This window comes from Eleutherodactylus coqui, chromosome 5, assembly GCF_035609145.1.
Source record: "Eleutherodactylus coqui strain aEleCoq1 chromosome 5, aEleCoq1.hap1, whole genome shotgun sequence".
Taxonomy (NCBI): domain Eukaryota; kingdom Metazoa; phylum Chordata; class Amphibia; order Anura; family Eleutherodactylidae; genus Eleutherodactylus; species Eleutherodactylus coqui.
Genome location: NC_089841.1, coordinates 50,522,654 through 50,594,742, shown reverse-complemented (window position 1 = coordinate 50,594,742; position 72,089 = coordinate 50,522,654).

Here is a 72,089-nt window from a genome sequence, read left to right as displayed (position 1 = left end):
TACTTCTGTCTACAGCTCTATAAATTACTACTGGAAATGTTTTGCACAGTCCTACAAGGGCCGCCATCTGATGCAGTGGACACCATATCAGAGCAAGTGCAGCCATTGTACCTCTTTCTATGAACGCAATGGATTCTATAACCTTTTGAGATATATTGTATAATTGCTAAAAATGTCAATCCTCATATTTATAAAAACTATCTGATTTATTTATACAGGGAAAATTCTTCAAAGCACAACTGCTTTAAGACCACTATTTTAAAACATTATTCCTTTAGAAGAACAATCTTCCAGAAGACCACTCCTTTAGTCAACCACCATTTTAGAAGGCTACATTTTTAGTAGATCGCCTCATTTAGAAGACCACCACTTTAGAAAACCACACTTTAAAAGTAAACCCCTTTTGTAGACTATCCCTTTAGGCCACCCATTTAGTAGATCACTCTTGTAGGAAACCACCACTTTAGAAAACTATCCCCTTAGTAGACCACGCTTTTAGAAGATCATCTCTTTCAAAGACTACCACCTTAAAAGACAACCCCTTTCATAGAGTGCTCCTTTACAAGACAACCCATTTAGTAGATTACGCTTTTAGAAAAACACCACTTTAGAAAACTATTCCTTTAGTAGACCACAATTTTAGAAGATCATCACTTTCAAAGACTACCACTTTAAAAGACAACCCCTATCATAAACTGCTCCTTTAGAAGACCAACCATTTAGTAGATTACACTTTTAGAGAACCACCACTTTATAAAACTATCCCATTAGTAGATTTAGTAAGCCACCATTTTGAAGGCTATATTTTTAGTAGATTGCCTCATTTAGAAGACCACCACTTTAGAAAACCACATTTTAAAAGAAAACCCATTTTGTAGACTATCCTTTTAGAAGGCCACCCATTTAGTAGATCACTCTTGTGGAAAACCACCACTTTAGAAAACTATCCCCTTAGTAGACCACGCTTTTAGAAGATCATTTCTTTCAAAGACTACCACCTTTAAAGACAACCCCTTTCATACAGGGGTTACACTTTTAGAGAACCACCACTTTAGAAAACTATTCCTTTAGTAGATCATTCTTTTAGAAGATCAGATCACCCCTTGAAAAGACTACTTCAAAAGACAACCCCTTTTTAGACTGCTCCTTTTAGTAGACCACACTTTTAAAAGACAATACCTTTAGTAGACCACACTCTTAGAAGACCACCAATTTAGGAGACTATCATTTAGCAGACTGCCACTTTAGAAGACTACTAAGAATGAGCGAGTATACTCGCTAAGGCACTACTCGTCTGAGTAATGTGCTTTAGACGAGTATCTTCCTGCTCGTCCATAAAGATTCGGGGACCGCTGCGGCTGACAGGTGAGTCATGGCGGGGAGCAGGGGAGAGCGGGTGGGAGAGAGAGATCTCCCCTCCGTTCCTCCCTGCTCTCCCCCGCAGCTCCCCGCTCCGCGGCGGCCTCCGAATCTTTAAGGACGAGCAGGGAGGTACTCGTCTAAGGCACATTACTCGGACGAGTAGTGCCTTAGCGAGTATACTCGCTCATCCTTAAAGACTACCCCTTTAGTAGACTACTCTGTTATAAGTTTATCCCTTGAATAGACTTTAGGGAACCAACATTTATAAGATCACCTTTTTATAAGACCACCCTTTTAAAAATAGTAGCCTTTTAGAAGACCACCATGATAGTACACTACCTCTTTAGAAGACCACAGTTTAGAAGACCACTACTTCAGTAGACCACCCCTTTAGCAGATGACCCCTTTAAAAGACCACACCATAAACAGACCACACCTGATCGAGACAAGATTTTTTAATATATTTTCAAATCTCGTTTATTCTATGTACTATATATTGATAACATCATCCCTGTCAAACACCATTTTTTACAGCATTTTGAGTTGTCTTCCAGTGACATATGTAGAAAACAATGGCCCAAAGCATTGACCAAAGCTAGAACCCGCATAAGTTTTCCAACATAGGATAGAAGGATCTACTATTTGTTTCCACCTGCATCCCTTATGTTGTTGGTCCAAATCCACACCCCTTTCTTGCTAATTGTGCATTTCCTTTGAAGAAGGGGTACTGCACAGGTTTTAGCCAATGAATAGCAATGCGGACAGAAGCCACAAGGACAGGGTCTCCCTTTAACAAGGGCTCCATAGTAGATGCATGGTTTCCTATTCTGGTATGTATACCAATGGCATCATTTCAGAGAAGTATTAGTAGACTTTATATTTGTTTGCTTTGGTTACTTTTTATTATCAAAGATTTTTTTTAAACCTTACTGTCCCTTTAAGAGAATAGACCCATTTACTGCTGCATTTGCAGCATCCAATGACTAGTCAAGTGACCAAACAAACAAGAACTTTAAAAACGAATTACTCCAAAACCTCTAATGCATTGACTAATGTATACTTCAATCATCACATTGTCAAGAGGCATCGTGGTCAAAAGGATTCTGACTAATGAAATAACTCCCAATATATTCCGCACTCTCTCCGACAAACCACCAATAAATCAATCTATCAATTATTCCTCTGAGAAGATTGCACAAGCACTTACTAGCATTGCTGGCTATTGTTTACATCATCCGTACTCAACTGACATACACTAACATATCAATTCAGGCCCTGAACTGGGATTTCAGAGGGATTTAAAGTATGAGTTTAGAAAAAGATTTCTTCCAGAACCATTTCTGGCCATATGCTCTTCGTAGTATTGCAGCTTTTTCTCATTCACTTCAATGGGGCTGAACTGTAATACCAGACACAGCCTGCAGGGAAGGGTGGCATACCTCTCAATCACTGAACAACAAAAAGCAGGACATACCCTTGATGTCCCTTCATAGTAATAGTGCCTGTTAACCAAGTACTAATTCTTCATAGTGATAGTGATTACAGTGCAGTTACCTCCAGTGATCACAGGTGATGTCTTCTCTAATTACCGATGTGTGTGTTTTCGTTTTTGTTCTCTATCTGGGCCCAGGCCACCATGAAAACTTCTCCCAGATATGATGCATCACTGTACACTCTCCTTATCCTGCTTAAACCTCTAGTTAACTTCTCAGTAACCCTTAGGCTAGTGCCCCCTCTGTGGCTCCACTTACTAACAGTATTCCCCTGTGGCCCCACTTAAGTATAGTGCTCCTTACTTAGTCATAGTTCACCTATGGCCCCATTGTTAGGCTACCTTCACACATGCAGTAAATACTAGAATTTCAGAATTTCCCTCACATGGTGAAGAAATTTTCTGTGACGAATCCGAATGTTGTGGAATTCAACCCATGAAATACAAGATTTGAATTTCGCAGCTGTTCCGCAAGTGAAAACAGGCAAATCCATGCCATTCAGGTGCAGATTTGGCTACTGCAGAATGTGGCATTGCTACGGGTATTCTGTTGTGGAATACCCACAACAATTTTGGCCTGTGAGAAGGCAGCCTTACCGTGCCCCAAGTTCCCCTACTCCAGTAACTCCAATGGCCTAGTGAAGCAGCAGTAAAACCCACATCTTCATCACACACATACTAGTAATGCCGGGCAATGCACTCTGTATAGAGTATAGTCTGTTTCCCTCCCCCTCTTAGAGTGGAGAGCAAGAAATGGGGGAGCAGTCAGGGAGAGCAGCGTCACTATTGTGTATAATAAAGATTCCAGTGTCTAAAGCCTTATTCACACAACTATCTGCGTCCAAAAATCGGGAACATATCCCGACCATCTGAAGCATTGGATTCCAATGTATTCATTCAAATGAGCAGTTTTTGGATGGGTAAAAATATTTCGCCAGCAAATATGGAACATCGTCTGGCGCTATTGGTCGCCGATTTTATACGCTGCGTCCAAAGATAGTTTTTGCCCTATCCTTTGCCGAAATACGCTGGAAGCTCCCATAGACTCCTATGTCAGCTGAAAAAAAGGGAGGGCGAAGGAGTTTAGCTGCGTCCAACGCTGGGAAAAGAAGACAGCTGGCTCAATTTAAGCATTAGTAGTCATTCTGAGGATTTCTGCCGATCAAGGGAGTTCCGCGATATCTTTTTGCTGATACACAGCAGTTACCTGTGTGAACAGCAGAAAATGCGCGGCTAAAGATCGGAACTTGATTGTGGCTATTCTTCATTCATGCAATTTCACGGGGCATAGGGGCAACCGCACAAATGCATACGGTCGTGTGAAAGAGCCCTTACGTTGCGTTTAGACGTAACGATTATCGTTCAAAAAATTGTTAAAACAAGTGAAAGTGAATGACAATCGTTTGGTTTAAACACGAGCCGACGCCCAGAACGATGAATGAGAAATGTGCACTTTTCGTTTATCATTCAGTTTCACCAGGACTAAAAATCGTAGTTGGCATCATTCATTTTTCGCTGCGTTTAGACGCTTCCTGCTCAGTATTTCACATAGGAATGTAGAACACTAAACAATAAATGAACGGTTCTCAACGATGATCCGCCAGTCTAAACAGGCTGAACGAGTGCGAACAAGTTATCAGTGACGTCACTCGTTCGCTCGCTCAAACAAGAATCGGCTCATCTAGACGGGGCATTACTGTTGCTGATGGACCAGACCACTAGAGTCACAGAAGCAAGGGAGGGGAATTGGGACAGTCTGCATGTGTTCGAGGACAGCCTACGAAATCCAGGACTGTCCCGCTGACCGTTGCAAGGGTGGGCATAGCATTGTTTCTGGAAGCCATGTTTTTCTAAACTCATAAAACACCTTTATTAAAATAGAATCCGGTAAAAAAAAAAATAAGCTTAATGAGAGGTATCTAATGAGCCTGTTCTCACTGTTGTACCTAGATGAAATACACCTTACTCAGTTAATAAGCAAAGTGGTAATCAGATAAGGGAGTGTTAATGGAACACATCGGAGAAGAGACTTGTTAATTAAACAACCCAGATGCAGCCGCAGTGTTTGAGTACACAGACTCGGCATTCAGTGGCTGACTTGTTTCATTAAAAGTGTAAGTACTTCTCTGTTTGGCAGATCCATGTCTGGCACATACAATTCTGTGCTTCTCAGTGTCGGCTGAAACTTTGCAAACTCTCAAAATGTTTAGTAATTGGGCAGGAGGTATGAGACTGATACATTTTGACTCAAAAATTGTTGCATCGCTAAACTCAAAAAGACTCTTGATTCTGATTTCCGACTAGAGACATTAATGACTTAGCTAAATGGTGGTCACTTAGCTGTTTCCATATCCACCATTGATTTCAATGGAGAGTGATTGAAATCATGTAGGCCCTGGAACATGTGACCCAGAACCCCTTTCTCAAGATCAGCAATTTATAGAATATCTATATCATGCTTGAATAGCCCTGCCCGCAAGGGCTTGTGTACACTGTAAAGTAGTATACACATATGGAGCCGTACATATGTACATAAATACATAAAGCTGTGCTAGTCAATCACCAGCCGTGTTTGTGAATAAGCACTTAAGAGGTGCAGTTGACTGTGTGGGGGTTGCATTGGGAAGAAGGGGGTTCAGGTTTCAAAGGGGGAATGTAAAAGCAGGCTAGATGGTTTAAAGTTTAGATTAGGGAATATGGTTGGCCTCACTAAAAGATGTGTTTTTAGAGCATGCTTAAAGCTGTGGGTATTTGAAATTAGCCTGGTTGTCTGGGGTGGAGCAATCCAGAGAACTGGTGCAGCTGGAGAGAAGTCTTGGAGGAGGGAGTGCAAGGTCCAGATTAGAGAGGAATTTACTGTTAGGTCATTAGCAGAGTTGAGAGCATGGGCAGGGTGGCAGACACAGATGAGGGAAAAGCTATATGATGGTGCAGCACTAAGGAGAGCTTTATGGATTGTGTGATGAGTTCAAATTGTATTCTATATTTGACAGGCAGCCAGTGTAGTGACTGGCACAGAATGGAGGCATCAGTGCAGTGACAGGCACACGGTGAAGGCATCAGTATAGTGATAACCATCAATGCAGTAAATAACACAGGATGGAAAAATCACTGTAGTAACTGGCACAGGGTGGAGGCATCAGTGTAATGACTGGCACAGGGTGGAGGCATCAGTGTAATGACTGGCACAGGGTGGAGGCATCAGTGCAGTGACTGGCACAAGGTAGAGGCATCAGTGCAGTGACTGGCACAAGGTGGAGGCATCAGTGCAGTGACTGGCACAGGGTGGAGGAATCAGTGTAGCAGCTTGACAAGAAGGTAAGCCTGGCTGCTGAATTCAGGATGCATTGAAGAGAGAGGAGAGTAGTGTGATTTCATGGGAACAAGTATATAATTAGGTGTCATCAGCGTAAAAATGGTATTAAAACCCAAATCTAGTGATAGATTGTCCAATAGATGCCATAGAGTTAGAAGAGAGAAGAGGGCCAAAGATCAAACCCTGAGAAACCCCAACAGCAGGAGGAAGAGAGGAGATGCAGGAAGGAAGGGGATCAAAGCTGACCAGGGACTAGAAACTTATTTCCTGTCAGATATTGTCAATATGTTCTCTGAAATAAGCCACCAGATATTCAAGAGTTAGATCCATCTTAGGGACCTATATTTTGGGGCTGACAAGGGAGTGAAAAAAGTCTTTTTGGGTTATTGGATAGTGAGGAGATGAGATGCAGACCATAAAGCTGCTATGTGGCTTGCGGGGCAGCAGGGCTTGCCCAGGGCTGCATGGCCTAGCCCTGCGAGCTATAAAGCAAGACAGTGGTTAGATTGTCACAAGATTCAGTTGGCCAATAAGCAGAACAGAGGCATGCCCTCTGCTTAATGGCCAGCCAAGTCATCTGAAATTCTTCTTGCCAACAAATAGCTCTTCTTGGCCCACTTGTGGTTCCACCCCCTGATCTGCTTATGGCCTGCCTTCCAATCCAAAGACATGGCTCCACTGGCCTCAACAGTAATGCCAGTAATTGTCATCAATGTAGTGCTGGAACGACGTCATTGAGATGGCTGAGTCTTCAGTAATTTCTTCTTGCCAACTTCAGTCTTCAGCTTGTGGCTTCACCTCTTGATCCACCCATCGCCCGCCTCTAGATCCAAAGCTGTGGCTCCATTTGTAACCGTCTATTTATGTGACCGCTTCACCAATCTATGGCTTCAGTCACGTAAGTAGTTGATAAAGCCATTGTTGCAGAGGTCACTTTTATTATGTCATAACATTTCCGGGCTCTCATTAAATTTGTGGGGTCTTGGAAAACTCCTTCAAGATAGAGGTGAGGGGGGAACATTTCACAACTCACTGAGGTTCACCCCATGATGGAGGCCCAATTCTGACTATTGCTATGGAACCCCATGATTTCTATGTACGCCACTGGATGCACACAATCGCTTCACTAAATAAGAACCCACTAGCTAAAATCTAAGAAATCAAGTCTCACCATTGGGGAAAGCTGAAGACAACCACACAATTCTCCTGCAGTGGCCACTGCAGGAGAGATATGGAATTACATGGTGCTCATTCAAATGAATGCATGACCATTTAATGGGTGGCTGCTCTAAGTCCTCCAGAGCAGGAGTCTCTGTTCTAATAGGAAAGAATCCCAAACAGGTGATTCTATCATATTATGTCCACAATTTGTAAAAAATATATTAGAACATACGGAAATAAAAACATGTCGTCATAGAAAACTTCCACTAGTGGGCATTATGAAATTGATATCTATGATAATGTACAATTACAGCGGTCTCTGTCCTCTTACTGAGCCTCTAAACAGAGCTATTCCACATTTACACTCTTAGTCCAAGACAGACAATGTACTTTAGTCTTCTACATTAAATGTTTACAACAATCTACATAATTACCTCTCATAAAACTTAATCGCAACTTTGATTTCAACATGTTTTTTTTTTTTCTTCATTCTTGGAATTTGTATGATGTCCAAAGACCATAAACAGTTGTTAACAGGTTTTCAAATAAACCATCATTAAAAAACCGTAATAGTTATTGCATTGTCGTGTACGATGCTCATAAATGAGTCACGGTAAATATTTTACCTAATTAATCCTATAGTAGCCATGCAGGCCATTATCATTCACAGTCCTGAAAACTCTAAACTATAAAATTCAAACTGTGGATTCCTTGAAATCCAATAAAGCCACCATTGCTAATCCAAGACACTAGCACTGGCGTGATTTGAGAAGAACCAGAGTCTAAATTGTTGTCTTATGCCACATCCCTACTTGATGAAGATACTTCTAGTAAACTGTCATTGGGCTGAAGATCAAACGCGAGTTAAAGGGAGATCAAGCTAGGCCCACTAGCGGTATTAGTTTAATCTAGGCCCTAGTGCCTGAGGTACCTAAAAGCCCTTCAGTCACCAAAGAAGCCACAATATTAGGAATGGTGCATAGTAGATAGACAACACTGTTACAGATTTTGCATTGGGCCCAGAAACTTAAAGGGGTTGTATCAAATTGAACATAGGATTGGTGATAAAAGTGATCGGTGGAGGTTTCACAGTTGAGACCGCCACCCATCCTGAGAACAGAGGTCCTATGTCCTTTCCTCCTCCTAACTGCGGGATCGTTGCAGCTTCTGCAGTGAGGAAATTGAATGGAGTGGCCGTTGTACATGTGCGGTGCTGTTCTATTAATCTTCAGTTGCATTAATGAATATAGTTTGAACTCAGCTATTTCCATTAGCCCCATTGAAATTAATGGAGAGGAGCTATGTATGAATGCCATTCTATTCAATCTCCACTTCACTATGGATGGGTGCAGTGATCTCACAGTGATGAGAAGAAGGAGATACACGTATCCTGTTCTCAGGATTGGTGGGGATCTCAGCGGTAAGGCTCCCACCAATCAGACTTTTATCACCTATGCTATGGAAATGTGATAAAAGTCTATTTTAGGGTAACCCCTTTAAAATTAGTTTGTTAACGTTTATTTATGCAGCGACTGAGAACCAGGCCTTCAGCCAAGGAGACGGAGGGGAACAAAATGGCAACGGTTCACAGTGGCTCTACCATTTCCTTTCTTCAAAGGCTGAAACGTAACCAAGCTCAGTCACTAGCAAGGGAGATAAGATTTTAGCAGACTTGATAACTGCAATTCAATCCTAGATTATAGTCGTGACGCCAGTGTCTCTAGATGAGTCATTAGTTACTCACGATGAATAAATGACTTCACAGACAAACAAAATGCTTTTCAAAACTGGAGACATGCGTTTTCCTTTTACTCACATTCCAACTTTGATTTTCCAATACAGGCAAATTTACTAGTACTTCTTAACATGACGTTACAGGCTTCGGGACAGTTTCCTGAACTCTACCTTTTTGAACACATTTGACAATAGACAGTTCTTTTCCCAAAGCACACACATCCTCAGTTGATGTTATCTGAAGGGCACTTGCTTGGGTTACACGTCTCTCATATCACACTCACTTTAGCTTTTAGCGGCAACAGACTTCTGCGCTTCCCCTCCATATGCAGTACAGCGGGGGGGGTGTACGGCTCTTGCATTCCCATACCGACTCTTAAGCAGCATGTCCTATGCTTTCATCCTGGAGGAGTCAAGCTTTCTAGCAGCAGAAATACAGCCGCGGCCTAGCCCCGGCAGGAGAATTAGCCCGTCTCTCCTGCACACACATCCTTCTCCAACGACACCCACCACAATACTCCGCTCACTCACTAACTCTTCCCTATTCTCCTCAAATCACAAATCACAACACACTGATGAGACAGAGAGACAAACGAACTTACTTAAAGACAAACAGACTTAGGAATTATAAAGGGACCATACTCTGGGTCACTACATTTACATTTTGATTGAAACAACTGGTATTGAAAGACAATTACCAGAAGATATAAATTAAAGGGATATCAAGTTTGACAAATGATTTTGTTTGGACTACTCCCTGGAAAATATGTTGATCACGGGATGTCCTGCTACTTATGTGACCTCCAGTGATCTACTAATTGGCTGTGATCTGTAAAGAAATGTGGCCACAAGTATTCAGTTTCCTTGCACTGCTGCCACAATGAAAATGAAGTATTACATAGTTCTTATTGAATAAATGAGCTATCTGCAAGGACATAATGGGTCCTCCAGAGCAAGAGATGCTCTAGCTCAGTGTTTCCCAACTCCAGTCCTCTGGACCCCCCAACAGGTCATGTTTTCAAGATCTCCTATGGTAGGAACACCTGGGGCAATGTCTGAGGCACTGACAATAATTACATCACCTGTAAACTATGGAAATCCTGAAAACATGACCTGTTGGCGGTCCCTGAGGACTGGAGTTGGGAAACACTGCTCTAGCTAATAGATGAGAGCCCTGAATAAAGGACTCCTCACTTTGTTAAGGGTAAGCCTTCCTATGGAAAAAAGAAAAGTTGCAACATTTGAAACCATCCCAGAAAAAATGTTAGATTTTGTGCAATTGTTGCAAATTGATAATATTTTTTTTTTCCCGGTAGGCAAACTCTGAATCAGGACACACCCGCCAAAAGGCTCAATTGAGAAGAGTTTCTCTGCTTATAGTATTATGATAAAATTCCTGCTCAGGCAGCCGAGTGCTATCATAGGGCCAGTGGGACTCATCACAATTAATTAAAATCTGATTTTCACACCCAATTAATTGAAGGGGTATTCCCATTTCAACCAATCATGGCTGAGATGGGAATAGCCATTCTAATACCATGGCCAGAAGTTGCCAGGATTATGGAAACCGCTGAAACTGGCTGTTATACTCTGCTTCTGCAACTCCCCATAGGACTAAAGGAGAGTTACAGAAACAGCATAGAACAGCCAGTTTGGTTGCTTTCATAATCCTGGCTATCGGTGGCTACAGAGGTGAACCAGGACACCGTTGGAAGACCACCATCCAGGAGATAGGTGTAAGCTCCAGAAGTGGAGCCCACATCTACCAGACATTTAACCCTTTAAGGATGTTTCGGTCCAAAGGGATCAGACACTTTTTGTTGGTTTTCCTATTTTTTTTCCTTCAACTACCAAAATTAATTTTACTTTTAATTTTACAGTATGCTCCTTCCATCTTGTATTCTTCAATGTTTTGTACTCTTCCTTTAATAAGATTTGCAGAAATGTATTAAAGAATAAAAGGGACCTTGGGGGCTAGAACATTGTAATCCTGAGAGATGGTGAAAGCAGACTCAATGGTCGTAGCGTCCTGTTCCTCATTCATCCCTAAAACATTTTATAGTTTTTCATTACTGTATTCGTGCTCTGAGAAGACAATCTTGTATGATTCTACTGCGTTGCCATTATATAGAACAAGCAATCAAATTATCGCTAATTCAAGTCTCCTGTGGGGACTAAATAAAAATACAAAAAAATGTACTTAATTTCTAAAAATTGAAAGACATAAAAAACCTATATAAATTTGGTATCAATGTAATCATACTGACCCATAAAACAAAGTTCATGTGCCATTTTTACTGCTCTGTGAATGCTGTAAAAATCAAACCCACCAAAAATTGTGCAATTGCCTTTTTTGCCATTTCTCCCCACTTAAAAATCTTTAAGTATCTATAGCTCGCTGGGAATCTGAATTAAACACGACTTTTACCACAGACGAAATTAACGACATCATATTCACGTCTCACTCGGTTTCCTCCTCCACTAGGTTCCAAGAACTTAATTATAAAATAATATCCAGATGGTATAAAACCCCGGTTCTACTAAATAAAATAGACCCAGATTATTCTCTGCTGGAGATGCCTGGACGGCATTGGTTCATACTCTCACGTATGGTTCTCATGCCCCCTTTTACAACCCTTCTGGGAAGAGATGCAGAAAATACTAAGCACCATCCTTAAATCCAACATCTCCCTTACCACCGAGGCTGTTCTCCTAAACCTAGATACTCCTAGCCTCACACCCGAACACAAACACATTCTCCCATTCTGTATAAATGCAGCTAAGATCCTAATCCCCAGGTATTGGAGAGACAGCACCATCCCCTCCATATCGGAGTGGTACAGGGAAGTGAACATGATATGTTCTTTTGAGAGAGTCAAGGCTAAACGAACTGGGGACCTAGTGGGATTCGAAAGCCGTTGGAGTGTTTGGCTCTCCCACATACACACCCCGCCCCCACACCCCACTACACCCCCTGACCAACGAGGTATCTCTTTAACCACGCATTAATCTCATTATCCACTATTGCTGACCCCCTATACTCAGCCTCCGTCTCTCATAGGCTATTACCCCCCTGCACTCTCAACAGAGCTGTCACTGTTTCATGTTTGTTATGTATCTGATTGACTATTTTATTTGTGATCATCCACTGTTTATCCTGTTTCCCTTTTTTTCTGTAAACCCCCCCCCCATCTCTATCTACCAATCAAAAATAAAGAATATATACAAAAAAAAAATCTTTAAAAGTTTTTCCACACATTATATGGCACATTGAATCATATCATTAAAAAATTCAATTCACTCTGGAAGAGGGAAGTCCTAATACAGCAATGTCAATGGAAAAATTTAAAAAGTTATGGCTCTTGGAAGGAAGAGCCAAAAAAAAAAAAGATAAATCTCTGGTCCTGGTGGTTAAGGCATATCCTGTGAATAGACCATAAATGTATGAGGTGAGAATACCCCTTTAACTAAACTTTTGACAACATGGGAGTCAATGGATCAGAAATCTACCACATCCTAGACTAACAACCGCTGAAAATCTGTAGTCAAAATTAGCCCCGGGTGCCATAGTTTTACTAGAGTTTCGCTTTAAACACGACTCAAAATCTGCCACTATAGTTCGAGATATTGATTTTTCCAACTCAGAATGCGCTAGTTGCCTTTAAAAAGCCCCTTTTCCTCAAACTTATTCCATTACAAGCTAAAATAATGCTCAAAACAGAATACCTAAAGAGCCCCAACCAATTCAGCTCTAGTGCACCTGGCATTGGCCATATATACTGCAGCTGAGCTTATCTGAATACGATGATCAGGTATTGTATGGGATCAGGCCTAATGCTATGAGATGGAAAAGTACAAGCAATCTCATTATTATTCTTGCAAACAATTGTTTTGTGCGTACATGAAGCAAATCCATCTTATATGATTCAAGCGCAAATCCCTCCCAATTCCTTACAAAGGCACTGGTGGAGAAAATAAAGCCAGTAAGGCACAGCGGGACTAGTAGAGCAAAGACGCCACAGCAGCTGCAGAATCTCTTAGTAAACATATTTGTCAATCACTGTCCAGTGGGCAGAATAATGACTTGTAGGATGAGTCACTGCGAGGTACCAAACCAGCATAGCCTCTTTCATCGTTAGCCTTTATGACGGCTTTCTACGGTTGCCTTGTCAACTCTCTCCCCCACTGAGTTAGTCAGTCTCCTCCCTGAGAGAGAAAATGGTCTTCAAAGTTCATGCAGATGTTGCTGAGCCAAGTTTGTTGTTTGATCCAACGTCGGGCCCTTTAACATGGGCCAATAAATCATTCCGTCCTGTAAATGCATGCCCCGAATGAATGACAAGCGAGAATTCATTCATTTCTCATTTGTCGTTCAGTTACTGCATGCAGAAAACTACACAATGGCCGGTGTAAACAGGCAGTTCATCTATAAACGACTACCTGTTTACTGTGAATGTAGGCGGTTAGGCTGGAACGATCCCCGACCCGCTCCGCCTCCATTCACTGAATGGTAATCCTCCAGTGTAAAAGCATAGGAGCGATTATAGCTGGAACGACCTGCACCCGACAGGTCATGCCGTATAACATGGCACTTTAAGTATGGTCACACAGAGGATTTTTGCAGCGGACTTTCTTGAAGAATCCACACTTATTTTGCATCAAGTTCTACAGCAAATCCGCATCCCATACCATTCAATGTGAATCTGTGCCATACTTTATATGGTGCAGTGTTTTTCATACAGACTTCAAATCCGTGCACAGAAAAAAAGACTTTAAAGCCGGAGCTCGATGAACCAATCACAGCCAATGATGTCATTCAATGAATGGCTGTGATTGGTTCGACCGCTGGCTCTGATTGGCTCAGGCAGCGCTCCTGAACCAATCAGAGCAATCGCTTGCTGGAGGCGGAGTATTCAAGCTCTGTTACCAACAAGATGTACTCTGTCAGCATTGAGGACTGTACGGAAGCCTGCCAGAGTGCCACAGCCCAGCGGGAGAAACCCAAACGGCGCCTGCTAGGTGAGTATAGTTTTTTTTATGTAGTGTAACTAGGGCTTATTTTCGTGGTAGGGCTTATATTTCAAGCCCTCCCTAAAAATCTAGGTAGGGCTTATTATCGGGGTATGTCTTATTTTGGGGGAAACAGTATAGTGATATATGACATACATTGGGCATATGCACAAATCTGCAATATACCAGTTTAAGACATGGATATCACTGGTGGATTTTTGCACCTGTATAGCAAGTGAGTTTCCCGACTCAGCTGTCACAGTTGTACTGACCTAAACTCACAGGTCCTTATGATGTTCTGAGTTTGGGTCAGTAGACACACTTATATAAGGCTGCCTTCTCTGCTTTGTTTGGATAAAAAACTACATTCTTTTACACACAATTGTTGGTGGCTTTTTTAACTGATACATGCATTGTTGGGTAGTGTTTTTTATTAGCATATTTCTAAAATATGTTTTTTTGCTGTTCTCTAGAAAAGCTTATGAAAAATTGCCAGGAGCAAACACCAAATCTATAATTTATTGTAATTGCTAAAAATTACAGATGAGCGAGCGTACTCGGAAAAGCACTACTCGCTAGAGTAATTTGCTTTATCCGAGCATCGCTATGCTCGTCCCTGAAGATTCGGGTGCCGCTGCGGCTGACAGGTGAGTCGCAGCGGGGAGCAGGGGAGAGCGGGCGGGAGAGAGGGAGAGAAAGATCTCCCCTCCGTTCCTCCCCGCTCTCCCCTGCAGCTCCCCGCTCCGTGTCGGCAACGCTCAGCGCTGAGCCAATCAGGGGCAAGTCTGACTCACACCCCCTTCACACCCACTGCAGGCCGGCCGCTCTGAACTCCGTCTGCCGTGACAAGGTGAGCATATATATATTTTTAATTTTTACACATTTCTGGATGAATTGCAAGGAAGGGCTTATATATTTAAGCCCTTCCCGACAATTCATCCTGCGCTAGCCGGCAGCCCATTGCTTTCAATGGAGCTGGCTGTATTGCCGGCTCCATTGAATTCAATGGGCAAACATCGTTCTTCTCTGCCACAGCTGTTACAGCTGTGGCAGAGAAGAATGATTTGTCTTCTATATGTTCTCAATGGGGTCGGCGCTGCTGCCGCCGGCCCCACTGAGCGCATATAGAGAAGAGAACAGGAATCGCAGATCGCAGATAGGTGCGATCTGCGATTTCTGTTCTATAATTTATCGGACGAGCACATAAAAAGCGCTCATGTGTCTGATACCATTGCAAAGCAATGGTTTTAAAAAATCGCCGGACGCATGCGCATGCGTGAATCGCGCGAAAAAAACGCCCGTCTGACTAAGGCCTTACAAAGAGAAAAATTCAAACTTTGAAAATTGTGAATTTTTCAAATTTTCAGTAAATTTGGATTTTTTTTCCTAATAAAGATAAAATTGATTGATGCAATTTTTACACTAACATAAAGTATATTATGTCACGAAAAACAATCTTAGAATCACATCGATAAGTTAAAGCATTCAAAAGTTATTACCACATAAAGTGACAGATGTCAGATTTGAAAAAAATAGGCCATGTCCTTAAAGGGTTAAAATAGCAGATTACAAACAAAAGATGCAAAAGCACAGCAATTTTTGAAAAACAAATACTGACCTGACTTTTTTAATACTCAGTTCCCATCGATGTAGGCGGCTCAGTTTGATGTCCCTGTCACAGATTCTGTATACTGTACTATGTTGATCAGTAAAATATTCAGCAGCATTATGGGAACCCAGCAGACCCATTATAATCAATGGGGTCTGTTGGGTGCCATTCATGTCGGCAAGTACCGCATGCAACATTTCTGTTATTTTCATTGTTCAGCGCCTACAATGGAGCCAAACTACAGAAATACAAAGTGCATATGTGGACAAAGAATAATCAATGTACAATCAAATAAGAACTTTATGGTGAGCGGCAAAAAACAATGATGCTAAATTTTTTTGTAGGTTTTATTGTAAATTTGCTTGGATTACATGCTCTTAAAATTGCACAGTTGTAGAGACTGAGGAGCAACACAGGCTGTTATTTGGGCTGTCTTCCACATTTCTAATAAAAATAGTTGAAGCTATATTTTTAAATTCAAGAATTGTTGATATTGTAAAATATTTTTTTCTTCTCTTTTTTGACTTTGTAAATTCTCCGTAAGTTACAAAAAGTTTAAATAACAAACTCGGCAAAATCTTCCCTTCTTCGTTGACATCTACAGGTTCTAATTTAGAGCTAATGTAGCGCATAAAGGTCTGACCATATCGTGGTGGATTAAGTGTACACAGTTACAATGTGACTTCTGCACTTTGATATTTTAACACATCAAACTATTAGCTTCCTCGCACGTTCCCAGCTCTTTTATATAAGCATTTGTTTTGATTGCTCCATTTTGCTGTCTGCCTCAGTGACTCCTTATTAAAGCCCGACCTAAATGAACCCAAATGGAAATGAGAAGATCTATGAATGGAGTTACTTCAGCCACTAGACCCTTTAACAGATGCTACTTTTGGCCAACATAATAAGCGTCAAAGCATCCGTAGGTGGCTATTGTCATGCAAAGCTTCCCTGGAGACAGATCTAAAAACTGAGGATTGAGAAAGGCCATGCTGGGTTCATTGTGTCTTAACAACTGTGCCGAGGAGCCTTCTGTGTCGAAAAGGAAAAAAAAAAAAAAAGAAAACCAGTGACGCACCTGGAGTATTGAATTACTAAGGGTGAAAAATAGTAGGGCTAGAATTAGGTAAGCCTAGCGGGAAAAATACACAACATGAAATTCAGCGACAGATGTCTATTCCCAGCCTGGGAGAACATAATCTAGGAAGGAATTACAAAGGGGCCGCCAAGTTGAAGATACTTCATACTTCCCTGCTGAGGATGAAATCCCCCATAAATTATTTCACCCACTGCTGCGATTTAAGATTCCTATTACCCCAAGGGCATAATAAGCCAAGAAGTAGAAAAAGAAAAAGATCAAGTGGGCATCATGACTAAGAAAACAAGCGTAAAAGATATATAGAAAGCCAAAGGTAATGTTTTCTGTAAGAATAAATGAACCATATAGGAAACATAATAGAGGTAAAGAGGTCAGATGAAATAAAAGCAAAGTATTCTCATTCTATCCAAAAGTGTGGTGATCCTCGGAAGTTGCTAACAATGAGTTCATGGGACAAATGCTCTGTAGTGTTGGACAATAAATAATGGCAATGGCAGAAGAAGACTGATATTAAATGCTAGGGATATGTTTCGCATCCATCATAGGGAAATATTAGTTTTTTTGGTGGTTTCATAATTTTTTGTAAATTGTAAAATTATAAATTGCAAATTCTAAAATATGAAATTGTAAAATTGTACATTTTGTAAAAAAAAAAACATCACAATTGCTAAGACCTAATTATTATTTTGTTTTACTGGAATCCAACGGTTAGTGAATATTGTTCTCTGACTACTCTGAATTTTCACAGTTAATTACTTACCCTGTTTATCCTAGGTAATATGACCGCATATATCACTAGGATATGAGTAAACTTTGGTTCAAGGTCTTTGCTGGCTGCCGTGTGTTCGATTCCCCATCACAACAGGTCTGGAAAAGGCTAATGTATTCTGGCTCTGAGTTAATTGAAGACAATAAATATTGCTTCACTTTTAATCTGAGGGGAGATTTATATGTTTCATCTATGTTATATTCTCCATTTTGAGCTTTTGTGTTATAGAAGAATAATGGAGTAGGTCGGGGAAAAAATGCAACGTGTCCAGAATATAACGACGTATGCTTCATTGAAATACTATCATGATGATAAAAGTAAAGTGAAACTATAAGCAGTTGCCAAATGAAAAAGTAAAACCATAAGTCAACTGGGGGTGCTGTTGTATTAGTTTCTATATTATAATATATATTCGCAGTTGTGGTGAAAAGTGGTACTGCAAGTTAGAAATGTAGTTGGATTAAAATAAGATTTAAAAAATGTATTTCTTAGAATGCTAGTATTTTTTAAAGAAGAATATACATAATAAATAGCTAATAGGTTAAAATTATAAGGTGGGAGAACACATACTAAGCCGGGGGAATACATATGGGAAGGTTTCTTTCTCTTTCTTTAGACACAGGCATAAACTTGGATGATATCTTTCCTGTCTGCAACTGCCACTAGGGCTAATAGCTCCTTACATACCGCATGCATAAAACTTGTTCAATGCGAGCTCAACAAATCCATACGCAGAGAGCTCCCCTTAGTGGCATCTGCAGGGTGAAAAAGGTTGTTCTTAGTTTTATGCTTGAAAGAGGGACATTTGGAGCTATGTACCATGAAAATAATGGCTGAACCTGCTATGAGACTCACAGCCTTAAAAATATACCATACCTCCAAATAGAATTAATTTTTTGCGGGATTGTTTTGCATTGGGAACAAAAAGGGGAAGGGCTTATGCAAAAAAGGTGTGGTATATGCAGATTTGAGAGTACTAGTAGACAGAACAGGGCAAGGCTTAAACAGAGCTTTTTGGAGCATAAATATTAATAGTTTATCTTTGGGTATTTCCATCTGTGTCATGGATTATATGTGGATTTGGTCATGGATTTGCCGCACATTTCACCCTATGGACTGTGAAGGGTAATATTTGTGGTGAAAATTCACCCTTTCTGCACAGCCTTCAGATTAGACATGCTCTTATTTCGGCATTGATTTTTCTTTTGCTCACATATATTATACTCTAAGTTGCCATGGATTTATGAAAATTCATAGCAATTCTGCCACATCGGGGCCACACCTTAGTGTAGACTATCAATATTTGATCAGTAGAAGTCCAAACTCTAGGATCCTCACCAATTAGAACAGCAATCAGCACAATGAACAAATACCCAAGTGGCTGTGCCCGATACTGCAGCTCAGTCCCATGCCAGGGAACAGAATGAGTGACAGTAGCAGGCACAGTCTACCATAAGGATGAGCCACTGTGCCTGTATAAATGAACAAACTGGGAGGACTAATATACTAATTGGGAACTGAAATACAGTTGTTAGTACATACTAATGCACATTTGTTCCCCAGTTTGGCGGTACAATTACTAAATATAAAGCAAAATAGATTTCTCCAGACATACTTTTCACAGCAAGCATAAAGGTAATAAAATCTTGACTGGGCTGCAGGTTTAATACTTGCACATCCAATTACAAGTACTGCAGAGGGAATTTAGCGAAGACATTGTAATTAACAATTTCAAAGAAGTTGCTATAGTTAGGAGAAGTCCTTTTCAGAACAAAGCCACTCTTGCAGCCACACTATTCATTTTCTGCATTCTTATTTAACTTCCCTTCTAAGTCGTACAAGAGATGTATGTGTGATTGTGTTCATTGTTCCCTGTGGTAACGCTCAAAGGAGGAAGAAAGAGCCATTAAATCCTGCTTATAAATTTACCAGGAATTACACTTGGAAAGAACTCTGGAGCAATAACTAATGTCAAATCAAAGCGCTGGGTGGCAGATCTTAAGAGAAAATGGGGTGAGATTTTGAACTATATATATATGTATACAGAGAGAGGGAGCTCAGAATAGTTTAGCTGGGGAGATTAGATAGATAGATAGATAGATAGATAGATAGATAGATAGATAGATAGATAGATAGATAGATAGATAGATAGATAGATAGGAGATAGATAGATAGGAGATAGATAGATAGATAGATAGATAGATAGATAGATAGATAGATAGATAGATAGATAGACATGAGATAGATATGGGATAGATAGATAGATAGATATGAGATAGATAGATAGATAGATAGATAGATAGATAGATAGATAGATAGATAGATAGATATGGGAAAGATAGATAGATAGATGATAGATAGAGATGAGCGAATATACTCGTTTCGAGTAATTACTCGATCGAGCACCGCGATTTTCGAGTACTTCCATACTCGGGTGAAAAGACTCGGGGGGCGCCAGGGGGCGGGGGGGAGGCGTGACGGAGCGGGGGTAGCAGCGGGGAAGAGGGGGGAGCCCTCTCTCCCTCTCCTCCCCACTCCCTGCTGTAACCCCCCACTCACCCACGGCGCCCCCCGAATCTTTTCGCCCGAGTACGGAAGTACTCAAAAATCGCGGCGCTCGGGCGAAAAAGGGGCGTGGCCAAGTAGGTTTGCTCATCTCTAATGATAGGTATTAGATAAATAGATATTAGAATAGATAGAGAGATCGATATGGGATAGATAGAGAGATAGATAGATACATAGATATGAGAAATGTATCTTGTTGTATGTCATGTGATCATGTTTTATATGTGTGCACCAGCCCCCTGCACTGACCAGATGACCCTGAAGGTTCCTTCCAACCAGGGGCGTAACTATAGAGGATGCAGGGGATGCGGTTGCACCCGGGCCCAGGAGCCTTAGGGGGCCCATAAAGGCCTCTGTTCTCCATATAGGGAACCCAGTACTATGAGTAAAGCATTATAGTTACGCCTCTGCTTCCAACTCTACAATTCTATGATTCTATGATCTATGTTTGCAAGTATGATATGCAGGGTAGTCTATTCAAGTTAGTTGGGGAGTTAGCATGGGTTTTCTTGCAGGAGAGTTAGGAGTCAGTAGAAGGAGAAAGAAACTGTTAGGGAGTAGGAGAAACTGTGCCTCGTCAGTGAGAGTCCAAGATGGAAGAAGTGGAGCAATGGCCGACTACTTGCCCTGGGCCCACTTCACCCAGGAAGCCTCAGTATTACTAGGACATACTGAGTGTGAGAGAGAAGCCGCCACACCATGCTGAGTGCCACTTCCAAATGTGAGTGTGTACCGGTGGAGAGCTAGAGAGAGTGAATGAAGTGAGTAGCCGGGAGAAGAACCCCACAGATAACTGAGACTGTGGCTTCTTTTGCCATGAGAATCCTTCCTGTCACAACACTATCCTATGTTGGCACCGGTCTTATACTGGCGGATGTAACGTTTATGGACTATTTGCGATATTTTATTCAAGTAAACAAGCTCTACCGACCGTTCCCGATTTTGCTCAGAAAGTTATCCCTGTGTGGACTATTGATTGCATCTTCAGGATTCACCACAGAGGACGGAGCGGTGGCATCACGTATGACAACGAACTGCAAGGTAACTGCTAGTTGTCCTTTCCCTGTGATCTCTCCCAGCAGTAACTTGGACGGGTCCTGAACTACCCCCAGGGGAGAAGATGGTAAAGACACCCGTGACAAGGTCTTTATCTACCCCAACATCTCCTTGGCTGTGGGCCCACTCCTCGGACACTGCAGATAGATATGAGAGATATATATGAGATAGATAGATAGATAGATAGATAGATAGATAGATAGATAGATAGATAGATAGATAGATAGATAGATAGATATGACATAGATAGATATGAGATAGATAGATAGATAGATAGATAGACAGATAGATATAGATAGATAGATAGATATGAGATAGATAGATATGAGATAGATAGATAGATAGATAGATAGATAGATAGATAGATAGATAGATAGATAGATAGATAGATAGATAGATAGATGATAGATAGATATGACAGATAGATAGAAAGGTAGATAGATATGAGATAGATAGATAGATATTAGATAGATATATAGATATTAGAACAGATAGATATTAGAACAGATAGATAGATATATAGATAGATAGATAGATAGATAGATATGAGATAGATAGATAGATAGATAGATAAAAATGCTTTAAACTAGCATCTATATGTACAGGGTCGAATGAGGAGGTGCAGAGAAATGTAGTGTCCCACTCATAGAACTTAGGGGTCATGCTTCTGGACATACTCAGGCTCAAATGGAGCATTATTTTCGAAAACAGAATATAGACACAGCCTTACTTTATAGCTGATAGATGAGCAGAGCCAGTCGATGGCTACTGCTGCATTTCAGCTGGAACAGCTGAGAGACAGGCTACTTTTCTCGTAAGCAAGCCTTCTGGACATCAAGACCATGTGGCACAACAGCCTGCAGGGTGTTCTAACTTCGTTTGTCCGAAAGGACAGGCAATGGCATACACTTTCTTTTTGTACCATATGATTTGCCACACCAATTTCCCTACAGAGAAACATACAGGACTCCTTATGTGATCGCACTGCCCAATCACCGGATCTTGCTCGTCGAATCGGCTGGCTAGTTACATATACAGAAACTTTACAAAAAAAAAACAAAACATGCTTAGTGTACTGCCACAGGGTGGCACAAACCACCACTAATCCTTCTTGTTGGGGCCCTCGATTTGGCCTCAACTGTGTAGAGGACTTGTTTACATCAACATTAGAGGTTCTACTTTTAACCTCCATCACTGATTTCTGCTAGAAAACAGGATGAAATATTGCAGCAAGCTGTACTACTTCATACAGTAAATTCCAGCAGACTGCCTGACTGCTGGCCAGAAATTGAATGGACCCCATTATAGTCAATAAAGGGCTGTTCAATGCCATTCGGTTCCATCATAAAATGAATCTATTCAGCCAGGGGTCCCATTTTCTGCTCCACTGGTGTGAATTAGCCCTATCCAGTACAACGCTCTGCAAATTGTACATGAGGGGCCTGCACTGTGGCGGCCAAGTGGCGGCCATGGAACTCATTGTTGGTTCTAAACAATAGTGACCAAAGTAGGCTGGGTCGCATGGCTGACATAGGGTGGACAGGGGCTTCCTCGGAGACGCTGAAGCAGGTAGCAACCACATTCTGTTGCTGGAAAAAAATTTTTTAACAATGACATGGTCCCAAAAAATAATGCAGTATTCACAAAGCCGTCTCTCAACATGTTTGCCACGTGGAAGATTGCTGCAAATACTGGGAATATTTGCTGAGCCCAACACACAAATTCAAGGTTAAGTTCCAGAAGGAAAGCACTTAGGCCTGATTTACACTGCTTAGATGTCAAAAGTCTCATCCAGAAACCAAATCATGATGTGATCCCGTATACAGCGAGTCTGGTATAGGGTCTGTCCTGCCATGCTCAGCTCCCCGCTTCTACAAACAAACACACTCTCTGATGTTGGCATTGATCCATAAATTATAAAGCGTGTCTCTGCCACTAGTGTCCGCCATTTTTGTCCAATCAAATAACAAATTAAATAAACATACAAGCAGAAAACAATTTTTAACTAGGCCACTAGAGGCCAGGCTTCACCATTAAGTCAACATAGTAAAAGAAAGCAACCAAACAGAGGCCACACGGCTGTTGTTAGGAGGGGATACCCCATTTCACATTAAGGGCTCGATCAGACGAGCATTTTTTTTGCACACCTATTTGTGCAAAAGAAGCACGTCTATTAGAACCATTGGTTTTCTATGATGTGTTCACATGTCCATTTTTTACAGGCGCAAAATACTCGCACCTGCAAAAGAATAGGACATGCGTGCACCGATAAGGTCTGTGTTGTGCATAACAACGTGTGATGTTACAGGGAGTCCCCTCATCACTGAACACTGTGATCAGTGATGAGGGGACTGCAGCGGGGATGAAGGAATCCCCTGCCACAGCTGTCACAGCTGTGGCAGAGGATCGTGGTGTTCTCCGATTGCTTTCAATGTGGCCGGCCCTGCTGCCGCCCCATTGTAGGCAAGGGGATGGAGGCAACCCCGCAGTAATTTTCGAGGGAAAGTCTTGAAATATAAGCCCTTCCCTGAAAATAAGCCTTAGCTGAATTAAAAAATGTAAATAAAAAAATTATACATCACCTAGCAGTGCTATTGGGGCTCTAGCGCTTTTTCTCTCTTGCTCCCTGGCAGTGTTCTTCAGCCTTTTATTCTGGTCGGGGATTTAAATTCCCCACCTCATGGAAGTGCTTTCTCTGATTGGCTGAGTGCTGTGACCAATCAGAGGCAGCGCTCAGCCATTCATTGATTAAATGATCAAGCATCTGTATCTTTTTCAGGTATATAAGATAAACTGGAATATCAGGTCTCAAACAAACAATTGAGTAGAGATAGCCCACTGTGAGACCTAAATACATTTCTTTTCATTTTGAGTTTTCTTCTCAAAGGTTTTTCACCCTTCCAAGGAACTTTTTTGACCTCTCCAGTAATACAGAACATTTGGTTGTTATAATAGTATCAATTGCTACGCCCCGAAGAAATTATATCTGTTATATCTCTACAGAGGGATGTGAGATAGAGCGTATGTACCTCAGAAAAGTTAATTTACTAATGTGGTCACTATACCTTTAACTTAGTGTACTCTAAGCCCTGCCCATGCTTAAAAATATGCTTCTCCTTAGGGAGAGCACCTAGAATGCAGTGCAACACCTTTCTAATACATGTGGTGCCATACCACATGAAAAGTCATTATGCAGTTACAACAGACCCAGACATTTGAGTTACTGTCCTGGTGAACCCTCTGAGGTTATGGGACATGTTGCAGCCACTCTTGGTATTATGGCAGTAGTTCTGCCCCTGAGCAACTCTCTACGTTCCATCTACGTTTTTTTTCTAAATAAATCTCACCACAATGTTGTGTCCTCTAGGTATTACCACATAGTATGTTCATCAGGAATACATTCTGTTTTTCTTTCAGCTTCCAATTTAACTTTCCTACAATCCCCTATAGGTACCCCAGGTGTTAATTACATAGGCTTATGGCAGAGGATTCCATAGGTTATATTAGTGTCATGCTTACTGACGCAGGTTAACTATTCATACACTGGGGATATCAGTACAAGCTTCTGCAATCACATGAAGAAGTGTCATCAGCTAATTATTTATTCATAGATTATGTACTGCATGACATTCATGATATAATTTTTAAATGCAGCACATTTATTTGCATACCCAGTTTGGTATAGGAAGAATTAAAAACATTGCATTCCTGAGAAACCGGATTGGCGTTCTCCTCCGTGCACTCCCCTTATTGGAGTTTGGCTGGCATTACGCTGTGGATCAAGATTTTTGGTGAGCTGCATTTTATCTCTCTAATATAACTATATAACCCAGACAAGCCATTTATGTCAATATCAACTGTGTAATGCTTCTTTTTCCATGTGGAGGAGCTGTAGATGACTTAAATACTAGCTGCTGGCTTCCTGATGGATTCCATTTGATCACTAGAGATCTCTGCAGTGGGATATCATGGAATCAGGAAAGAAGTGGGTAAAGAAACAATTTCCTGCGCTCAGGGTACAAATTCACCATTAAAGTAGGATTGAAGTGACACTCGGGAGAGGGGATCAGGGTGGATACCCACATATTAAGAAGATCACCTGCAAAAATCTGGTCCTCATTTTTCAACTTTTTAGAAAGTTGAGGTAGAGTCAAAATGTCTGTCCTAAAAGCTCCCACCATGGTTACCAGACTCAGTAATGGCAGTGTCATGTTGTGCTCCAGGACCTGTGGTTCTGTTGGGTTTCCAGGAGCACAGTACTGAAGATGTGGTTGATTTGGCTGGCTGATAGTGTGGAGTTCTCCAGCCAGCCAATCACCATGCATCTGTATATATAAATACCAGCCCCTCTTACTAGAGGCTGCTGGTCATTATCCATTCCTCATCCTTCCCTCTCAGAACTCTGTTTTTTGAAGTCATGCATGCTGTGAGACTTGTTGGAGTTGTTCTCCCACACACTCCCTGAAGATGGTTTGGACGCCTGATTCCCCTGTCCATATGGTTTGCAGATCCCATCTTCCATACCCTTCTGTCAGTTGTGGTTCCAGACATCGGACATGTCCTTTATGCTGTCAGCTGAGTGATGTCTGACAGTCTGCCCCACATGTGTGTGGGTGTGGACATTTAAACTATGTCTGTTTCTATGTATGTATGCATGCATGAGGTTCTTGGTGGGATTTCCCTGGTATGAATAATGTCTCATTCAGTGTCTGTTAGTTGCTGTGCAGACACTTGGTGTGAACAATGTCTTGTTGAGTATATGTCTGTAGGTGTGCAGACACCTGGTGCGTGTTATGTCCTTATTTGGTGATCCTATCTATTCCTATCTAGAACGAAACAGGTAGGCCCTAGGTTCCAGCATGGGGCAGTCCTTATTGGAACCACCTCCCCGCTTGTAAGCAGGGTTCTCTTTCTTAGTTTAGTTATCTTTTTAGTGTAGGGACTCACACGATAATGAGGACCCTTGACGTTCGCTTGTGAGTTTAAGTACTTTGGCCAAAATACTAACTAATACCTCATACTTATTTATATTTCCATTGCCTTGTGTTTTAGTAATTTGGTAAGTATTTGGCCATCTAGTGTTGGTGTAGGGTCTATGTCCCTGTTTTCCCTTTGTGCTTGCACTTTTGGGTTATATTTGGTGTAAGCAGTGTCTGATCATGTGTGTATCCCATATCCTTCCTTCAGCCTTAAATATATTGCGTTTGTGTAGGCTAGGTGCATAATACCTGCATTGAATGTTACAGGCAGGGATCAGAGAAAATGTTTTAATGCAATATATTGAAAAATGTGGTTTTCTTTACAATTCCCATAGAAATGACATTAAAGCTTCCTTGATTCATGTAAATTAACGTTTAATCAAAAACTCAACTGTATTATGTAAAATTGTAAAAAATCAAAATGCAAAATGATTCAGAAAATTACACGCCGCCTTCCTTTCATTTTTCCTGTTTAATTCATATATGCCATTCTGTGAAATGCAGATGATATCCTAATGCTTGTCACCAGCATTGTTAAATTAAATTGAAACTTAGGTTTGCTTTGTTTTTTTCATGTGATGAAAAGTCAGAACTACAGTGATGTGTAGTAGTAGTTGTACTTTCATAGAATTGAAAACTACAAGATTGGAAAAATTACTAAATTTAAAAGGAAATTTTAATATAATTTTATATTATTTTAACTTTGCAAGATTTCCAAAAATACTGATTTTTAAGATAAGTATGGCAGCCCACAGAGTCCTTACGTCACCATACCTGCTCCATTGTTCCCTTTGCTAAGCCTTTTGCTTTTGATCGTCTGAAATGCTATGTCATGTTGAAGCAAGTTCTTGGGAACAAGGACCTGATTATCAGACTTTCCGGGTTATCAGATGGTGGGTTAAAAGACTTTCATTGTATCCATACAGTCCAACATTTATTTCTGGCACAGGATCTGAAATTTCAGGTTTCAACCAAGAAACTTTTGAAGAGATAGCTCATTATGAGGACCTGAATATATTTTTTATCTCGTCTTCTGAATGTTTATTTAAAGGGATTGTCCAGCCAATTACATCTTTTTCAAGGCTCAGAGTGGTGTAAAATAATAAAATAAGTCCTACTCACTTCACACATTCACCACTGCTCCATGTTTTAATGCTACCAGGATTTTCTTACTTGTCTCTATTTGCTAGTCCCTCTCAACATGGGCATGTGACTGCTACAGCCAATCACTGACCACAGCAGAGACCCACTGAAACCAGTGCTTGACTACAGTGATCACATGTCCATGTCAAGAAAGACTAGGAGGGAAGAGGGAGGAGTCAAAATAATATTATATGGCACAGCCTTTTGGATGTACAAAAGAGGGTCAAGATAGGAATTAATCTGATTTCTCTTTTACTTATAAAACCAGCAGTTGACATGTCTCATGGCAAAACTATATGCTGAAGGGTACACAACTACAGTGTATGGAAAGAGCACTTAGTGGTACGCCCTTCTTTTATAGAGAAGAGAGGTGAAAATAAAGAGAAGTGAAAGAAGACTTAGGAAGTAAGTAAAGAAAAGTGATGGAAATACTAGGAAGTAAAGACTGGTGGTGAACCCATGGAACGTCGGAGAGGGATCAGCAGTGGAACAGCAAGGTGTGACGTGTTTTATGATTTTACACAATACTGAGCCTTTATTTAAATGTAATCAGACAGACAACCCATTCACCCCTTTCATGTAACTTTCTATACTTGCTATAGCTCACTATGAATATCCAATAATGCAGAACCCTTAGTTGCTATAGGTAGTTTCAATTCTTGTTCCCAATATATATTTGTTATCATTGGGGAATATACATAGAGATTCCATAGGTGCTACCATGGGAATACCTATAGGGGTGCAGAAGTAGCAGTCGCACTCAGGCCATGTTGAATGAGGAGACCCATAGACTGACCCTCACTGCCACACAAGAACATCCAAATATTATAAATAGCATATGGTAGTTGTGGGGGAATTTACATTTAGCCATGAAGCTTCAAGTAATGCTTCCAGGTGACACCAAAAAGGTAATTTACCATAGTTGCCATTATACAGTAACTCTAGTTTCCCTACTTCATGCCCCTCTCATACTTAAAATACTTGGTAGTACTAGATGTTCTGATATATAGCTAATGTGAAGACATTTTAAAGATTGCATTCGTACCACAGATATTTGGATTATTGCCCTGGCTGTCCCATTTATTTAAAGGCCATAGTCCAACCACTATGGATTACAGTGGATGTGGATCCACTGACCCATAGACTGGTTTGGCTTTGTGCCAGATCCTGAAGCGATACTTGAGGTACCCCGGTCTTTACTCTTTAACCCCATCAGTCAGATGTGGGCTTCACTGTGGGGTCCCTAGGCTATTACTCAGGAAGTGATCCCAGTACTGTGGTGGCTGATGCTATTAAAGGCTTAGGCATAGTATCTGAGGGTGTGAATGGGAGCTTTGACAGACAGTTTGGGTTGGGGCAGGTGGCATACGTCAACATGAGGAACAATGCCAGAGGCTGAGTCATGGAGAGCAAGTTCAGTACGAAATTCAGGCCAGGGGTTAGGGCTGACAGTGGACAGAGGTGTAGTCAGATTAACAAGCCAGGGTCCTGACTGGAGCCAGGGAAAAAATAGGAATCAGACCAAACTTGAAAAGTGCAGCTAGAGCAGATGGATCAAAAGGACCTTAATACTCAAGCATCCTTGATTGGAGGAAGATGTCTCAAATATCCAAAGGTGACAGGTAATTGGCTGGGGTCATTTTTGGAAATTGCACGTGCACCCTACAGGATGCTGTCACAGCAAGTCACATACTAGTGACTGGCATCTACACGGAGGGGATGATGAATGTGATGCGGCTATCGAGGTCTATAAGTTGATGGCCACATATTGTAAGAGATTGTATAGCAGTAGTTTTTCCTTCCTAATAGATCATATAAGCTTAATAGATTTTTGTGAAACCTATCGATTGATAGTTTGTTGACAGGAAGACGAAAAAAATGCTATAATTACAGATTTTAATAAATACAGAATAAATCAACTGTGCAAATTTATGTAAATCCTAGTTGTTACTTATTATTAGTCTTTTTTTACATTTGTTTTATGTTGTTTGTATGAGGCAGGAAGTGTGTCACCGACTAACCTCACATATTATCGTACATTTTTAAGTATTCCTATAATTAGACCGTAAAAAAGGAAAAGAAAACATTTGCACTCCGTCAGCTTGAAGATATTAGTTGGACACGGTTCACCTCCACAAAAGTTCATACCTTAATATTTTATTGATGGTTTACGTCTCACCAAATGAAAACATTCAGCAAAGTTTTTTCCTTCTACAAACACTTCTGTTAATAGAATGTAATATGATTATCTTCTTACATATTCATGAGAGCTTTTGCTATTCCCATCTGAGAACTGCTAGCTTTTTGCTACACATTTATAAGCTGGCTCCATATTTTCTATTTTCAACAGTGTAACCTGAAGTTGCTTGGCCCCGAGTCAAAATCTGTCACAGGGCTGCATACAGAACCGTCAGTAGGGCGCAAGGACTTGGGGTATTAGTGCAACTTCTGAGGCTCCTACAGTTACATTCCTGCTCTCTTTACAATGGGAGGAGCCTTCACTAATTGTCGCCCCCTATATACATTTTTTAGAGCAGCATCTAGTATATTTTTTAAAGGGATGTAACCTTTTTCATCCTTGTGTTATAGACAGTGGGGCCCATGATGGGAAAGAGCCTGCCACAGAATAGCTTTTCCTGTTTGATGTGGCACATCATAGTGGTTACCTGCCCCTGTCACTAGAGGGAGCTCACTGTATTCTGATTTCTACAGCTTTATCATTTCTATGTACCCCCTGTTTATGGAAGGCGTTCTGGACAACTATTGCTTTTAAGTTTTAACCCCCCCCCCCCACACACACACACACACACTTACAGTATAATACCACCACTTTTCAATCTACCAGCCTGCACCTGAGCCTTTATACACTGTTGGTTGTTAATGGCGCCTGGACTGTGGGCAGCACACAGGAGTGTCAAACAGGCTGATTTCAAGCTCTGTCACTTATACAATCCAGTGCAGAAGTTTTATAATACTTACATTGATAAATTTGCAGCAAAGGGCAAAAATAAGTTCGACGCGGCACATTAATATTAAAATATTCATTTCTTCCCCGCCCTCCTGCCGCTGATGGGCAGGTCTCATTGTATTACTGTGCATAGAAACTCGTCAATCAATGGCAGGAGGGTGGGGGAAGCAGTGAATATAGGAATATTAATGAGTCTCATTGGACTCCTCTCTGCTGGAAACAGACACATTTAAATGCTGTCAGAACTCCCGCTCCAGCAGCTGATTGGGGCGGGGAGCCTGACAGCAGCAGGGCCCAATCAAGGAGACGCTGGGAACACCGCCCCCAGCCTTGCTGAGCAGACGGATACCAAGGAAGCACGCCTGGTAGTCATGGAAATGGGGACGCGGCGCGAGGCAGCACCTGCTGCGTCCCTAGCAACCCGGCGGCGACCAAATTTACAGCGGCCAGGGAAGATCACTAAAACCGGGGCTCCCCTGCGCCGCACTCCTGCAACCCGGGTGGTAGGACCGGTAGTGCGGGCACAGAGGCTCCGAGAGTCGCCAGTTCTGACACTATGTAAATTACAGACTGCTGAAATCAGTGTGTCTGCTACTATTCTGCGCTTCCCGCAGCTAGGGCAAGGTTAGAGATCTGACAGGTACCTTTCAAGCTTATTGTCTCACGTATGGTCCATAAGTCTGAAGGGTGAGGGGGCCAACTGGAAGGGTGGGGGTGCCTTCCAATGGGGAGGGGGGGGGGGCACACCCAACCAGTCCTGCATAAGATGTGGAGGGGTGAATTGTATGCATCGCCCCCTCTTAAATCCACCATTGCATCTGCATAGAGTTTGTATCTTCTCCTCTCGGGTTCTCTCTAGGTACTTCATTTACTCCCATACTCCAGAATATATTGATAGGCTCTTTTGCTTCCTCCAAAATGAGATAAAAGTGAAATGAGTGAGCGAAATATATATTGCAAGCTCTATGTGGAATAGGAGCCAATGTGAAAAATGATAATCTCTGTACAAGAAATAATTAGAAAACTAGTAACACGAAGTAACGATATCTCTCCATAGAAGCCTGTAATAGTGTCCCTGTAGGTTCCCCATTAAATTGATAAGGATGACTCACTAGATGCTGACCTGTGGATTAGTGCATGCAATGAATCCTAAATACATGCGGTGATTACATAGTGTGAAGTGGGATGAGGCAGCATTTCAAGGGCTTAGACACTTCTTTTTAGAAGGATTCTTCTCCCAATATTCTCTATTCATTCTATTCCAATGTGTAATGGGAGATATATCCGCTTGATGAAACATTGGACGAGCCTCATATGCGATAGTCTCTGAACAATTTACTCCACCATCGGAAATATTCTAGGAGCTCACCACATGCTACGCATTCAAATCCCCTATTAAGGAATTCTCAGGGTCCCAGTTCTGGACACTCATCTATTAAGTAGGCACTGTAGTGGCTTGATATAGTGTCTCTTTATCTCCCCGGAGGACCCAGCAAGTCCATTGACTTCAATGAGAACTTTATTTCTCCTGTGGTGGCGCTGCAGAAAAACATCTGATACCAGGCTCCTCTACAGATTACACCTGATCGCTCAGATGGAAGTCTTGTTATCAGAACGTCGTGGTAGACAATTCTAACAAAGCCAAATTGTCCACAGGAGGAAACACATTTATACACTTAGGGACGCAATTCTTTTTTTAAAAAGTTTTGTTTCTCCTCCCACGTTCAAAAAATCATAACTCTCATAACTTTCCATCGAACTAGATGTCTGAGGGCTTGATTTTTGCGGGACGAGTTGTAATTTTCAATGGTACAATTTAATGTACCGTATAATGTACTGAAAAACTTTTTAAAATTTTTAAGTATGAATGAAATGGAAAAAAACCCACAATTTCACCATATTTGGGGGATTTCTTATATTTACGGTGCACATTATGGCACAAATTATAGGGAAACTTTATTCCGTAGGTCAGTACGATTAGAATGATACTAAATTTATGCAGTTTTTTTTTTTTTTGCTTTACTACTTTAAAAAAATAGCAATATCGATAAAAAAATTATTTTTTATCACCATTGTTTTCTAACCATCATAACTTTTTTTTAGCGTTTTATCGATGGAGCTGTGTGAGGGTGTGAGGGCTTGTTTTTGTGGGACGATCTGTGGTTTCTATTGGCACTGTTTTGATCTCTTTTACTTTTTGATCCTTTTTTTTTTCTTGGAGACAGGGTGATTAAAGAAGTACAATTCTAGTGATATGGTTTTTTTTCGTGTTATGCGAGTCGAGCTTTTTTTTTTCTCCTCTCTCTCCCTCCTCCTCTCTCTCTCTCTCTCCCCCTGCCTGCCAGCCAAAAAAATTGCCATTGACAAGCACGCTGCGTCGCGGCGGGGGGGGGGGGGGGGGGGGCAAAACAGGCACGTCACAGCGGGGAGGAGCCAGAAACTGGGGCAGGGTCGAACACGGCGTCATGCTCGTTCAAGTAACGAGCACCATCGAGTACGCTAATACTTGAACGAGCATCAAGCTTGGCAGAGTACGTTCGCTCAACTCTAATTGCAATACTTCAGTATTGCAGTATGTGGTATTTCAGCTGGCATTCTATTAAAAGGGTTCTCCCGCGCCGAAACGGGTTTTTTCTTTTTTTGCATAGGCCCCCCCCCCCCCCCCCCCCCGTTCAGCGCAGGACAAATCCAAGGGATGTGTTGAAATTAAAAAAAAATTTTTACTTACCCGAATCCCCTCTCTGCAACTTCTTCCTTCTTTTCCTCCAAGATGGCCACCGGGATCTTCACCCACGATGCACCGCGGGTCTTCTCCCATGGTGCACCGTGGGCTCTGTGCGGTCCATTGCCGATTCCAGCCACCTGATTGGCTGGAATCGGCACGCGTGATGGGGCGGAGCTACGCGATGACGCGGAGCTACGTGATGATGCGTAGAAGGGGGCGGAGCCAGAACGCCGCTCGTGCCCGGACCGACCAGAAGGGAGAAGAAGACCCTTCTGCGCAAGCGCGTCTAATCGGGCGATTAGACGCTGAAATTAGACGGAGCCATGGAGACGGGGACGCCAGTGCAGGGAAGGTAAGTGAATAACTTCTGTATGGCTCATATTTAATGCACGATGTATATTACAAAGTGCATTAATATGGCCATACAGAAGTGTATAACCCCACTTGCTTTCGCGAGACAACCCCTTTAAGGGTACTTTCACATGGGCAAGTTTTCCATGTGAGTTTTGTGTGTTGCAAGTTGCACAAGAATTTGTAAGGAAATAGAACCCATTGTTTTCAGTGGGTCTATATACATGTGTGAGTTTTCTAACACAGCAATGTTCTATTTTTCTGTGATTTGGCAAAAAACATGCCCATTATTTCCTATTGACAAACGCGTTTCATGCGAGTGGGATGCAATTTTTAAATTTTGGTATTGAAAAATGTAATTTCTCAAAAATTGCATCATACTTGCATAGAAAAATCACAATTTTACAAGCACAATATTGTGCTTGCCTGTGTGAATGCAGCCACAAGAAACAAGTTAGAAAAGCATAGCAGCTCTGGGGGCCCCGGGATGCCATAACAACCAAACGGCACATCACGATCTCCTGGTGGGGGTCGGCCTTTTGGAACTCACAAACCCTGATTGGGGCATTTAAATGCCACTGTGAAAATTGACAGCGGCATTTAAACAGTAAACAGCCATGATCATGGCTGTTGCACTGGCAGCCTCTGTACATAGGGGATAGTGGATGGCTGTGAGCCCGCCCCCATACACAGGTCCTACAGACCCTGGAGTTTGTCAGGAAGAGGTATAAGGGCTAGAGGGTGGTGGCTTGAGAGATATGCTCGTGTGGAGACTGAGGGTGCAGGTCTAAGAACTGAAGGAGCTGCCAAAATTTAACGACATTATGGACACATTCCTGAGTGAGAGGGGAGCGTAGCGTCTGGAAGGAGGGACATCAGGAGCCCTCCTGAACCCACGGGAATCCCGAGAAGAAAACAGAGCCACGTTCAGCAGAGAGAGAGAGCAATTTCGGGTGCTGCTTTTACAAGGCCAATGTGCTACAGTTTGTGCAATCAGAAACTGGTTAAGGAAATACCAGAACAGAGATGCTTGTACTCTTCAGCGACAAACTGTTAGTGAGATCGGCTCCAACCCGGATCATAACTGTGCACACTAGTACAGACTCACAACAGGGAAACATGGCAGAGATTTCTAGTTAGAGACAACGCTCTCTGGTTATGAACAGAGACTAAATGCAATACACCAACCACTGTATGTCATGGGAGTGCAGACGCTGTGTTTAGTTCTAGTGTGTTCACAGTAGTGCTGTAGCGACCTTGTTCAAAAGGACTGTGTACGGCTTCTCATGTCTGCGTTCCCCTGTTACCTGTCTCAGGGCTCAGTGCACAAAAAAAAAAGAAAAATGCACTCCACGCATGTTAAAAATGCACGTGACTGTAGCTCCTTGCCCATTGCTTTCAATGGGGCCGATGCCAACAGCGCCAGCCCCATTGAAAACATATGGAGAAGATCGTGATTAGAGATGAGCGAGCATAGTCGCTAAGGGCAATTACCTGAGCGAGCATAGTCCTTAGCGAGTACCTGCCCGCTCGGAAGAAAAGATTCGGGTGTCGGCGGGGGGCGGAGAGCGGCGGGGGAGAGCAGGGGGGAACGGAGGGGAGATCTCTCCCTCCCTCTCTTCCCCCTGCTCCACCCTGCTCACTCCCGCAACTCACCGATCAGCTGAAGGTATGCTCATCTCTAATCGTGATCCTCTGCCGCAGCTGTCACAGCTGTAGCAGAGGACTGAGATGTTCTCCCATTGTTTTCAATGGGTCCAGCGCTGCAGAAAGTGAATGGCTGAGCGCTGCCTCTGATTGGCTGAGCGCTGTGACCAATCACAGGCAGCGCTCAGCTGTCATTCAATGAATGGCTGAGCGCTCAGCCAATCAGACCCAGCACTTTCTGGAGGTGTGGATTTTAAATCCCCGGCCAGCAGAAATTGCTTCAGAGCAGTGTCGGGGACCAAGCGAGAAGACATGCCGGAGCCCTGACAATGGCGGAAGGTCATGTATATATTTTTTTTATTTTTTATAGCAGCTAGGGATGATTTTCAGGGAAGGGCTTATATTTTAAGCCCTTCCCCGAAAATCATTGCGGGGGTTGCCTGCATCCCTTTGCTTTCAATGGGGTGGCTGCAGCAGATTCTTCCTTCCCCGTGTTACTGAACACTGTGACAGTGCTGTCACAGTGTTCAGTGATGAGGGGACTTCCTGTGTGAATTTTTTACACGCAGCACAGACCTTCCCAGTGCACGGATGTTTTATCTTTTGCTGGTGCGAGTATTTTGCGCCTGTAAACGACGGACATGTGAACATGTCATAGGAAACTAATCGTTCTAACACATGAGCTTTTTTTTGCGCACATGGGCTCGTGCAAAAAAATGATCCTCTGACTTTGCTCTAAGGCCAAATCACATGGGCGTATGCACATTTCTGTGCACATGAGCGCAGCATTTTTGCAAAATGAATTTTGCTGCTTTGCTCGCACTTTTCCATAAGTTACTGTACTTTTTGCACATGCAATTCACATGCAATTGCATGCAAAAACATGTGCACCAATCCCTCCAGCCATAATTAGTCTAATGAGTTTATAATGTGTTCTTTTTCCTATGCAATTACACAGTGTTTCACGCATCTCCTAGTGTATTGTGCGCGCATTTGCGCATCCCAATTGATTTCTATGGGAGCTTTCGTGCAGGAAAAAAGAGCTTTAGTTACAATTCCGATCCTCAGTTTCGGAGCAGAAGAGCGGAATTAAAATTTAAATAAACATTTCCATTTTTTACCCATTGATTTAATTAATAATACACATAGTACGCCGGTGGCAAACCAGTCTGACCCTCATGTCTGCACATCCTCCAGACAGCACATTAAACCTAACCAAGGATTATGGCAAAATAGTAAAAAACAACCAAAGCCAAAAACAATCCGAACAACAAACATTTTGAGTGCAATTGACTGTAAAAGTCGGCGGGATATTTTTGGAAAAGAAGGAGTTTGTGAAGATTATATATCCTACACCTGCTGCCTGGCGGATCCGCCGTGTCATCTGGTGAAACTGTCTATTATTCAAATGCTAACACAGCTCCTTTCCCGCTGCTCTGCAACTGGTTGGCGCAGCTGGGTGTCAAGTGATACGCCGGCAACACCCGAGGGAGGAAAGAACAGGAATATTAAATGGCCCATGGGGACTGCCTGCCTGGACAATCAGGAGGGACTCATTAACTTTATGGTAATGCGATCGCTCTCCCTCATTACCTCCACTGGTAGCCAAACAGGTGAGACCCCACTAATCACAGGTTTATCACTTATCTATAGGGAAGGTGATAAACGTGTTTCCTGCTTCGTCCCCTTTAACCACTTTAGTACAACAGAATTATCACTTTTGTATTTCCGTATATTTTCGTCCCCACCTTCCAAGAGCCATAACTTTTCAATGTTTCCATTGACATAGCCGCATACGGCCCCGTTTATTGCGGGACGAGTTGTGCTCTTTACTGGTACCATTTAATGTAACGTATAATGTACGGAAAAACTTTTCAAGTGGGGAGAAATAAAAAAATGCAGTTGCACCATTATTGGTGAGTTTCATTTCTTCAGCGTTCACAGTGCAGTAAAAATGTCTTTGTTTTACGGCTCAGTACGATTACGGTTAGTTTTTGGAATGTTTTTCACTTTTTGAAAAGGAAATACATTTTTTTAAAAACAAAAATATTTTTATGTCACCATATTCTGAGACCCGTAATTTTTTTCATTGATTAGGCTGTGTGAGGGCTCATTTTTTGTGGAATGAGCTGTAGGGCTTATTCGCAAGTCCGTATATTGGCCAGGTTTTCACACCCGGCCGATATACGGTGTCTCTTTTTGCAGGGGGAGGAGGTGGGCCGTGCCGGGAGCAGTGCTCTGAGCTCCCGCCCCCTCTCCGCCCCTTGCCACTGTTTACAATGGGAGCGGCAGGGCGGAGCTAAGTTTTGCCCCGTCCCGACCCCTCCCATTGCATATAGTGGTGAAGAGCAGAGAGAGGGCAGAAAGGGGACAGGAGCTCAGTGTACTGCTCCCTGCCTGACCCCTCCCCCTGCAGAAAGGGATATCGTATATTGGCCGGACGTGAAAACCAGTAGAATGAACATTTTGGGGTCCATACATCTTTTTGATAATTTTTTATTCACATTTTTAGGGCTCGGTCACACGGACAGTTTTCCGCACATTTATTCGCACTAAAAAAGATTGCACTGCGTGCGTAAAAAAAAAAACACGTGACCACATCCATTGCCACCCATATGTTCTATCTTTTGTACGTTTGAATTTCATGGGCATGTAAAATTCGCATGTGTGACGGCTGCCATTGGAAAGCGTTGGTTCTATATAGTGCGATCTTTTTTAATTGCGCGAATAATCACACGTTAAAACGCCCGTGTGATTGAGCCTTTAGGGTGACTACCTACTAGCGTTTTTTTCCGCTGCGAATTCGCTGCATTTTTTTGTTTCAATTGCCAATAGGACTTTCTAATGTTAAAAACGCAACGCAACGTAACGCAACTTGCGTTTTTGGTGCGTTGCATTTTTAACATATAATATAATAGTATATTACATTTAATATATGTAAAATATATTTTTTAAAGGGGTTGTCCAGTTATAAACTATTGATAACCTTTCGTTAGGATAGGCCATCAATAGTAGAAGGGTGAGGGCCCAGGATATCTACTGCACAGCTGTTCATCAATGCCAGCAAGCTAATGCACTGATCTGATTTCTGCAGGAAGCAGACAGCTCTGTTGTTATTGTAGTGGCCAGGATTGGTATTGCAGGTCAAATTCCCATTTATTTCAGTGGGAACTTGGCCCGAAATACCAAGCCTGGCCGCTATAGTGAGAATGCAGCTGTCATTGCACTAGTACACTAGCCTTCAAACAGCTGATCAGTGGAGATCCTGAGCAATCTTCTATTAATGACCTGTCCCTAAGATAGGCCATCAATAGTTTACAACTGGAAAACCCCTTTAAAACCTATTGAGGACACATAAGGGTAAATTTCTCTATGGTATATAGTAGGTTTTTGCATCAGAGCGGTCAGATTCAATATTCGAGCTTCAGACTAATGGAGATGGGTAGCTTAGGTGAAAGCTGTAATGCAGGCAGAGTCAGTGGACTATCTATATTCTACACATTATCATAAGAATCTGCTGGTTAAGAGATCTCTGCTCATCCATGTGCATTCTCTCTGCGGGGGCATCATTAGGATTTTATGAATGGGAGGGCACAGTCAGAGATTGGAAGGTTATTCTGGTCAAATACCTCAAGCAAAATCATCTAAACACATGAAGGGGATTACAACTTAACTGGAAACTGTAAGGAAGAAATGAACGGGAGATTATGGAAATAGCAGAGTGTGAAATCCACCTGCTTTGTAATGCATCTGCGGGTAAATGGGACAAAGGCAAAGACTGTGGGCAGCAGTAAGAAGTGGGTATTCATCTGAGCTTTATTATAACATGATTTAAGGGGAAAGAAAGTTTTATGGTTCTAACTTCTGACCCTTAGAGGGATCTTCCTATCTTATAAAGTTATGGCCTATTGACAGGATGTGTAGAGTAACTTTATAAATAGTGGGAGCTCCCATCGACCCTGAGAGAAAAACAGTATAGGCACTATGCATATATGTTACTTCTCCTGTACTGATCCGGAAATACATCCTGTATTATACTCCAGAGCTGCACTCACTATTCTACTGGTGGAGTCACTGTGTACATACATTACTTATCGTGTACTGATCCTGAGTTACATCCTGTATTATACTCCAGAGCTGCACTCACTATTCTGCTGGTGGAGTCACTGTATACATACATTACTTATCCTGTACTGATCCTGAGTTACCTCCTGTATTATACTCCAGAGCTGCACTCACTATTCTGCAGGTAGAGTCACTGTGTACATACATTACTTAAAATTGATGACATCTGGCAGGAAATAACCTCCCAATCCCAGACTAGCCCCGACCCTAGTCTCATCAGTACTGCATCTAGCTCCTGCTCACTCTTTGTACTTAGACCAACAACAGAGGAAGAAGTCTCCAGGCTGCTGACCTCTACTAGCCCCACCACCTGCACTAGCAACCCTCTTCCCACACACCTCCTCCGGTCCCTCTCCCCGGTGGTCATCTCCCACCTCATCACTATATTCAACCTTTCTCTGACCTCTGGCATTTTACCTCCTCTTTCAAACACACTATCATATCCCCACTGCTAAAGAAACTGACTCTTGACCCGTCCTATGCTGTCAACTATCGACCCATCTCAAACCTCCCCTTCATCTCCAAACTACGAGAATGCCTGGTTTACTCTTACCTTATAAGCTATCTCTCAGAAAACTCTCTTCTTGACCCTCTACAGTCCGGCTTCTGCCCCCTACACTCAACAGAAACTGCCCTGACTCAAGTGCTAACGACCTCCTGACGGCTAAATTGAGGGGTGACTACTCCCTACTGATCCTCCTTGACTTCTCTGCAGAATTCGACACTGTTGACAACAAACTCCTCCTCAGTATGCTTTGCTCCATTGGACTAATGGACACTGCCCTTTTCTGGTTCTCCCCCTGCCTATCTGACCGCCCCTTCAGTGTCTGCTTTGCTGGCTCTACCTCCCCTCCTCTTCCCCTTGCTGTTGGGGTCCCCCAGGGCTCAGTCCTCGGTCCCTCCATCTACACCGCTCCCATTGGACAGACTATCAGGAGATTTGGCTTTCAGTACACCTCCTCCCGGGACATCACAGCAACATTCCTGCAGAACGCCACCGACTGTCTGTCCTCTGTCTCTAACACTATGTGCTCTCTCTACCTAAAACTGAACCTCACAAAAACTGACCTGCTGGTGTTTCCACCCTCTACTAACCGACCTCATCCTAACATCTCCATCTCAGTATGTGGCACCACCATAACTTCCAGAGAGCACGCCCGCTGCCTTGGGGTAATATTCGACTCCGATCTCTCCTTCACTCCCTATATCCAATCTCTCACCCGAACATGTCACTTGCACCTCAAAAACATTGCTAGAATACGCCCTTTTCTCACCGTGGACATGCTAAAAACGCTCACTGTTGCCCTCATCTACTCCCGGCTCGATTATTGCAACTCGTTGCTGATCGGCCTCCCCCACACCAGACTCTCCCCTCTCCAATCAATCTTGAATGTGGCAGCCAGGCTCATCTTCCTGTCCAGCTGCTACTCGGAAGCCTCTACCCTGTGCCAGTCACTGCACTGGCTGCCCGTCAAATACACAATACAATTTAAACTTGCTACCCTCATCCACAAAGCCCTCCACAGCACAGCGCCCCCTACATTGCTTCCCTCATCTCAATCGACCACCCAGCTCGCACCTTACGCTCTGCTAACAAAATCAGACTAAGTGCCCCTCTAATTCGAACCTCTCATTCCCGCTTCCAAGACTTCTCCAGAGCAGCACCGGTCCTCTGGATCGCGCTCTCAAAAATATCCAGGCAATCACTGACACACTAAACTTCAGGCGTGCTCTAAAAACGCACCTCTTCAGGGAGGCATACCACATCTCCTAAACTAAACCCCTCTAAACTCTGCCTGATAACATGCTCCCTGACCTACTGACTGCAATCCCTGCTAGCCGTAATCAACTGGCACCTGCAGTCATACCGATTCCGCCACTATACGGCCTGACCATTGTCTGTGTATAGCATCCCTCACTCTCCACCCTGCCATTCCTTGCACATCTCCAGGCCCTGTACCTTCTGTATCACCCCATTAGCTGTAGTATGTAAGCTCGTTGGAGCAGGACCTGCACCCCTATTGTTTCCATCAATTGATTACTTCATGTAACCGTGGTCTTGTGTCATTTCCACTGTATTGTAAGCGCTGCGGAATATGTTGGCGCTATATAAATACAGATTATTCTTATTATCCTGTACAGATCCTGAGTTACATCCTATGTTATGCTCCAGAGCAGCACTCACTTCTAATATTTTGGATACAAAGTTATTTGTTTCCATCTATAAGACACTCTGGAGAATCAGTTAAGGATGATAACACTTGTATCTTCTCCTCGCTACATAAGATCATATATTCTCATTCAAATGAAAGCGAGACGATCATCCTGGTAATGCCATTGGCCGCGCTCTCCGGTAATATCTTCAGCTAATCCGAACATTTTCTATCTCTATTGTTTATTTCTAATCTCCACCATAACGAGAACATCTCTCTCCATTTACAATGGATTTAGGGCTGGTTTTATGCGCCTCGTCTGGGGCTCGTATTGCATTGTTTACTTTTGTATTCCGAGGCTTGTCATTTAACCGCGTGTGACAGACCCCAGGCAGCAAACAAGAGCGTACGCTGGCGGTACGGATTGTGCAGGCGGCAATGTTTATTCTAGAGATTGTTGTTTTCTGTGGGTGTCGCGCCGCAGCGCCGACTTCTGCACGTCAGGATTAAGCTGCATGACCTTGCTTTGCTTTGGTAAATCTTCATTACTGTTGCTCAGACCCCCCTTCAGGTTAGCGCATTTTATGTCCCCTCTTGTCACTTTAACCCCCAAAGGTCAGGGTAAAATTGGAAGCACCCTCCTGAAAATGTGAATTTTTCGTTTTATTGTAGTTTATGAACTTTTTTTGTCATGTAAATTTATTTGACACAGAACTTTGTCGCCTTGAGTGCATTTTTAACCCCTTAGTGACATAACTCATTTTAGCCTTAACCCTTTCCAATCCACTGTCTGACGTCTGAAGACATTCTGATTTGAAGGCTATACAGCTCCGATATCGGAAGATGTCCGGCAGGGTATTCTTACTGTATATTACTGGCTGCTCTGTTGCCGGGGGCCTCTCCTGCATGTCCCATACCGCAGTACTGTCTCTAGCCAGCAGATGGCGCCATTGTATAATGGCAGAAAGAGAAAGCCCCCTAGGAAACCCTGAATGCAAAATTGGATTGCAAAGGGTTAAGAGCCGGTAAATCGTTTCCTCTTTTGTGCTCCAGCAGCCATGATTTTTTTATTTTTTCGTCAATGTAGCTGTATAATATTATATTTTGCGGGATAAGTTTTAATTTTTATAGAAAACTATTTTGGGTACATATAATGTTTTGAATAACTTTTATAAAAACTTTCATCATTGTTTTTTGTGATTTATTTTTATGGCATCAACCATGTGGTATAAATATTATGTTATCGTTATTCTACAAGTTGTTATGATTACAACAACACAACATTAATAGAAGTTTTTATTATTTTTTACTACTTTTGCGCATTATCAACACTCTTTTTTTATTAAAATGCTTTTTGTGTGGCGTCACACTCCAGCAACCGAGCCCCTTTATTTTTCTCAGAGAACCAACCTCTATCAGGCCTATGATTTTTGTGGGACAACTTGTAGTTTTTATTTGTACCATTTTAGTTATATACAGTTTTTTAAAATTATTTTTATTCCCTTTTTTAGGGGAAGCGAGATGATCAGAAAATGGCTATTTTGGATTTCTTTTTTATGGAAATTTCCATGCTTGATAAATAATGTAATATTTTATAGTACTGGCTGTTATGGATGTGGTGATACCAATGATGTGTATGTTTTTTTGTATTTAAACCTATATTTTGTATACAGTATAAGCCATATTTAAAGCCTTGTGTTAGAGGAAAACAGTTTTTCCATTTTTGTTCTGTAAATACGTTTAGATGTTACAGTCAGGTACTGTAGCACCTGTGGGGTTAAACAGTGTCGAGGAGTGATCAAATGAGCAAGTTCTCATGATTTTACTCCCTTTCTAGGGAAAAAACAACATATGTGACAATCAGAGAGCAAATATGCTTCCTTCCTAAAATGTCCATTTCCTACAGAACCAACTGCTATGGGCTTAAAGGGGAAGTATGTTAAATAATACAAGCACTAGGACTTATTACTTAAAAGGCTAGTATACCTACAGTCATTGAAAGTGAGACTTGCAAGATGAGCTGTTAATACACCATCCTACTAAAGGTAATTGGACACCTGAGCATAAATCAAAAGCAGTATTTATTTAACTATGTTAATACTTCGTGGGGCTCTTTTGGCCCTGATGACATCAGATACTCTCCGTGGCATACTTTCTACTAATGTCTGATACACTTCGAGTATCCAATATAATTCGGGCAAAGGAGCCCCACTAAATATTTACATATTTAAATATATACTAGTTCATCGCCACTGTGAAGAACAGTTCCCATGCAGTAGGTTAGTCAATAAGGCTAAGCCCCACCCCCTTTCCGAACATTCGAGTTGTTAGTAGGCACCATATAAAAGGAAAGAAAAGCTGCGTCACATGGCAGTGTAAGGCGACAAGCAGCAACCAAGAGGCAGCTGGGTGTAACACAGTCAACAGTAGCAGTAAGAGCCAAAGCAGCTCTTAAAGTGGCAAAGGCCATTACAGGGCAGCAGCACAGCAACAGTTTCCCCATGCTGAAAAGCTACCAGGAGAGAAAGAGATCACCAAGTGACTGGAGCACCAAGAGGGTCCTGATAACCTAGGGGCTGAAGATGATGCACTGTGTGCTAGAAGAAGGAGTTCACCTTCTTGTACAGGACTCAGTCTCCGAAGATGCTGACGGTGCCAAGGACCAAGAAGAGGACCAAGTTCCAGGATGTGTAAGAAACTGGTCTCCGATGTTGTAGCGTGCAGACTATACAGTCTATTCCGGATGGACTCTAATGAAATAGGCATGTTGATGTACAGTGATGGTTTTATGGTATATGAAATGCGCAGTGACGTAATGTTTAGCATTAACTGGGTTAGTAAGCAATGCCAGGTGAAATGTAATTAGCAAGCAATGTCATGTATAGAGGTCATGTGTAGAATAGTTGTATCCGGAATGACAAGGCACTTTGTATGGGAGTTATGTACTGATAAGACAAGAGTGATGTTCTGCATTCTCTGCAGACCTTAACACCTACGTGCATTAGACCGCAATATCTGTATTACGCCGCGGACATCTGAGAGTATAGGAAGCCGAATAATGAAGAATGACGATAGTTACGATGGTGATTTATGAGTGAAGACAAAGTGCCTTGTTGCTCTGATGTGTCCTACTAATTCATATATATAGACTAAGGGTGAATCCTGTTACAAATCCGTAACATTTTAGTAATTTGTGTCCTCTTATGGAGTGAAGTAAGATGCATTAACCCCTTCCTAAACTTATGTCCTGGATGTGAAGCAGTTCCCACAAATGGTTTACATCCAGCGTAAACTGCCAGTGACTGACAGCCGGCCGCCTGCTGTTAACCCCTTACATGCCGTAATCAATGTCGATCGCAGCATGTAAAGGATTCTTAGAGGGAGCGGGCTCCCTCTGTGATATCATCTTCCCTTCTTTATGTAATTATTGAGGGCCAATGGGCTGTCATGGCAACTGGATGCCAGACTATGGTGTCCAACCCTGCCGTAGCCTATTACCATATTATTAGTGATAATGCAGTACAGAATGAATAAATTGAGCACACTTTTTATCCTGCACGGTAAACACTGTAAAAAAAAAAATCTTAGGAACTGAGCCAAAATGGGTTTTTTGTTCATTTTGCCTCCCAAAATGTGCAATAAAACTGATGAAAAGAGCCACATGTATCCCAAAATAGTAGCAAGTGAAACTATATCTCATATTGCAAAAAAAATTTTTACAAAATTTTCAAGCTTAATTCATGGAAAGATGAAAAAGGTTTGAGACTTTGAATGCAGTGATGCGAAAAAAATATATTTTCCACCCAAAAAAAGAGTTTCTATTACGCTAAACTGGAAAAACGTAAAAAATTATACAATTTTGTATCGGCTCACAGAACAAAACTCATGCCGCATGAATAAGGCTGGGGTCACACGGGATGGAATCCCGCCGGAAATCCCGCGGTTTGGCCGCAGCAAAAACCGCAAGATTTCAACCGGGAGAACCGCCCATAGAGTAGAGCGCAGCCGCAGCGGAAATAAAAAACAAATAGACATGCTGCATATTCTGAAACCGACTTAACACAGCGGATTGGCCGTCCTGTGTGGAGGAGATTTCTGAGAAATCTCGTCCACATGGCTGGCCAATCCCGAGATTAGCGGCCGCAGGGGGATTTGCTGCGGAGAAATTCCGCACGGAATTTCCGTGGCAAATTCGCCCTGTGTGAACCCAGCCTAAGGGTGACTACCCACTAGCGTTTTTTTTCACTGCGAAATTCGCAGCGGTTTTTTTTCTGCAGGGGGTCTATGGGACTTGTAGTGTTAAAATCGCGATCGCGATTTTAGTTTTACAAGTCCCATAGACCCCCTGCAGAAAAAAAAAACCACTGCGAATTTCGCAGTAAAAAAAACGCTAGTGGGTAGTCACCCTGAGGGTGCCTACCCACTTGCGTTTTTTTTTCCTGCGATGCTAAAATGCGTTTTGTGTTTTTTCTCAAGAGCAATTAGTATAGAATGTGTTCTTGTCCATCTGGGGGTTTTTTTTCGTTTCGTGGGGTTTTTTCACATAGGAACTGTCAGTTGCATATGTCTCCTTATTTTTCTCTTAATGCACCCATGATTGTCAATGGAGGGCTGCAAAAATGCAACGCCTCATGTTGTGCTCCAAAATTAACGCGCTAAAAACGCAGCGCAAATTGGCGCGAAAAACGCCGCGTTTTTCACGCGAGAAAATCGGCAACGCAAGTGGGTAGGCACCCTGAGGCTGTAATAAAATGTCAGAATTTGTATTTTTTCTCCCTGCCCTGCAAAAAAATGTAAAAAACGTTATGCAATGCATTAAATATACCAAAAAATAGTACCAATAAAAACGACAGTGCGCCGAGCAAAAAAGAAGCTGCAATATAGACGGAAACATAAAAAAGTTATGACTTTTGAGAAATGGAGATGAAAATCCCCCCCCATAATTTTCTTGCCCCTAGGTCCAAAATAGGCCGTGTCACACCATGTCAAGGGGTTAAGCAAAATTTGTTGTTGTTTGGAAGAAACATTTTGCCCCTGTCTCCGTCAGTCAGCTGCCCCTCCATCCGTAACCTGGAACTCAGGTGCTTAATCCATGACCGTGATTAGACATATTGTATAAAGGGCCATCATCCTATATATTTTTCCTACATTCTACCCTCCGGAACCCAGAAGGATTCTACTATTCTTCACAGGAATGTGAAACAATTGTTCAAAATAGAATCCTTCCTCTCAAAGGACAATTCCAGTTAGTTCCAGAGCTAAAAAGATTAGCGGGCGCTTTCCGAATCATCCCTCTTGCGTTTTCTGTTTCATCTAATGAATTTAGCCCATAATAAAAGTCTAGGGGCTTCATCAGAATTCAGCCCATGGATTCCGGTTTTTCACTCGCTGCCTTTAAATGAGGCCTGCCTCATAAACTGTAGACATCCATCATAGGAAAGTAGCTAAGGCATGCTACAGAAAGCTCTTTTCATGAAGTCAATCAAGTATTCTTATCACTTTGTGACGTTCTTTTCTGCACGGGTGGTGGTGGCGGCGGCTCAAAAATTTGCATGTATTTACAGGCTGCAGAGTCTATTATTAAGCCCTTGGCAGTCATATACTACAAACATGGACATTATAGTAATTGGAATAATTTGAGAAAACAAACTGTTTTTCGAGCAGAATAAATCTCTCCCCGGGACCATTTCGACAAGCTTCCCTTATGTTCGAATTTGCACACAAAACGATCGATGCGGCTTACAGCACGTTTTTATGAAGGTTTTATTAATTACTTATGAATCAATATTTCTCCAGGAACAGGTGCCGGCGGTTCTAAATCTAAAGTTGCAAAAACAGCAAATCAAAATTAATTTATAAAAAAACTCCAAAAATGTTGTAAATGGCCACTTTATTATTGGCTCTTATACAGTTAGAGCTTCCCTATATGGAAACTAGAGATGTGACTTGGAGTGCAGCACAAAATGATGTGACGAGTTTTCAATGGATCATTTTCAGTGTGAATTCACATTAGATGGGAAAATCCAATGATCCGAGTGACTTCCAACGAGGTCCAGTCATCAGTGGTAGACTAGCCAGGGCTTGGATGTCACTGCCAACCACGTGGGGTTTTCTTGTGCAGCGGTGTGGAGAGTGTACTCAGAATAGTGTGATTGAGGAAATACATCCAGTGAAAGGCCATCTTGTGGATGGAGAGCACAACTCACTGTTCCTTAGTACAGATGGGCTATAATTAGAGATGAGCGAGCACCAAAATGCTCGGGTGCTCGTTACTCGGGACGAACTTTTCGTGATGCTCGAGGGTTCGTTTCGAGTAACGAACCCCATTGAAGTCAATGGGTGACTCAAGCATTTTTGTATATCGCCGATGCTCGCTAAGGTTTCCATTTGTGAAAATCTGGGCAATTCAAGAAAGTGATGGGAACGACACAGCAACGGATAGGGCAGGCGAGGGGCTACATGTTGGGCTGCATCTCAAGTTCACAGGTCCCACTATTAAGCCACAATAGCGGCAAGAGTGCCCCCCCCCCCCCCCCCGCACTGTCAGCATAAAGATCGTTCTCCTCTGCCACAGCTGTAACAGCTGTGGCAGAGAAGAACGATGTTTGCCCATTGAATTCAATGGAGCCGGCAATACAGCAGGTTCCACTGAAAGCAATGGGCTGCCAGCGATCGCAGGATGAATTGTTGGGAAGGGCTTAAATATATAAGCTCTTCCCTGCAATTCATCCAGAAATGTGTAAAAATAAAAATATATACCGTATATACCGGCGTATAAGGCGACGGGGCGTATAAGACGACCCCCCAACTGTCACCTTATACGCCGGGAATACAGCGGAGCAAAGAATAAAAATCATTACTCACTTCCCCCGGCGTTCTGCGGCGCTGCTGCAGGCTGTTGCTCCCTCCTGGTCCCCAGCAGAGCATTGCTTTCTGGACGCAGAGCTTGAAATCCCCGCCTCCAGAAAACACACATGCCTTCAGCCAATCACAGCCAATGACAATGATGTAATGCCTTCCCTGTCTTTCTATTGGCCAGAAAAGCGCGCAAATTTCTCAGGGAAGAAAATGAAAGTAACCCGAACACCGCGTGGTACTCGTCACGAGTAACGAGCATCTCGAACACCCTAATACTCGAACGAGTATCAAGCTCGGACGAGTATGCTCGCTCATCTCTAGCTATAATAGTAGACAACTAGTTTCAACACTATTATTGTCTAAGGAGAACCAAAAAGGTGAGACTCCAGGTGGCAAAAAAACCACAAAAATTGTATCACTGGCCATAAGAAAAACATCACCTGGTCAGATAGATCCAGATTTCTGTTACAACGTGCTAATGGAAAGTCAGAATTTGGTGCAAGCAGCATGAATCAAAGAACCCTTCATGTTATCAGAGCCTGACAGTATCTTCATTTAATGTGCAGCAACTACAAGGTACTGTCCATCCGCAGAGGCCGATATTCCTGCAGAACCATTTTCTCACCCAGTGGAATCTACTCCATGGCAAATTGCTGTGGTTCCGAAGGCCAAAAGAGGTCCAATGCTCTACTAGATGAGGTCTCCAATAACGTGGCCGTTCAGTGTAGGTGACAATGTAATGGATGATCTTTCTTATGCGCTCAGGAATAACTTTTTTTTCAGACACAGAACCACTTTCATCTTCTTTGTCTGATATTGCAAGGAAATGGGTCTGAACTACAATATCAGATAACCCCTCAAAAGAAAGAGATGTTTCTTGACAAAGAAAAAAGTAAACTTAGTTTCCAAATCGTATACAATGAATTCTACGTGAACTGTATAGAAAGCGGCGAGATATTAAAATGTTAAAAACATTGGTGCTCTGGAAAGACAGCAGGAGGCTTTACGATAGTGCAAAGTCATAGTCTCAAGAGAAAAGAGACCCGATTGAGGTAAGAAACAACAGAAAGCAGGTCATGAACCCTATGAAGTAGAGTTCATGCATCAACCAGTGCTTATTTCTACCTTTCTTTATAACTGGTCTGTCCTACAGATGACTTGGAGGCCACTTACGTTCTTTCAAGCTTCTTCTGGTTCTGAAACTCCATTAAAATCCCTGCAGAAGAAATGTGAATTCTTCCATTTTCAGGCCTTAGACAAAATTTCCTTGGCTACGTGTTTACAATACAAATTTATCAAAGTGGACAACTGTCCCAGGATGGGTGCCAAAGTCCCATCAGAAGGCAACGCCATTTTTAGGTGACTTTGGAACAATCACTTCCCACTAGGGTCTAGATGATCAGTAATAACCAATTAGATCATATTGATGATCTGTCCTGTGCATACCTAAAGGAACGGAAAAGATCACCCCTGATACCAAAGGAGAAATCAGAAGCTAATAAGGAACTTTATTGGGTTTTGGTTTTTCTAAAGGACTGTGAGGGTTAACATCCCGGTATTGCATGCTTTACCTATGCCTGTGTTTCTTCCAGGGTCGCACAAGTATTATCAGAAATGTCTTTGGCTGTCTCTATAGGAAAGATATGTTCCTACACAAGTGTAGAAGGGTAATGCCTCCAATTCCCTGTTTAGTGTTATTAATGTTTTATTAAAAATTTGTTGGATACGTGTAATAGTGATGGTTAGCCAGTTGAGGTTTGTCTCTGGCCCTCTGGCACAGCCTTCAGTTGGTTGTTATCCCACCTGAGGCGTGAGAGAGCCAAGAAGCATACGGCAAGGAACTTCTGAGTTCTGGGGAAGTCCCGTATCATTGAGATTGATGGGTTTGATTCAGTAGGGGAGAAAACAATGTAACAAGAGGATGTTCTCAAGCTGGCTTTGGACCCTAGTGTAGAAGGTAGTGGGAAACATTGGTCATCGCTGCCATGGGTTAACCCTTTCCAATCCAATTTTGGATCTAGGGTTTCCTGAAGGGCTTTCTCTTTTTGCTGTTATACAACGGTGCCATCTGCTAGCTAAAGCCAGTGTGTGTGTGCCAGAGAGGCTCCGACAGAGGAGTGGCTGGCGATAGACATTAAGAAAACCCTGTCGGACGTCTTCTGACACTGGAGCTGTACAAGCTTCAATCAGAATGTAGGAAGATGCCAGACTGTGGATTGAAAAGGGTTAAAATTATAGACTGAAGTTCTAACCAGTTTACTGTCCAAATCTCCCACAAGCTACCTGCATTAACCACAGCCCACAGCGAGTGCACAAGCTGTGATCTGGCTTATCCGAATCGTGGTCTGTAATCTGGTGAATAAGAAATGTGATTCAATGAGTTACATTCTGTGGCAAAAAGAGGTAGTGGTCAAGTGTCATCATTCGGTCTCGGGAAGGCCTAGCCCTATAGCCTGCAGCTAGACCTGTATGTGAAGGCATGGCTAAGACATCCAGGAGTGGGACTATCTTCACAGCCTTCCGGAAGCAATGTTGTGGCTTCTGGAATAATCCATCCATGACACCGGGGATACTTAAGGCCCCTGGCCCTTTCTTCTCTCTAACAAGGGCCGCTAATTTGCTCTTGCCTTGTTATATTGTTGCTGTTGAGTAATTGTTTTATAGATTTTCTGTGCCCCCTAGTGCCGCTGCTATGATGGACAGATAGTGCTGTCCCGGAATATAGAAGGGTCTGGCATTGCTTGGCAATGCCAATGAGATATCAAAGGTGTGACCCAGAGATGAATGGTGTGGCGCAGTACAGTTTGGTGGTAGTGAGCCAGGTAGCATGCAGGAGCCCGCTGTAACACTTGATGTAGAGTAGATCTACTTCAGGACACTAAGACATGTCTCTGTCCAAACAGGAAATCTCCGACTTCAAAGACCGCTCAACACTATCCCAATATCCAGCCTGGCACCAGAATAAAAGTGTCTTGGCAAAGTTGGAATAAACCTGTTTGTTTGCAGTAATGATGCGGTTGCTTCCACATGCTCCAAAGCAGCAAGGAAGGGGAGTAGGGAAGCCATGTGGAAGAGCCTTCTCACAATTGTTCCCCATAGCAGTGAGTCCTTAGACTATGAATGTCGAGTTAACAGTAAACCCCTTGGGCATGGTAAGTCAATCATCCGTCCTGCCTACAGGCCCCTGGATGGCGGCCCTCAAAACTTTCAGCCAATCCTTACTCCTGCCAGAATAAATTTTGGGCAACTTGGGCTCCTGAGGACCTCTTAAAGCCTCATTACATGTACAACGATAACAAGTGGACATGCACAAGTTGTGTAAAGCGGATTGTAGACCTGAGGGTCATCACCTTTGGTGCAACCAAGGAACACCCTAACTGGTGCATGTACGTATACCTAAAGTCTGTACTTAGTTTTTTTTTTCTAACATATTTTCCAATACCCATTTATGTTATCCGGTTCTGTTTAAGCCTAAAGTTTTGTTAAAAAATAATCGTGTCCTGAATTGTACTGTAAATAGCAACTTTTCAAGGCAAGCGGAGTAAGAGACGACATAAAGCCTATACATAGAATACTGACTCTAGAGTATAAAAAAGCAGGGACACAAAAATGCAGCACTGAAGCTGTCATGTAAAAAAGCCACCTTTATGTGAAGTTAAATTTGACAACATCACCAGCGAAGTCTTGTCATTGGTTAGAGATGTGTGATATGTACAGATGGAACATCAAAGTAACACACTGTACTCTAATCCTGTACGACAAGCAGCTCTCGCTGCCATCACTCGCCTTACAAGAAAACACTCAAAAACAAAAGACGAAATTCACATTTACATCATCACTACGAATAGAAGCACGACTTGAAGCTTCTAGGCTCCAATGCTAAATCTGTAACAGGGCCCCCACCCATGGATGTATGTAGCAGAGTGTAACCCAATGCTGATAACTTGCTGCAGCAAGTTATCTTATCTAAACACAACAAAAAGCCATTGAAATACTATTGAAGAAGCAAAAAAACATTCTTTCACAGTTTATTTAAAGGAAACCTGTCAGCAGTACCCAGCATGTCGAACCATCCGTACGGATGTGACAGTGAAGTTTTGCTTTTTCCAAACCTGTTGCTTGTAAAAGTAAAGGTAAAGTCCCCTGGTGCAAGCACTGAGTTTTGACTGACCCCTTCTTGGCAGACTGTTTTTGCCGGTGATTTGCCAATGTTGTACCCAGTCATTGTTTACCCCCCAGCAAGCTGTGTACTTATTTTACTGACCTCGGAAGGATGGAAGGCTGAGTAAACCTTGAACCGGCTACCTGGCTCAACCAGGGATTGAACCCACAACTTTCCGGTCGTTCTCCTGAAAGGTAATGGAAATGTGCCTATCGGATGGGTGGGACAGAATCCTGCCCCCCTCCCACCGTGAACTGGATGACATCTACAATATCATCCACAAGATGGAAGAAATCTGACGACACTGCCAGCCAGATCACGTGCAAATCACAGGGCCAAATCTCTTCAGGGTAAGTGAAATCTTGCATATGGGCTGCTCTTCGACCTCCCGGCACATGCGCGAGATTTTAGTCCTGCGAAGATGCCCTGTGATTTGTGCATGTGCCGTCTGGCAGTGTTGTGAGACTTCTGTCCCGTGTATGACATTGCAGGTGTCATCCACTTTGCGCTGGGAGGAGCGGAGTTTCGAAAATAACTCATCAGGAGAAGATTCGGTTCAGCCCGCCCATCAGACAGATGCGTTCCCAATAGTTTATGGCGCAGGAACTTTTTAAGTGCGATTTTCCAAGTTATGGCACCTCCCTAACTTATACAAGCAGCAGATTTGGTCACCCTGTCTCCAAGAAAAAGTTTAATAAAAAACAATCAAAAAGTCACATGAAAAATGCATGTGAAGAACTCATGTGCAACAAGGCGATTTAATCCGTTTTTTGTGCAAAATGTATCACAATCGCAGGATTAAAAAGTGTGATATCTGTCCCAATTTTCTCAGACCAACATGGCATTCGCCCATGTGAATGCAACCTCAGTGTAATGTGTATGGGCACCTTAACCCTTTGCAATCCAATTTTGGATTCAGGGTTTCCTAGGGGGCTTTCTGTTTCTGCCATTATACCATGGCGCCATCTGCTGGCTAGAGCAGTACTGCGGTATGTGACATGTTGGAGAGGCCCCCAACAACAGAGCAGCAAGTAAACTACAGTAAGAATACCCTGCTGGATGCCTTCTGACATCGGAGCTTTACAGCCCTCAATCAGAATGTCTTTAGACGTCAGACAGTGGATTGGAAAGGGTTAATGAAGTTTATAAGGTCTCTCCTCCCTCTTATTGTTGAGGGTCCCTGCGGCTTTGAGTTGGGGGAGCCTTCCTGCAGAATTTGCATTGGGGCCCAGCCGCTTCGAGTTACGCCCCACCTTCCATGGTATGAACAGGCTGCAGACAAGTGTTATGTGTTGCATCTGGGAGTCAATCACAAGGCAGGCTGAGAGAATTTGTTGCGTTCCGGTTGTATGTTACTGCCGATTATTATTGCGCACTTACAGCTGCAATACAGTGAATATGGCCATAAGTTAGAATATCTCACTCACTAGTAATATATGGGCACATTTTATGTAATGATCCCCCAGAGGAACGAAAGGCACGTTCATCTGTATTTTACTTGCAGAAATTCACAGTCTCAATCTTTCAATGTGCTGTAAAAATGAAGGCGATGCCATGAAGACGATCTTGAACACAGCGGGATGAAGTGGTGGGTGTACACATTGGAGCCCCGGATCACGCTGCCATTACAATAATGAAGGCTATTTTAGTACAGCAGTGATGCATTCTGTCCACCGTAGAGGCTGATATGAAGATAAGGCTTTTCCTCTGATCTTTCCGTAACTCCTTTTCACTTCGGCGGAGATTGAGTGCACATGTGCGGTCAACATATAGACGGTGAAGAAAAAGTCAGACTTGTCCATACAGTTCTCCAACAATCCGAAAAACGCTAACCAAAAGACACTTTCTTTCTTAGTCATTGCTCAATAACATAGCATGAAGAAGAGCACAATAGAATAATACTAATCAAAAGTAAACATAAACCTTTTAGTTGCGCAATTCAGTCCATTTCCAGAAAATTAAATTACTTACCCTGGCCACTTTATTAGAGACCCCCATACAGTAGCACGTTAAACGTCCTTCGGCATATCACTCCCCATTTGCTGCATCTGAGCCTCTTGTAAACCTGTAGGCTGACAACGTTTATGTCCCAGATGGTCCCATACATGTTCTATTGGTGATAAATCTGGCGACTGGGCAGCCACGGAAGTGTGACAATGTTGTGGGGGTGTCCTGTGACCACCTTGTGTGTGCTGCAAAGTATTATCCTGCTGGAAGCCTCTTGGAAGCCGCCATCAGAGGAACACATGTGGCTGCATGATGTCCTGAACATATCGCTGAGCTGTATTGTCCCTTGTACCACTACTAGTGTGGTGACTGGGTGCCACCTCAGGGCTAAGGAAGATGGCAGGATAGAGAACTAACTTTTGTCACGGGTGGCTCTACCATCCTCTCCCTCTAGGCCCAGGGGGCCAGCCGGCCTAGCCATCCACGGGTCCCGTAAATAACACCGGTGTAAAGAACTGCTTAAAAACTGGTTGTCTTCGTGACGCCAGTACCCCATTAATAGTCCACAGAAATAACAGAGTCCACAGTCAAATGACTAACTTTTCCAAAACCAGAGTCAGACGGTTTCTCTTTACTTAGAAATTCTAAAGTGCAGTTCCAATTCACGGCACTAACAGTTTTAAAGATAAGATATGCAAAACGTTCTCTGAAGATTCTTCCCTCAGCAATTTTAGATTCAGAAGTCACTCTCCTTTTATGTATCAACAGTCTAAGTTATCTGTCAGTCCTTGGTAGTAGTGCTTCCGATAACAACTAGGCAAAACTCACAAAATGTTCGTTATTTTCTCTACTAACTCCATGTTCCTCAGATTCTCAATTACTTAGTCTCTTTCTCATGTGCACCTATTACTGGAGTGGATGAACCACGGCACCATGCACATGCCATCTCCATCTCCAGGAAAACAGGATCTGCTCCTCATACTCTCCAAAGGAAAGGTACTCCATTGTCACCGGAGTGCGCCCAGGACACAACCCAGGTAAGCTCTGGAGTTCCTGCATCCTCACATAGCTTTCTTCCTCCATTGCATCTCCACTCTCCCCTCTCTCACATACACCCTCCTTTAATGTCCTTCTCCAGATGACTCTCTACTCCAACCCCTCCCCTAGCACCTGGTACATATATCACACATCACGCACACAACAAGCTAGGAAAGCCAATACACATAACCAGACTAAACAGATACAATACCAGACAGTAGACATTAACCCTTACGTGACCTGTCTGGATCAATACACATAACACCACACAGTTTACAATAGTACAAAAGGGACAAACACAATTATACTGACAAAGTCACAAAAATTACGCAGCCACCAACCGTACCTACCACAGACACAGTCCAACTCTTGGCCACTATACTGGACCTGTGACAATGGCGCCACCTGTCTCTGGATGGCAGATGATAAAACTGTTAGAGCTGCTCGTGGTTGTAGGAGGATCAGACGATCCTCTCTATTGGTGGTCTATCAAGGGTGTCCTGAGCTCTGGCACGTTGTGTCCATGCCCTCACACATCCACTGGTCCCAACACCTCCTAACAGTCTGGACAGAACGGCCCGATGGCGGACAATTCATCGATACGACCATCCAGCTTCTCACATCCCAATAATGCACCCCTCTCAGACTCTGGTAACGAGGGGAAATCTCTTCAATGCGTCGTAGAAGCATCTAGTGGTCAACAAGCTCTACACAAGCGGAAGAAGAGGTCACTACACACAAGGAGCCTCTGAGAACCTGTTATAGCCCAAGGGGGGAACCACTTTTAGGGCCTCAGGTAACAAGACCGTTCATCTAATCACTCGGAATCTAATCATTTGTATACCTGCCTGAGATGTAACTGCATGCTGGGTTTTGCAGCAAAATGACAACTCCTGCTAGGGGTGCAATTTTTTTGTTGACAAAGAGTGTGTGTCAGTGGAATTATCTGGAATTGTGGAACACACAGATGACTTACATATAAATGATGCAAAAAATAATTTGCAATGACGTCGACATTTGCAAGCTGGATGCCTGGATGTCGTGTCCGTATAGAAGAATTACATGCAATGCAGTCATCTGTCATGTGTTATTTGTCACCTCCGCTGCTGCCGGGATGCTGCAAACACGTGAAAATGGATTGATTTATTTTTTCGTACCCAAGAAAAAAAAAATGGCTGAACCATCAGACTTTCTATATTTACTCGGAGGCTTCATTTAATCCCTGGCATGTGATGAGATGTCATGGATTTATTGGGTATTAGACAAGGCAAAAAATACTGCAAAATTGAAGATTTCGAGACTTGTTTAACTCTATTGGGCTCATGTATCACTGTCTATGACAGAACATTGGAGCCGCCTTGATGGATGCTACATTTATTAGCATATTGTGCCACATTTCCTTCCAAATATCAACATCTGATAAAAGATAGATAGATGATTTAGCCCTGGAGTGGGTAAGCAGCTGTCTAATAACAATTTATGGAGCTCCTGATATAAAGGGACCAAAGAAATCTCTGATCCTGGGCACTTTACCTCTAGATTGTTGCGGTTAGCATTGACAAGGGCATCACAGGGGTCGGTCAAAATATGGAAAAGCAAAAATAAGAAAAATGTAAAAATATCACTATAAAGATATATTAGGAGATTAAAGGGGTTGTATCACTGATGGGTTCCAGGTACAGGCAGGTATCTGGTGTGACGTCGCAACATCATTGCCAGATCCCGTCATGTACCTACCGTCGTAGCGCCATTTGGCACTGGATGCCATGGAATAAACATTTCCTTTCTGTCTTTGAGCTGATTGGCTGGCTAGGTTGTCCATCCTGCCAGCCAGCCTATCAGTAACTTGGTTAGGGTATTTATTCTTTTTCCCCTGAGCAAAGGACTCTTGGTATACTGGTCATGCTTAATGTTTAGAAGTTTCCTGTTTTGGAACTTCAGTGTACCGCTTTGTGCCTTTCATTATTGTACTTTGGGTTTTGAACCTCCACTGTCAGTTTGCCTCCCTTTCTTTCCCTTTCCTCATATGTCAACTAGGGACAGTTAAGGAATCTAATTAGGTTTCTGCTGTGGGGGTCACCCTTTTTAGGGTGGGTGCTCCGCTCTGTTGTCAGGTTCTATCAGAGCAGATCCAGGGAAAGAACCTAGTTTGTATTTCCATCTCTGCTCTCTGTAGATCAGTTACACTTACAGGACTGAATGGGCATGACAGGTTCTCCAAGTATAATTGATCAAATCCTTCAGTTCGCTCTCAACCCTACCTTCTAGTTTGTAATATACTTGCAGCTTCCTAATTGCCATGATCCTTTGCCCCAAGTGCCCATCACATGACTACTTCTGTCAGTGATTTTAATACTTTCTCTGCCACGCTTTTCCCTGCAGAGTACCCAGCTTCCCGGCCAGGCTAGGAATGGCATATCATTTGCAGCATCATCAATGAAGGAGGGCCGGATGTCCCTTGCCTCTGTTCTTGATCCTCCATGCATGTACAGTAGTGCCCTGAGAACCAGGACAGGAATTGGCCATGTCTGTGCTTACTGTGGGTGTATCATGATGGAGCAAGTACCCATGGGGAATGTAGGAAAAGGGGGTCAGAAGTCACACAGCAGAATAATTAGTTGTAACAGACCCGGAGTGCGGTTGCAGGAGCGGGGAAACCCAGGAAAATGGGGGGGAAAAGCCAAGAAAGGACACAATGCTAAAAAGTGGACAATTCCTTTAAATTTCAACCACAGAGGTTACTACAGAAATGACACTTTATGTTTTACTTAAAGGGATCTTCTGGTTATTCTAAGCTGCTGTCAAATGAATGATAGCCAAAAGTTATAAAAGTTGGCAATGTGGTATGCACTGTCAGCATAATGATCGTTCTCCTCTGCCACAGCTGTAACAGCTGTGGCAGAGAAGAACGATGTTAGCCTATTGAAAGCAATGGGCTGCCTGCGAGCGCGGGATGGATTTTCGGGAAGGGCTTAAAAATATAAGCACTTACCTGAAAATCATCCTAAAATGTGTAAAAATAAAAAAATTAAAATTATGTCAGCATTAAGATCGTTCTCCTCTGCCACAGCTGTAACAGCTGTGGAAGAGAAGAACGATGTTAGCCCATTGAATTCAATGGAGCCGGCAATACAGCCGGCTCCATTGAAAGCAATGGGCTGCCGGCGAGCGCGGGATGAATTTTCGGGAAGGGCTTAAAAATATAAGCCCTTACCTAAAAAAGAAAGATTTTAGTGTAAAAAAGAATAAAAATGCAGGCATTCTCTTCAATGGAGCCGCTGCTGCTGCCGGCGACTCCATTGAAGACAATGGTCCGCTGGCACACCTGAATTCTTTTTCAGGGAAGGGCTTTACATATAAGCCATTCCCTGGAAATGAATTAAAAGTGATTTAAAAAACAAAAAAAATAGATACTCACCTCCCTTCAGCTGCCGGGGCACAGCAGCGTCTTCTCCTGCTGTCCCCTGCACTGTGGTGCTGAAATGCTGTCATTCAGCTGAGAGCTGCGCTGAGCCAATCAGATGCAGAATTCACTCACCCATTCATGAATGGGTGTGAGTGAGATCTGCCTCTGATTGGTCAGGCTGTGACCAATCAGAGGCAGCTCATTCAGCAGGCAGGAGAACTGCCAGCTGGCCGCAGCTGAACTCCGTCTGCCGGGACTAGGTGAGTATATATATATTTTTTATTTTTACACAATTCTGAATGAATTACAGGGAAGGGCTTATATATTTAAGCCCTTCCCGAAAATTCATTGTGCGATCGCCGGCAGCCCATTGCTTTCAATGGAGCCGGCTGTATTGCCGGCTCCATTGAATTCAATGGGCTAACATCGTTCTGCCGGGACAAGGTGAGTATATATTTTTTTTACTTTTTACACATTGTAGGATGATTTTCAGGTAAGGGCTTATATTTTTAAGCCCTTCCCGAAAATTTATCCCGCGCTAGCCGGCAGCCCATTGCTTTCAATGGAGCCGGCTGTATTGCCGGCTCCATTGAATTCAATGGTTAGTGCTCGTTTAATCGAGACGAGCACCGTGTGGTGCTCGTCTCGAGTAACGAGCATCTCGAGCACCCTAATACTCGAACGAGCATCAAGCTCGGACGAGTATGCTCGCTCATCTCTAATGCTCAGTAGAAACAACCAGAGACGGCTTTTTTTCTCCTCAGCTCTTCGAACCGGATTGCTTACCAATAGCAGGGCAACTATTAGTAGGGACGCACAATGGAAGAAAGTACAGTGCAGGGAATTGTGGGTAATGTATTTCCAAGCTGCATGCCAGCAGGGATGCGGCGGCCATCTTGGAAAATAGTGAAGTGGGAAAACTAAACACAAGATAAGACGGTAAAGGCTGCACGATTCTACCCATAACCAGCTGTGCATAAACATGGCACAAACACCTTTCATATATGGAATTTTTAAAAATTTGCTTCACAACCGGAATACACCTTTAGGCTAATGGTCCAAGACTCCAGACAGATGAGAAGACGTACATGATCACATGCAGCGTTACTCTGGTGACGTGTCTATGGATGGGATTTGGAGACCTATAAGGAGCGTATGACAAGCAGTTAGTGTCAGTAATTACCCCACTGTTGGGCGTCATGTCGTGGGGATATAATACCGTATGGTTCTCAGCTCTGTTCACTTATACAAGGGCTGAGAAGAACGGAGGATGCTGACTTGGAAAACCTTGAACGATCCTTTAAGGAAGCCATTAAAATATAAATCATCACTTGGCGACAGCAGCCGATGTGTCACCAGGAATAATAACTAAGGATGTGGTTTACTTGTGATGAGAGAAGACGTGTCATTCTCTCATTAGGAATGCACTAGTAGTAAAACTCGCTGCCAGAAAAAGTACAGCAGGCTCCAGAATAATGTTTTCTGATTCCGCCTCAACATGAGACACAAATTTCTTACATAGATTTGGGTTTACACTTCAGTTTACCGCTGATCTGAATGCGGATTTAGCCCTTCTTAAGAGGCAAATCCACACGTGGATTTCCAGTTGCGGAAGCCGTGTCCAGAGGAGCTTTTTGTATGGCCGCCTGCAGACGACCGGGTCAGATCCCGCTGGGAGAATTCTCCCAGCAGGACCCAACCTGCACCCCTGCAGGGACCAGTGCGGCTCTCACCTGCTGCCATGGCTCCGGCTCTCTGATGTGCCGGCTGCCGTCCAGCTGGCACATGTGCAGAGCAGAGCCGGGGCGCCGGGAGTGCGAGACCTGCACAGAAATAGAACATGCCGCGATTTGTTTTCTGCATGTGATTTCCAGATGCGTTCTTATTTCAGCGGGACCTTTAATGCATCGCATGGCTCTCGCATGATGTATTATGTGCATGCAAATGTGATACAAGGTTTCCCATTGAAATCAATGGGAAACACGTCCGATCCATCGCGCCAGAGGATCAGAACTTCACAGATGCGGGTACATCACACGTTCAAGAGTGCGATATTGGGTCAAGTTTCACGGCTCAATTTTGCGATCGACCATGTGTAGGTAGCCTTAGGGTGGTTTCACAACTGCGCTTGGGGTTCTGCTTTACTGCTCCATTCAAGAAGCAGGTAAAGGGAATATTCATGGTGACTCTTAACCCTATCTTGACTATACAGGCATCCGTTCGGTTTCCGGTCAGCTGCCCAGCTTTTAGAGGGTATTGTGAGACAGATCTGAGGCAGAACCTCCGACCAGAGGTGAAGCCAATCTTACTCAGCCATCACATTGCCAACATATAGTCTTGCTGCTGTAGGGTGCAATTAGGCACCACTGCCCATGAGCCAATTCAGCTTCAGCACCATCAATGCTCTCAACACTACTAGACTAGATGCATTAAAGCGATTTTCCAACTAATTACATTTATTGCCTATGTACATGATAGGGGATAAATGTCTGATCGCTGGGGGTCTGACTACTAAGACCCCCTACAATCTCAACCTCTACACACCCCAAGCATGAGAATGGAGTGGTGGTGCACAAGAATGACCACTGCTCCATTGACGTCTATGGGACGGAGGAGGATTGCCGAGTGCATGGAGTGGAAGTAAATGGACTGGTGATCATGCATGTTCCCCATATGAATGGAGGGGTAATGTACGTGTGACCACCATGAACGAAGCAATGGTCACATATGAGCATCACGGCTCCATTCACATGGGAAACTCAGAGTGTTGGGATCACTGAGGGACCTAGAAGTCGGATGCCCATTGATCAGACATGAACCCCTCATTCTGTGGATAGAGGATGAATGTCATTAATGGGAAAACCCCTTTAATTCTACTTTATCGTCCCATACAATCAGTCCTATTGATAGATTGTAACCTATTGTACCATGTTTCATCACCGTTACATTATGTTTGACCAGTGTCTGCTAAGGTAATAAATCCGGTCATCGAGAATCTTCCGAGGCTCATGAATATTCACACCACAATGACCCGACGCTGGAGAAATCCTGAAGAGACAACAGAAAGAGCGAAATATAGAAGGCATGCAAGAGATAACATTGAGAATGCAAGGCCGGAGTGAAGATGTTTGAGAAGGCACCAAGCAAGACAATTGAGTCCGATAGACGTGACCAGACTGAAGAACACCCCTGATTCGTACTAGGGTTTTTTTTTTTTTTTTGCGCTCCTAGTTCCAGATCAGCAGTGTGAAAGATTACTCTGTTCATCTCATAAAACGTAGAGGGGGAAGAAAAGGCTTCAGCTGGCTTCTCTTAGAAGGGAAATTTTCATTGCCGATGAGAAAAGGAAGAAGACGAGAGGTCGACAATGAGATAAAATACGAAAATACGGTAAAAAAAAATATAGGATGAAGAAAAAGATCTGTAGAGGCGGAGGTTCACTTTCTTGTGATTAAATATCAGTGAACGCCGGCGTGCGGGCTGAGAATGTACGAATTTACATAAATTCCCGCTGAAGCGTTCGCACATTCATAAACAATATTTATGCCTGAAATGGAGCTTTTAATAGAACCATCTTGTTCCGATGATGTTTTATGTAGCAAAGAAAAACGCATTTATAACATTTCGGGTTATGGAGGATCGTATTATGTGACGCATTGTATGAGCCCACAATCATCGCAAGAATAGATAAACGCCTAGAAAAAGGCCATTTAGCCCTATCACTTGTATTGGAAGAAGGAATTGTATTAATCTCCAAGGTATGCAAGCTTAAGGAATCAAAAAATATGGCTGCTTTGTTCCAGGAACAGCGCCACACCTGTCTGCAGGTTGTATTCGGTATTGCAGCTAACCTGTATTGAAATGAGACCAAGCTGTGGCAAAACTACAACTCCCATCATGAATTGGCTGCCACAGGGTTGTCTGTTGGATGCGGCATGGACATCTAGCACTGTTCATTCTGAGATTCCTGGCTCATGAATATAATGCTAGAACAGTAAAACCACTGTTACACTGACACTTGCAGTATGCAAAAAGAAGCAGAAGGCAAATCACTACAGCAATGTTCATCAGCAAGGTATCCCTTATCTTAGGAATAGAGGATAACTTGCTTTCATGGGATTACCCCTTACATACTACCACTATAACCCAGGACCTAGGCGGCAACAGACATGTAAGTTGTGCAGCCTGTTTAACCCCTTAAGGACATGGCCTATTTTGGGCTTAAGGAGGCAACGATTTTTGGGGGATTTTCATCTCCATTTTTCAAAATCCATAACTTTTTAATTTTTCCGTATTTTGCCGTATAAGGGCTTGTTTTTTGCGTGGCGAGCTGTAGTTTTTATTGGTGCCACTTTTGGGTACATAGGCTATATCGTAAAAATTTTATTATTTTTTTTATAACAGGGAGAGAAAACGCATCAATTCTGCCATAGGTTTTTTTTTTGTTTGTTTTTTTTACAGCGGTAACCATGCAGCATAAATGACACAATCCATTTTTTCTGCGGGTCGGTACGGTTACAACGATACCAAAATTTTTATATTTTTTTTAGGTTTTTACACTTTTTTGCAATAAAAACCCCTTTTTTTGGAAATCTTTTTTTTTCTCTATCGCTGCATTTAAAGTCCTGTAACTTTTTTATTTTTCTATGTACGGAGCTCTGTGAGGGCTTATTTTTTGCGAGACGAGCTGTAGTTTTTATTGGTACCATTTTGGGGAATATACGGCTTTTTTGATCACTTTTATTGCATTTTTGGGAGGCAAAATGCTAAAAATTAGCTTTTGCCTCTATCTATTAGCGATTTTTTTAACGCTTTTTGCTTTACAAAATAAAAAGCATTTTCAATTTTTTGTACACGTCGTTACGGACATGTCAATACCAAATATGTCGGGTTTTAATTTTTTTTTTACTTTTTTTTAGCTAATATTAGAAAAAGCACAAAAAAGGTTTGTTTTTACATTTTTTTTTACATTTTTCTTTTCTTTTTTACACAATTTGAGTCCCTCTGAGAGACTTGCAGCACAACACTTATGATCGCTGTGATAAGGCATGCCTTATCGCTTATACATTGATCATAGGCATTTGCACTACAGGACGCCAGTGTCTGGCGTCCTGTTGCCATGGCGACAGGCCGGGCTCTAGCGATAACATCGTGAGAGCCGGCTGGAGACACAGAGGGAGCGAGCTCTACTTAGATCGCGGCAGGGAAGGGGTTAACAGCGGGGGGGGGCACTGTTGCAGCGGGACACCGGCTATCACTGACAGCCGGCTCCCGCTGCGGGATAGCGCGAGATCAGTGATGATCTCGCGCTATCCCGATGACGTAAGGGTACCTCATTTTGTGGGAAGTACCAGCCTGCCATGACGTACCCGTATGTCATGGAGCGGGAAGGCGTCAACTGATTTTAATAGAAACATAAATGTGCACACAAAGTCACTTACTTTCCTTTAACATTAATGGAAATCCTATAAATGTTTTAAAAGCCCTTTTAAGGTGACTTGATTGGAGGGACTACTAGCACCAAGTGCCCTTTCTCTTAGCGTTGGGTGGCAGGTCCCAAGTATATGTTTCTTCTATCATTGTTCTTGTCCCAGACATCAATAAACAGTGTAAAAGCAATAATAAATCACATGTGAAGCGTCTGTAGTGATAATCAACTGATGAAAAGAAGCAGAACAATCAAAGAAAAAAACTTGATAATATTGATTTTAAAAAAGTTCCATCATGAGTGACTCTACACTGGAAAGGCGGCCATGGCTCCTATGATATCGGGATTCTGTGACCCCAGTAGTCAGACACACATGACTTATCCTAATAATGACCCTCTTGTCCAATATTTGCGGGTGGGAAAAACCCTTTAATGGTAATTACAGTACTTGGCTTGAATGACCCTTTGAAGCAATATTCCCAGTTCAAATTTATGGCATATCTACAGGGTAGATGTGGGTCATGCCCTGTTTCCCTGAAAATAAGACCTACCCTGAAAATAAACACTGGCTGCATTACATTTTAAAAAATCCAGTCCAGGTCCTCCCGCTGCTCTCCGGAGCTCCAGCGCCTTTGTTGCAGTCCTCAGATTACCACAGAGAATCGATTGCTGGTTACGGGATTCATAAATCCCACCTTCAGGAAGTGATGGCTGTGATTGGTTCTTGAGCGCTGCTCAGCCAATCAATGCAACGCTTAATGAACGAATGCGATGGCTGTGATTGATTCATCGAGAGCTGCATTGATTGGCTGAGCAGCGCTCGAAAACCGATAACAGCTATTGCACTGTGGAGGTGGGATTTATGAATTGTACAATCAATGCCGTGGCTTCGCCAATTCATAAATCCCGCCTCCACAAAGCCATGTTGTGATTGGTTCACCAAGTGTTGCATTGAGAACCAATCGAGCCATCACTTCCTGGAGGTTTATGAATCCTGTTAACAGGAAGCGATCTTGGGCGGCCTATGACTGCAGAAAGCGCATTGGAGCTCCAAAGAGCAGTGGCAGGGCCGGTACTGAGCCTGCTAGGTACGTATAATAATACAATCCCTGAAAATAAGACCTAGTGTCTCTTTTGGGGCAAAAATTTATATAAGCCAAGGTAAAGCTTAAACACGGTACCTCTTCGACTCCACATCAATAGCCAGAACAGGTTTCCTCCCTTTCTGTCTCAGCATCTAAGTTAGGGAAACAATGTAGTTCACTGTGCAACACTGTTCCATAACTCCCATTCACTTCTATGAGAGTTACAGAAACAGTCTAGTACAGCCTGCTTAGCTGTTTCTTTACTCCTGGCAACCCCAGCCAGCGTATACCAAAAAGTATTTACATTTTGGCCATGACTGGCTGAGTCTGCAATGTCGTTCGAACTTTTAATGCCCAAGAACATACAGTTATGTCATGGGGGTTGGATTTTTGTATGGAGTGTGATTGGCAAACGACCTCGCTCCATGCAATGTGGATGCTGGCTGTCTCTGGCAGCTAACACCCAGCCACAACAGCTATGGTGTGGCTTGATAGACTGCCTGTCAGACCATGGTGTAATGCAATACTATGGTATTGCATGCAGTAATTATACTACGGTATTGCATTATACTCTTTGAATGATCAAACAGTCGCAAGTTCAAGTCCCCTATGGGAACTAAACAAGAAGAAGTAGAAATGAGTTTTAAAAGGTTTTATTAATTATAAGAAAGAATAAAAGATAATAAACGTTTTTCTAAAGATATTTAATTTTTCAAAAGTAGCGCAGCAAAAGAAAAAAAACTGTATAAGGGCTATTTCAGACGACCGTATATCGGCTCGATTTTCATGCCGAGCCGATATACGGTGTTCTTGTCTGCAGGGGGAGGAGGATGGAAGAGCCAGAAGCAGGAACTGAGCTCCCGCCCCCTCTCTGCCTCCTCTCCACCCCTCTGCACTATTTGCAATAGGAGGGGGCAAGACGGGGGCAGACCTAAGTAATGGCGCTTAGCTTCGCCCCTGCCCCTCCCATTGCAAATAGTGGCGAGGGGCAGGAAAGGGGCGGGAGCTCAGTTCCTGCTCCTGGCTCTTCCATCCTCGCCCCCCCCTGCAGACAAGGACACCGTATATCGGCTTGACGTGAAAACCGAGCCAATATACGGTCATCTAAATAAGCCCTAAATGTGTTATTGCAGTAATTGTACTGACCCTCAGAATAAAGTTATCATGTCAAAGTTGGCAGAATTGTGCCTTTTGTTTCCATTTCAATCCACACCCTCTTGACAATAGGAATGGTAACACCCAATTGTCAATTTATTCATACATTTCCAGGCAGAATAGCAGAGGAACATTGCAATGTAGAATTTTAAGAAAGGATGCCCACAATCTTATGCGAGTATTTCCTAGACAGCAGGGCAGACAGATCCTCTGTATAGGGGTTTTATCCACCAGCAAGTAAAAGGTTACCTAATAATTGCATTATAACCACAACCGGTAATATTGAATTATCCACCATTCTTATTCATCTGCCTTTACATTGTCCTGAGAAATCTGACAAGGATCCCCATATTGTCTTGTGGGGTTTTTTGCACTGCTTAATGAAAAGTCTGGACGGCATCTGAGCCTCGATAGACAGAAGAAAGCAGACAGGCCAGACATAGAGAGAGGAGCCACAGCCTATTATCCACAGATCAGAACATGTCACTCAGGTGACAGTCATCCGGCCGGGGATCTCACTCAATTATACACGCCTCAAAGAATATTTTCGATTGCATTCATATTTATGAGATGCAAAGAGATAAGGAAAATCCTTCAAGGCGAGGCTCAGAAACCCGAACTTCTTAGGTGTCGGGCATTAAAAATGTAATATATATACATGAATATTATATCTATGAGTCAAAAGTCAGGAACCACAGAAATAAGGTGCAAGCAGCTAAGTATGTTCGACATAGCAGAGCTGAGTTTGTCATACACAGGGATATATATATATATATATATATATATACACACATATACTGTATTTGTAGATGTGGGACTTGGTGATGATGATAACGGTATCTCTATTATCTTGAACATATGCTCCAATCTAGAAATACCCATATGAATGTTGATGCGCTTCCCATTTGGTATGTAGGATAGGCCGTCTATAGTAGATTGGCGGGGGTTTGATGTCCAGGATTCTGACTGGTCAGCCATTCATTGGATCGCTCGGGCACTGAACTGATTAAAACAAGAAGCAGACAGCTCTATTCTCACTGCAGTGGCCAAGCTTGGTATTACATGCAAAGTTCTCATTAAAATGAATGGGAACTTTGCTTGTAATACCAAGTCCGACCACTGCAGTGAGTACGGAGCTGTCTGCTTCCTGCAGAAATCAGTTCACTGCATGAACAAAGCAGTCAGGAGAAAGCTGTTCAGCAAGGGTCCTGGGCGTCAGACCTTCGCCAATCTACTATTGATGGCCTACAGTAAGGATAGGCTATCCATAGTTTAGTTCAGTGAGTTATGTGTATAGATGCAGCTGAGCTGAATTTGTTATTTGCCATAATTGCTTAGTATGTAGCTTCACACAAAAAGCTGCAGGTAAATCTATTATTTTATGTCATCCAATGAGCTAGCATAATGTAACACAGGAGAAAGTGACGAATTCAGCTCTGCTACATCCATGCATCATTCTGCCCCATTCTCCTTTGTCCTTTCCTGAGGTTACCTCTATCAGTGTGCACAGCCCGTCAGTCCATCATGGGATCTCTGTGAATTAGTTACCCCATCCTACTAATCTCCAGATCTCTGACAGCTCATTTTCCCAGGCAGACGGCTACTGGTCATCATTCCCGATGATAATCTCCTCTGCTCCTGTTGGGGTCTTTATAATTCTGCGTACACCATCGCTCAGTGTCAGACTATAATCTCCAGCGATTTCAAATGAAATGCAAGGATAATGCAGAAAGCCGGAAATATGAGTGAAAAGAAAGTCTTGATAGAATTTCAATAGCATTTCCTGTGATCCGCCCGGCGACGGAGACACAATGGGTTACGAGTCGCTATAGTCAGCGCTTTCATCTTGATATGAACTAATGAATACTATGGTGTGTCTAATGCAGGTTGGGTGAGATTCATCATATCCGCTGCAGCATACTAATAATACCATTGTAATCATAATTATCTGCACTGGCTAGGGCTTTGTGGAATGTGACGTTTGACTGCATGTTAGAAATTAGACTAAGTCAAGAGAGGGGTCCAAAAAGTTAAGAGATCTCTGCCTTGTACGAACAAGGAAAAGGATACAACAAGATAGCAAAAGCGAGGAATGTTCCTAGAGATACAGTTAGAAGACATTCACAAGTTCCAAGTTGCAGGAACGTTGGTTGCACTACCTGGACTTGGTGGAAAGAAGAAGCTATCACCAGATGCCACCAGATTCCTTGGACAGGTGGTCAAGAACCCTTGAGTGACTGCAAAAAACCCGCAGCAAAATTTGGTGCCAGCAGGCACTGAGGTTTCCGCTTGCACAATAAGGTGCCTAATGACACTGAAAGTCTGCGTGCCTACAAACCACTGCATGGATTCCCATTGAAAGGAATGGAAACCATGCAAATTCCCATGAGGATTTTGGTGTGGAGTCCGTGCATACAAGCTACTAAACCCAAAGCAGAATCCGGGCGTCATCCACATCTAAAATCTTTGCACTAACTCACAAGTTTACAATGCGGTTTTTATATTTACACGAAGATTTTGATGGGAATTTGGCACGGATTTTCAGAAGATTGCAGTTCCATTCATTTCACTGAGAGTGTTGGAGATTGCTGAGTGCCTGAACTTGGCTATAACCCATTAAAATGCATGGGACAGCTGCATGCATGTATCATTGTCACACCATTCATGGGATTGGTAGGAATCTCAGTGTTTGGATAAGAAAGCTATCTCATATCCTGTGGGTAGACAATAACTTTCTATCTCGTGTCACAAGTATGGAGGTGTGGTTGTGGAGGGGAGGTATATTTCTCCCAGATTCCTCTTATGTCTGGAGTAGCAGGAGAAGAGTATCACCTGCTGGCTGATTAATTAAGTTAGCCAGTGGGTGGAGATTTAAAGGCAGCTGGGAGATCAGTAGCTGCTCTTCCTGGGGACACAGAAAGCTGGTCTGTGTGAGGCTAACATGGTCTGTGAGTGAGGGCTGTTTCCTACGAGTGTATATCGGCCGCCGTTTTTACGGCCAGATGATGTACGGTACATTGGGAGAGATAAAACTGGTGAATGGGCGCACAAAATTAAACGTTTGTGCGTCCGTTCAGACAGCATGGATCCAGGCACATATATGCCAAGACTACCATGCCGTCGCCCCTTTCCCCTCCCTCCGCCTCGCAGGCTCACCTTCGCTCTCCTTCCCGTTCGTTCTTTGCAAGGGGAGGCGGCGGGGCATGGGTGGAGCTGAGTGAGGGCCCATCCCGTCTCCTACCATTGATGGCTATGGACAAGGGGCGGGGGAAGGGCAAGAGCTTAGCTCTGCTCACGTCCTGCTCTTTGTCTGCAGCCAGCAATGGGAGGAGGTGGGATGGGCTGTCACTTAGCTCCACCCCTGCCCCGCCTCCTCCCCTTGCAAAGAAGGAGCAGAGAGGTGAGCAGAGGTGAGCCTGCACGGGGGGAGGAGAGCAGAGGGAGGAAGTTTAGCAGCCACGCTGCTAAACTCCCATCTGGCTGCTGCCATGGGCTCTCATAGAAGCCTATGCAGCGTCCAACGTATTCCAGCCCAAAAGATAGTTCCAGGACTATCTTTTGGGCCTGACGTAAAAATGCCCAACGCTATATCGACCTGGCCGGGGGCTTTTACATCTCAGGAATACGGCCATGTGATCTGATGCATTGGAATCCAATGCATCAGGCCACAGCGTATATCGGCCGCCGTGAAAACGGACGGCTAATGTACACTCCTGGGAAAAAGCCATCAAGTTGCTAAGTAGGGCTTTTGTTGTAGCTGGCAGGGAGAAGCCCTCCAGTTGGCAGTGAGGTATATACTGTGTACTAGTTAGTGCCACACAGCAGGGTCTTTACTTTTGTTCCTACTTTGCTTGTGTTTGTTTTTTTATTGCTTGCAACCTTATTAATAATAAACCTGACCATGTGTCATCCTAAGGGCTTATTCAGACGACCGTATAACGGCTGCGTATTCACGCCGACTGATATACGGCCTCCCTATCTGCAGGGGGAGGACGCTGGAAGAGTCGGGAGCAGTGCACTGAGCTCCCACCCCCTCCTCTCCACCGCTCGGCACTATTTGCAATGGGAGGGAGGGGGCGGAGCCAACTCGCAGGGCTTAGCTCCACCCTGTCCTGCCTCCTCTCATTGCAAATAGTGCCGAGGGGCGGAGAGGGGGGCTCGGGCTTAGTGCACTGCTCCCGACTCTTCCAGCCTTCTCCCCCTGCAGAGAGGGAAGCTATATTTTGGCCGGCGTGAACACCCAGCCGATATACGTCTGCATAAGCCCTAAAACCTACTCTGGGTTTCATGTTGGAAAAAAGAAATACGTGTCCTTTGACTCCAGCAAAGGAGATCGTGTGCTCAACCCTCACAATAGGCAGACCCCTTTAACTGCAGAACCCCTTTAACTGAAAATTCAATGTCCAAAAACAACCATTCAGTGACAAATGTATCTCTGCTACAACATATGAAAAAAGTGTAAATGTATTAAAAACAGACCGACTCTGAAAATCCAAAATACGTCTTCTGGGAAGTTATCTTGCTGTAGATGTAATAAGATCCAACGGTACATTTGTCAACTAAATCGCAGTGCAGAAGATGTTAATAAACTCTGCAAACTCCTCACAGGGCGCCCCCGATCCCTACTTAAAATATGAGTTCTATATTTAAGACGAAGCTTTAAAGCCGCAATTTAATCTACACAAGTAAGTACAGCTTCGGGAACGGAGGGACGAGCGCTAATGGGATTGTTCTTTACTGCAGGTACGGAGTATGAGGCTTGTATTCTGATCAAACACATAAAGACAGACTGCAGGTGATGCCCATCTGGAAGGAAGATCAAACCTCTGCTTACTGAGGACTCTCCCTCCTCTCACTATAGCGCTGTATCATTGTATCCTCCTATATACAATCACTTGCACACCTATGTCACCTCGCCCCTCTGCGTTTTGTCCGGAACGAGCAGCGCTCAGTGAATGGAGGTGGAGCAGACCGGGGATCGTTCCCGTCTCCATTCGCAGTAAACAGGCAGTCATTCATAGATGAACAACTGCCTGTTGAAACTGTATGATGCAGCAGCAGACCTACGATGATTTTATGGTCTGCATGAAAGAGCGGGTGAGCGATTTATTGCTGATCAGTCTTTCACTGCATGCGTTCACACTGCACAATTATCATGCAACCTGATTGATCTAACAAGTGATTTGCACAATAATGCTGAAGTGTAAAAGGGGCCTAACTCATTAATGATCAGTCTCCCCCCGTACTATACGCTTCTCTGTCCAGTCCATCCTGAATACAGCAGCCAGGCTCATCGTTCTGTCCAACTGATGCCTCCACCCTAGACCAGTTACTACATCAATGCCTTCACCCTGCACATAGTAACTGTACTGATGCCTCCACCGTAGACCAGTTACTACATCAATACCTCCACCCTGTGCCAGTCACTGCATTCATGCCTCTACCCTGTACATAGTCACTGTACTGATGCCTCCACCGTAGACCAATTACTACATCAATACCTCCACGCTATACATAGTCACTGTACTGATGCCTCCACCGTAGACCAGTTACTACATCAATACCTCCACTCTGTGCCAGTCACTGCATTCATGCCTCCGCCCAGGACCAGTTACTGCACTGATGCCTACACCCTGTGCCAGTCGCTACAGCAATACCTCCATCCTGTTCATAGTTACTGCACTCATGCCTGTACCCAGGACCAGTAACTACACTGATACTTCCACCCTGTGCCAGTAGCTACAGC